This window comes from Euprymna scolopes, chromosome 21 (genome assembly GCF_053919585.1).
Source record: "Euprymna scolopes isolate OS-2025 chromosome 21, ASM5391958v1, whole genome shotgun sequence".
Classification (NCBI taxonomy): Eukaryota; Metazoa; Mollusca; class Cephalopoda; order Sepiida; family Sepiolidae; genus Euprymna; species Euprymna scolopes.
Genome location: NC_136502.1, coordinates 50162234 through 50234322, shown reverse-complemented (window position 1 = coordinate 50234322; position 72089 = coordinate 50162234). Strand labels below are relative to the sequence as shown.

The following is a 72089-nucleotide window of genomic DNA, read 5'->3' as shown; positions in this document are numbered from 1 at the left end:
TATGCGTTGCCAGTATTGGTCAACCACACTTACACACCTGTGTGCATGTCTGTGTGTGCACATGCACACGTGCATGTAGATATATATATATATCTATATATATATATATATATATATAATTTTGTTTTATAAAAAAATGTTTCTTTACAATATAAAAAAAGAAAGGTTTCGTAAATTTTTTATTTTTGTATTTTTTTTTGGGGGGGGGGGGGGCAAAGTCCATTGTCTGGCCCGCACATGATTTTGTTTTATAAAAAAACATTGTTTTTGACAGTGTATTTGTAATAAAAAAGGGTCATAAATTTATTTAATTTTTTTTTTTTACAAAGTTGATTGTCTGGCCCACCCTCTCCTGCAAATATAAACATCTAATATTGGGGGGGGGCAGTCAATGTGTGGGTGCTTAGTCTATAATAAATTTAGTTCATTGTACGTGCTCCCCTGAAAAAAGGTGGCCATAAAGTGGGTGCTCATTTTACATAAAATTATTAGAAGAAAGTGATCCCCACTTTTTTAAAACTAACATTTCCTCATATGTTTGAAACTGTGCATTGGCAGTAATTGTACACATTATTTTTGTTTTCAGCGCCACTGAAAATCTGGGAAAGTGGTTATGTTGAATGATTTTTCTGGATGGTGGTAATATACATATATCCATATTCCACGTACCCCCCCCCAAAAAAAAAGCCTTGATAAAAAAATACCAATTAACTAGGCTTTAGTTTGAACGTAAATTACATCGGCTAAAGAAAGTTGAGTTTTTACCACTTTTGCTAGACTGCACGCACGTTAACTTTGTATTTTCTTTTTTTAACTTGTTTTTACTTTGTGGGGAGGAGGGGGGTAAATTTTTATATTAGCTCCCCCTCCGCATTTACTCATTCCCTTACTTGCTTTTTTTTTATATTTCGGCCACGGCTGCCACTGTTCGCTATTGGCTAGGGACGGCACTGACCAACAAGAATTGTAGTTTAATTTTTTTATGAGGGGTATCATGCTTCTACTGAGCAACGCTGGTTAACAGATCCTGCTAGTTTTTAATATTTTAACAGAAATTTTTACTGGACATAAAGAATACCATTTTCAAGGAATTTTCAAGACATTTCTCATATTTTGTAGGATTTTTCAAAATAATATTAGAAATAAGACTTTTTTAAAGAAAAAGGAAAAATTCAAGGACTTTTTGAGTCTGTATAAACCCTCTTTCATGTTTAACTGATTTCTATTCAATATTTAGGTAAATCGAGTCCATTTCCGGTGTCTTACCTTTGTGCACTTAATTTTTGGACATAATCTGTTATTCTTGCATAATTATCTATTTATTGCATGCATCTATCAAGAAATCATCCTTTTAAAAATAGCTGTGCAAAAGATCGACCATATTCTTTCCAGTATTTTCCATTGTTTACATTTACATTGATATTAAAGTTCAAACTGATATTTTAACAAGCTAAGTATGCGGAGTCTCCTCCATGAGTGAATACGTCTGGAAAGAGCCCATGTTACTTCTAGCTTGACTAATGTTTGTACAAAATTTCAAAAAAATTCAAGGAATGGTTACTAAAATAAAGTGTGAACAAACGAACGATCTGGGGGCAATGTTACCTCTATAATAGCTCTTATGGGGGGCAACCAGAGTTATCCTTGAAAATTCGTTTTGACAAAAATTTACTTTCACCATGACTAATGTTTGTGTAAAATTTTTTAAAAATCCAAACCGTTGTTATTGAGAAAAGTGTAAACAAACGAACAGATGAACAGGAATGAATTACTAGGTTCAATCTCTCCTTTGTCAGAGAATCAATAAGTGATAAAGACAATTTAATCAAACTAAAGACTTATTTTGAAAAAGTTGATTTTAATGGATATTTGGGTATGTTTTGAACGAATATGACACTTAAAATTATTGCCAACAACTAGTTTACTGGGGGTGTACAGTTACAAGACTCAGCATTCCTATCCTGTCATGGTTAATCACCTGAAGAAGGCCAGAGGATGAGTTGGCCGAAATGCTATTCAGATTCATGCCAGACACTAATCCACTTTTTTAGACTCTAGCCAAGTCTACTACATAAGTTTTTGTTTTTTGTTTTTATTAACCCTTTATTTTCGAGATCTTTAAAACTCAGATTTAACAAGAATATCCTATGTGAATTCATTCTTTTGCGGACTGTTATCCTTATTGTTTCATCATACTTCAGGGATTGTGGCACTGTGGATAGTGGCATTGAGTCTCTATGGTTCCAGGTGAGTATTTTCTGGAGATAGCGGTTGCAATCCAACTCAAGCAGCCCAGAGGAATAGTTGAACGAGACAACAATAACTATGAAAGGCAGTAATTACTGGGGATACTGTTACAAGACTCAACATTCCTATCCTGTTGCAGTTAATCACCTGAAGAAGGCCAGCGGATGAGTTGACCAAAAAATGGTGAAACAACAAAACAACAACTATGAAAATGAGAATAACAGTCTGCCAAAGATTATTTAATGTTCTGAAAATTTTGTTTAAGGCATTTTCGAAATTTTTAAACATTTAGGGTGTTTTCATCACCATTTTCTTGTTCATGCTGATCATTTCACAGTCTGTTTTTCCAACCGATTAAATGTTTTAAAGTGAGTAAAAATACCAAAAAACATTTCCAGGTAGGCAAAAGTAACTTATCTTGGTAATGTCCAAGATTAGTGCTCAGAAAAATAAAGCTACCGGATGGTTGATTACGGAACGGAACGCAATACAACGCAATGCAGTTACAAAGTCAAGACACAAAAAACTAAACTATTTATTTTAAAAAATTAGTTTAACAACTTATGTTATCACAAAATAAAATAAAAAATGCTTTTAAACAAAAAAAAAGCACTTCTTGAATTATCAAATAATAAAACAAATATTTTATTAAAAAAACATTAATTTAGTTTAAAGTCTTGTTTTACAACAAAACAAAACAAAAAACAATTATTTAATTATATAAATTATATATTGTAAAGTTTTATTTAATTATATGGATTATATATATATATATATATTAGAAAGTTACTTTAATGTATTTTTATTCTTAGATAGAATAGTTATCTATCTAAGAATAAAAGATATATGAAAGAAACTTTATAATATATATATATCATTTATATTAAATAAAACTTTATAATATATAATTTATATAATTAAATAATTTATATAATCAAATAAAACTTTATAATATATAATTTATATAATTTAATAAAACTTTGCAATATATAATTTATATAATTAAATAAATTATATACTTAAATAAAACTTTATAATATATGATTTATATAATTGAATAATTTATATAATTAAATAAAACTTTATAATATATAATTTATATAATTAAATAAAATTTTATAATATATAATTCATATAATTAAATAATTTATATAATTAATAAAACTTTATAATATATAATTTATATAATTAAATAAAACTTTATAATATATAATTTATATAATTATATAATTTATATAATTAATAAACTTTTATAATATATAATTTATATAAGTAAATAAAATTTTATAATATATAATTTATATAATTAAATAAAACTTTATAATACATAATGCATATAATTAAATAAAACTTTATAATACATAATTTATATAATTAAATAATTGATATAATTAATAAAACTTTATAATATATAATTTATATAATTAAATAATTTATATAATTAAATCAAACTTTATAATATATAATTTATATAATTAAAAATGTATATAATTAAATAAAACTTTATAATATATAATTTATATAATTAAAAATTTATATAATTAAATAAAACTTTATAATATATAATTTATATAATTATATAATTTATATAATTAAATAAAACTTTATAATGTATAATTTATATAATTAAACAAGTATCTTTGTTTCGTCATAATACAAGTGTTAAAATTAAATTAATTTTTTAAATAAAATATTTGTTCTATTGTTGGATAATACAAGAAGTGTTTTTGTTTTGTTTTTGTTTAAAAATCATGTTTTGTTTGTTCGTGATAACACAAGAAGTGTTTAAACTATATATATATATATATATATATATATATATATATATATATATATATATATATATATATATATATATATGTATGTATGTATGTATGGTTTCGTTTTTTGTGTCCTGACTCTGTGACTGTGTTCCGTTCCATAATCAACCGTATCCACTTCTCACTTCGGTAGCTTGATTTTTCCAAGCACTGATCTTGGAAATTATCCTTATATTGCCTTTTCTAAAATTTATTTTGGCACTTCTGTAGGACAGTGTCAGGAGGCGAATGTGTATATTTTAGTTTCATGAACGGCCAATAGAGGGCGTTTCTCATTCAAAGAACAGGGGTCGATAACTCGTACCTTTCTAGAAGTTCGTGCAAAAACCTTTATAAATGTTTCATGTTTTTAAAATTATATTTTGCTACATTGACAAACTAAAATTATATTTTGATATAATCTTATACAATTTTACTGTGAAAAAAAAAAAGAAAAGCAAAAACAAAACAAATAATTATATGTTGCTACATTTCATGCAATCTTACAGGGAAAAACCCCAAATAATTCTAAAAAAAAAAAAAAAAAAAAAAAAAACGATCTATAAATGTTTCGCTTCATTTTTTTTTATTTTGTTACTATATATTTTTGTGTTTTCGGAGAAACTTGTTTATATTTGAGGTTCACAGAACAGCCGGTAGAGGGCGTTTTTCATTCAAAACACAGGGGTCGATAACTCGTCTCAGTCGACTCTGCCACTTTCGTACAGAAGTGCCTTTATTTGTTATATTATATGAATTTTGGCCATTTTTTTCGTACCTCTGTCTCTGTGGATTCTAAAACAAATCCACATTTTCGAATTTCGCTATTATAGTGTGGTTGCACCAAGATAAGTCTTTAGTTGGTACACTAACGTATTTTAACTGAAACTCTTTAGAAAACATAATAAAATAAAATAAATCCAATTAACATTGTACTTACTTTTACAGGGATTACTGATATATTTTACATGAGTTGCGACGAATAATACAAGATGGTGGCCAGGAAAACAGGATCGCAGAAAACTGAAGAGGGAGTAAATGAAAAGCAATAATTTTTACAAGATTGAAAGACACCAGGAAAGTTGGTCTTCTTGAAGGTGAATCAGAATTTTTGTAGGAATTTTTGACACCCCTAACACGGAACTGCAAATAAAATATAAAAAAAACTCGTAATTTCTCTTTTAAAAGTGTGTTGAATATTTTCTTTATGGATTATACTTCCAAAATAAACTATTAAAGTTGTATAAAACGTAATAGAAATATTATTTTTTAATTTAAAAAAATCAGTAATGAAATTAATTGAATTTTACGAGTTCAGTATTTTTCAATTTTTAAACTTTAAAAATCTATCAAAATTTTTCTATTGATTCTATTTTTACGATATTTTCAGGGTCAATGTGAAATTTCCTGCTCTTTTCAATAAACCGAATATAATATTTTAGACAAAAATTTTATTTAATTCACGCTCCCCCCCTCCCCCATTTTGAAATGTCTATTAAAAAGTAAATAATTAATTTACTCACCAAAGTTTTATATATCACAAATTGAAAATAAAAGATCAATAAATAATATATTCAAATTCAAAACAAAAAAGTAGTATTTTTTAGAAATTTACCTGTAAAATCCGAAGTTTAAAACCTCTTTTTTAAACACGTTTTTTTTTTTTTTGTTTTTGTTTTGTTTTTTTAATGAAACCTTGGTCCTTGCTCCTTTAATTGAAAAAAAAATTAGGTTTGAATTACATTTTTCGAGTAGTTATAAGCTTGGAAAGACAGGGGGTCGAATTATTCAATATTTTTCACAAAGTTTCAGACACACTTAGCTTGCACACACGCATGTTTCGCATAGAGACAATAACTACGCAAGGCCCCAGCTTGCGGGCCTTGGGGTGTGTGGAGCCTCCCTTTAATTGACATTGCTCCCAGGTCCACTCTGACCCGGAGTGGTAGTACCTGTTAGGGTCCCAACTATGGGTTAAATAGAATCCGACTTAAAAAACAAATATACTCCATTAAAAAATCGTTCCTCAAAATCACTAGATTCGGCATTAAATAACCTGAAAAAGGGTGATAAGCCGTAAAACAAAAACAATCAACCAAGCTCCCTTGCGATAGAAGTGCGCAGGCTCAAACAGTTTCGTCTGCTTTAGTCACACTCCACTCATTTGTACATTTTTTTTTTCTTTTACTTAAATAATTTTTCTTTAACTTGAATTTAGTTCATTTTCTTTCATTTTTCCGTGCGTTTTACGATATCCTTTTTGGTACTTCTACAGTTTATTGCCGAAAATGGAGACGCCATTTTTTTCGGACTCCTGTTGTTAAAACCAGAGGGAGAAAGCAGTGTTTTAAACTATGACCGAAGTAGGAAATAAATAACAAAAAAATTACAAAATTGTTTTATTAAAATTATATTTTCTTACGCAGACTTTTCAATAAATGTTTTTACAATTATATTTTTTTGATAAATTTTTATACAATAAATGTTTTGGTTTTCAAATGGCGCTCGCCCAGTTAAAAAATTTATGAATATGTCATTTTCATTTTCTGTTGTTAATAATAAAAAATATATATATGAAAAACTTTCCCGTTTTCATTAATTAAATCGAAACATTTCCAATTAAACAATTACGGACATATGTTCTCTTTCACTTTCTTTATTTACTTTTTTTCATAGTTCTTTCCGAAAGTAATTAATATCTAGTTTCATTTATTTTGTGTGTTATTTATTTCCTACTTAGGCCATAGTTTAAAATCTCTCTGATTGAAATGACAAGTGCCCGAAAAAAAAATGGTGTGTTCATTTTTGGCGATAAACTGTAGAAGTACCTATTTTTATTATTATTATTATTATTATTATTATTATTGAATTTTGGTAAAATCCATTGAAAGCGGTCGGTGGTTTCTATGAGAAAATAAAGCTATGTACGCATTATAAATGTTTCTTTTCTGTGTCTTACGTTATACATTAGTACATTAGGGGTCATTTCGAGTTAAAAGTTTATTTACTGCACCCATCTGGACTAGAGAAAATCATGATTTAAATGTGTATGTCTCGTCTAAATAACTAACGATCTCTGATATGGCCGACCAGACGGGTGATCAAAAAGTCAGATCGAGCGTACCGGAAACCGAAATGAGATCAAATTGACAATTGGCCTTTTTTTTTTTTTTTTTTTTTTGGCTTGAACTTTGCGCTTTTCAGATTAATTTGTTATGTTTTATTTTCTTGGTGGGTAATTTTTTTTTGGCCGTGTTTTTTTTGTTTTTTTTTTGTCCGTTTTTTTTTGGGGGGGGGTCTTGAATTAAAAAAATTAACTCGACTGTTTTTTATTCAAACGTAAATAAAATTCAATTTCGATTTGGCCCATTTCGTTAGTCTCATTTCGTTTTCCGGTACGCGGTACGCTCGATCTGACTTTTTGATCACCCGTCTGGTCGGCCATATCAGAGATCGTTAGTTATTTAGACGAGACATACACATTTAAATCATGATTTTCTCTAGTCCAGATGGGTGCAGTAAATAAACTTTTAACTCGAAATGACCCCTAATGTACTAATGTATAACGTAAGACACAGAAAAGAAACATTTATAATGCGTACACAGCTTTATTTTCTCATAGAACCACCGACCGCTTTCAATGGATTTTACCTGAATTTTTAGGTTTGTTTTAAATAAAATTTAACAAAATATTCAAAGAACAAAGTTTGGTACTTCTTGGGCGTTGAGTTGCATGGCGATCAGCATAAAAAATACGGGTTGCCATCTTCCTTATGCAAGCGCACACGCACACGTAACATTTTTTTTTATTTACTGAGGTTGTCGTAGTAACTAAACGATTATTTGTCACATTATTTATTTATTTATTTTGAAAAAGTTTTACTCTTTATGAATATTTAAAAAAAAAAAAAGTTACTTAACATTTATTAATAATGTCTCACTTTTACAGACATTTGTTTTTTAATTTCTTTTTAAATTACGACTTTTTATCGACTTTTTTTAATAGCATTTGCGGATGGGTAAAAAACAAAAAAATAACTTGATAATTTCTCAGTATCTTAACTTTGATAACATTTATTTGTTAAAAAATATTTGTAAAAGTGAGAAATTATCAGTAAATGGTTTAGTTATTTTTTTGTTTTTTTTACCCAAGAAGCATATTTAAACATCCATCTGTCGACTATCTTTGTAAGCAGCTTTTTTTAATAAAAAATCTTTGCAATGACGACTCTAATAGATTTTTGGGTGTGCTGAAAACGTATATAGCGTTGAAAAGTGGCGCAGAGAAATAGTTTTCATATGAAAAAATTATTTTTTCAAAAATGGGGGATCACTTTTCTCAATAAATTTATCGTAAAATGAACCCCCCTTTCTGGTCACATTCCGATAATTCTTTTTCTTTTCTTTTTTTTTTTTTGGGGGGGGGGATGGGGATTCCCTGAAAGCTTTTTTTAGTAAATTTTTACTCACTTTGCACTGTCAAAAAATTTACACGTGTATAAAAAGCCTCAACTGATAACATAAGGAATTACATTACTTAATATTCGGGGGCAGAAAATTATTTATTTACGGCAAATTTAAATGCAATATTTGTTTTCAGCATACTCGAAAACTTATGAAGTCGTTATTTTAAAGGTAAAATAAGCAAGTAAAAATTTACCAAACAAAACTTTCAGGCACCCCCCCTCCAAAAAAAAAAAAAACAACAACAAAAATATCATTAGGTGGCCAGACAACGGGTGCTCATTTTATGTTAAATTTATTTAGAATAGTAATTTCCATTTTTTGAAAAAGTAATTTTTTCATATCATGAAAACTATTTCTCTGCGCCACTTTTAAACGTTATATTCGTTTTCAGTACACCGAAAAACCTATCAAAGTCGTCATTGTAAAGGGTTTTTTTGAAGTTGAAAAGAATCTTGAGATTGACCAATAATTCTATTGTCTTTCTTGGCCTTTGGGCCAAGATCACAGCACAAAGGAGGAGATCTGCTCACAGTAGAATTGGGCGCTAGGATGGGACTTTCTGAATAATTCTGAGTTTTCCCTGACCTGGCGACTGGTCCGGAAACTTCACAAAGAAGACAAAAGCATCACTCCCTGGTGTCCGTGCTGCAATGGCCACTATGAAATCGAAACGGCCAAAGCACCCCTTTTTCTACTGCAGCCTCAGTTGAGGGCTATCATATGCTGAAGAGGGGACAAAAGTTCTTTATCAAATGTCGAGCCAGTGTTCTCTCACAGCCTAGGAGAAAACTGTATCGGGCACTAGTGGTGGGTACCACTTTGGATCCCCTTTGGGAGTGACTAGGATGGTCAGAGGAGGAAATCTGCTCACAGTGGAATTTAGTTTGGGACAGGACGTTCTGAATAATTCTGAGTTTTGCCTTACCTGGCGACTCGTCAGGAATGCACTGCCACACTTTGCCAAACTTCACAAAGAAGATAAAAGCACTGCTCCCTGGTGTCCATATTGCAATGACTATAAAATTGAAACAGCCGAGCAGCATGCCTTTTTCTATTGCAGCCAACTTCGGGGACTCATGGAGTATCTAAAAGAGGTAACAGCTTGCATCGATGCGAAGCGCTCGCTTTTCTTTGATGCCACATATGTCATAGACAACACTGATCTGCCTATGTCGAGGGAGAAAAGAATGTTATTTTTTTTGTTTTTTTTTCTGGCTATCCTAGCAGTAGTACGAATGGTGACTTGAATCACCCGCCTCAAAAATGTCTACGAGGGGACATTTGTTTTAGATCGTGATGTGATTGTTTATTTTAAACATTTGCTTAAAGTGAAAATCAGATGCGATTGGAAAAGGTTGCCCTGAGTGGATTTCAATAAGAGGTGGGTGCATAACACTAGTTTATGCATCCACCGAGAAGACAGGTTTGAATTCATGTTCCCTCCATAAAGTATGGCACGCACGGTCCTGAGTACTTTGGAACCCATCACGTAGAATAGTATAGTCCTTAAAAAGACCCATGGCTAGTGTAATGTTTTGAAAGGTTTAATATAAGAACAGAACAAAAAGAGAAATATGAAATATGACAGGATTTATTGACTCCTCTTCCAGCCCGCGTGGGCCTCGATTACATTACATTTCTTTGTCTCTCATTCCAAAAGAGTTCAATAAGAGGAAAGAGGGTTAACAGTCCAAGGGAGGTAATTCCGATTATTCCACATCCCCCTTTCAAGTCCCAAATTCATAGTGAAAGTTTCTCTGGTGGTTGAATTTTTCTACCACTCTTTGTATATTTTACTTTGGGACTTTCTGAGTTAAAGGATTGGATATCCTCGTGTACAGTTGACTGCACATCTGTTTGGTTAGTTTGTTCCATTAAATTATTGTAGCTGCACTCAGGAATGTCTCTGGATGCATTTGGTAAGACAGATAATTCTGTCGGTGCAGCTATTTGAGGAAAATCGATGTGCTCATTTCTTTTTCGAAGATGGTTTCTGTTTCTACGAAACAATCCTGAGTCCGTTTCAACCAGGACTGATCTTGGAGTAACAGTATCTACCACTTTGGCTGGGCTCGTTTTGGGTGTTTTCACCCAAACTGTCTGTCTTTGGGTAACAGAGGATTGTTCTCTAGTTCTATGACGTTTATCAAAATACAACTTTTGTTTCATTTTGACCCGAGTGTCTGCTTCTTTGAATTTTTCAACACTTTGTTGATAATTTTCATTTTGGTGAGGAAGTGCTGGAATGCGAGTCCTGAGTTTCCTATTCATCAACAAATCTGCAGGGCTTTGGCCATGCGGTAGTGGAGTAGTATGGTAATTAAGTAAAGCAATGTAAGGATCCTTTGACTTTTTAAAAAGATTTTTGACTGTCTGAACAGCACGTTCTGCTTCGCCATTGCCTTGTGGATGGTGTGGGCTGCTGGTAAGGTGAATAAAACCATAGATTTTTGCAAACTCCAGGAAATCTTTAGATATAAATTGAGGGCCATTGTCACTTATTATCATTTCAGGTATACCGTACTTAGCAAATATTGATTTGCAGTGGTTTACGATACAACTTGCATTGGTATTTTCAAGATGTGATATTTCTATCCATCTTGAATAATAGTGTATAACTATGAGGTATTTGTGGCCATTCAATTCAAATAAATCCATCGCAACTTTTTGCCAAGGGTAATCTGGCAACTTGGTTGGTTGTAGGGGTTCTGGCAGATATCTTCTTTCTCTTTCACAAATACTACATTTTTCTATTTTCTCCCCTATTTGCTTTGAAAGTCCTGGCCACCAAACATTACTCCGTGCCAATGCTCTACATTTCACTATACCTTGGTGTCCCTCATGAAGACGATCCAAGATTCTTTTTGAAGATCCGCAGGGATGATTAGTCGGTTCTGATACAGTAAAAGTCCTTGGCAGACTGTAAGATCCTGCCTTATAAACCAGTAGGGTCTTAGCTGAGGGTCTCGTGTAGCGGTTTCAGGCCAATGGTCCATTTTATAATAGTTCATGACTTGACTGCAGATTTTGTCAGAGTGTTGTTTCACCCTTATTTCTTCCAATCTCCTGTCGGTAACAGAGATGTTTTGTATAATTGAACGGATGAACATGTCTGTCTCTGTCTCCTGCTCAAATTCATGTTTGGTTGGTAGGCTGTTTGGAGCTCTAGATTGAGTGTATGCTGTAATGAGATTTTTCCCAGCGGTATGCATGATTTCATAGGTGAATCTCATTAAGCGCATACAGAAACGTTGTATTCTTGGGGTTAGTTCATCAAGCCGTTTTGTTTTTAATAATGCCAATAATGGCTTGTGATCCATTTCAATTATGAACTTATGCAGCCCAATCAAAAAGTCGGCAAATTTTTCGCAACACAAAGTGACTGCAAGAGCTTCTTTCTCAACCTGAGCATATCTCTGTTCCGTTTCAGTAAGTGCTCTCGATGCATAAAATACAGGTCTCCAGTCATTCCCTTGTTTCTGGAGCAATACTCCTCCCAAGCCATAGGAAGATGCATCAGCCGAAATTTTGTTGGCTTATCAGCACTATAATGGAGCAGTACTGGTGCAGAACTCAGATTTTTACTTTAGTGTTTTAAATGCAGTTTCCTGAGGCTCATCCCAAATCCATGCATTGTCTTTCCTCAGGAGATCTCTGAGTGGTTTTGTGGTCTCTGCTAAATTTTCAGCAAATTTACCAACATGATTTGCCATCCCTAGCAGTCGTCGTAGTTCAGACACGTTTTGTGGTCTGGCCATGTTCATGATTGCATTAATCTTCTCTGGGTCTATTTGGATACCTTCTTCGGAAATGAGTTGCCCAATAAATTTAATTTTGCTAACAGAGAATGCACATTTATCATTTAATGTTATTCCTGCTGCCTCCATTCTCTCTAGCACTATTTTTAAATGCCGGTCATGTTCCTGTTGGCTTCTCCCACTGACAAGAACATCATCTATGTCACAGATGACTCCTGGTATTCCTGACAAAATGTGTGTCATTTCGCGGTGAAAAATTTCAGGGCCTGAACTTATTCCAAATGGTAGGCGCTTATAGCAATATCTTCCAAATGGCGTAATAAAAGTGGTAAGCTTCTGAGAATCTTCATGCAACATAATTTTATGGAATCCGCTGTTGCAGTCCAGTTTACTAAATATCTTGGCTCCATCAAGTTGAGCTAATAACTGGTCTGAAGAAGGTAGTGGGAAATGTTCATGCTTCACACTTTCATTAAGTTTAGTGAAGTCAACACAAAGTCTGATTTTACCATCCTTCTTTAGAACTGCTACAATAGGAGCACACCAATCAGTAGGCATTTCGATTGGGCGGATGATATCTTCACTTTCTAATCTTTTCAGCTCATCCTGGACTTTTTGTTTCATAGGAATGGCTAGTCGTCTGGGAGTTGTAATTGAAAAAGGTTGAGCATTCTTATCCAAATGTATTTTATAAACATGCTTCAGTTTTCCTAGTCCCGTAAATACTTTTGAAAAATTTTTTTTATATTGGTGATCTCTGCCTTCTATACAGTTGATCTTGCTCAACAAGTTCAAAGCTTTAATTGCTGTTCCACCTAACAATGGTTCCATCAAGTCCTTAACGATGTACAACTCTTGCAGTGAATTTTTTTCTCTATAACAAAGTGTAGCATCTACTTTTCCAATCACCTTTATCTTGTTCTGATCTGGTCCATATAGTCTTTTATCCGTCTGCTTTATTATAGGAGAATTTTTCCTAAAGAACCGGTCCGGCACTACAGTAACATCAGCGCCTGTGTCCAATCTGAAGTTGACTATTCTGCTGTTCTTCGCGGTGGTGACCTTTATATTGGCTTGCCAGTCAATTTTTCCTTCCTCTTCACCGTTTTTAATGTTTCCCAATGAGATCGACCCTAGGAAGTCATTTTCTTCTTTTGCAACTCCCCTTACCGATTTTGTTCTCCGTTCCGATGCATAATGTCCTAGTTTTTTACATTTATTGCATGTTGCATGCATCGCTGGGCAGTCATCTCTGCCGTGTGAAGTAAATATCCACATCGTATGCACTTTCTTTTAGTCATTTTATTATTATACTGAAAATTATTTTTTCTAAGTACACGGTTTATTTGTGTATCTGGTTCTGCTGAGGATATAGCTTGTGACTGATGCTTTGAGGTTTCATGTGCTCTACCCATTTGCAGGCATTTATCTAGAGTTAAGGTTTTATCGGCTAAAAATTTTTCCCTTAACATATCATCCTTCACCCCAACAACAACTTGATCCCTAATTAATCTGTTCGTTAATTGTCCAAAATTGCAACTTTTTGCAAGCTGGCGTAGAACCGCTATATAGGTTTCTACATTTTCTTCCGGTTCCTGCTTTCAAAGGTGAAATTTGTATGACTCGTACGCTTCATACGTTTCTCCAACAAAGAAGTCCTCAAATTTTTGCAAGACTTTTTGAAGATTATTTCGATCCTCCTCCGAATTAAAATGTAACCCTTCAAAAATATCGAAACATTCCTCACCGATTATAGAAAGGAAAACAGAAGTCTGATATATTGAATCAACCTCGTTTGACAATCGACTGACCACAGAATAATTCAAAAAATTTCGTTTAAATTTCCTCCAATTGCTTGCAACATTTCCTGACAGAGACATTTTTGCCGGGGGCAGTATATTGGCGTTGAAATTTCTTTGAGCCATAATTTTATTTTATTTCTTTATTTTATTTATTTACTTTTTTGTAAAAATAAAACAAACTTACTAGTTTTCTGACGAAACTCTTTTTTTTTTTTTTTTTTTTTTTTTTGTAATTTACTTCGGTTGTCCGGGTTTGTTTGCTGTTTTGATGTCTTTCTTTTTTCCTTGTATATATAAAATTCTTTCTTTTTTTTTTTCTCGATCTCACTTCTGACTCCATGTAATGTTTTGAAGGGTTTAATATAAGAACAGAACAAATAGAGAAATATGAAATACGACAGGATTTATTGACTCCTCTTCCAGCCCGCGTGGGCCTCGATTACATTACATTTCTTTGTCTCTCATTCCAAAAGAGTTCAATAAGAGGAAAGAGGGTTAACAGTCCAAGGGAGGTAATTCCGATTATTCCACAGTTAGTGGTACAAATGAGATCCCATTTCTGCTTTGTTTTTGGCACTAAAGAACTTCAAGATTTCCCCAAATCCTTTTCTTTTTGACCCCAGCCTTCCCTCATTTGGAAATCACCGTCCACCTCCATTCTCCCACCCTTATATTTTTTTCTCCACGTCTTCTTGTATTGTAGCAGTACGCCAGAAACATTAAAATACATAAATAACATTTCAGTTACGCGCATTTACTGTACATTAAAATAAATTAATAATATTTCAATTATGCGCATATTGCCATATACACCCACGCAAATTCTGTGTAGATGAAAAGTAAAACTTTGTCTTTTCATGCGGACGTAAAACAGAGCATACCACATGACAGAGGGTATCCTCTTTCTGTCCAATCAGCACTTGAAGAAAAACACATTTCTCAAATCTTTTCTGACAACCTCACTGGAGCCACCCAAAGGGATAGAAAAGACACTGCGTGTAAATTAAGCCAGTCCAGTTCAAGATGCAGTTTTACCGGTAAACAATGCTGCTGACTCTGTATTGAATTGTTTTTCTAAAGGAAAAAGGGAGAAAAAAATTTATGATGATCTTTATATCCAGCGAATAAACATAAAAATATACATGAAAAACAAAAACACGTTTATTATTTAAAAAAAATCAAAATTATCCAACGAAGTTGGCTTTTTTTTCTTTTCTTTTTTTTTTTTTTTTTTCTTAAACGAAACTGATTTAGTTTGATAAAATTGTGTGTGGCATACCGAGGAATTATATTTTCTAAAGAATAAAAATGAATAAAGTTTATTTTTACAATGATATTTATACATCTATCCAGCGAATAAACATAAAAATTAAAATATATATATATGAAAAAACACGTTTATTATTGAAAAAAAGTTATTTTGTTTTACAATCGAAAACATCGACTTCAGCTTCATTGTTGGGTTTTAAAAATAATAAACCTGGGTTTTGATATATAATTTTATGTTTATTTGCTAGATAAAAATGTAAAAATAATTTTTTTTTTTTTTTTTTTTTTTGTAGAAAGTTGTTTTATGACGGTATGAAATTTACCGTACTGACATACTTTTGGCGTCCTGGAGTGCTGCTGGAGTCCCCAAAAAGAATTACCCGATTAAATCTGATGATATAAAAAAAGGGGGAGAGGGAACAATTAAAATCAATATTGGGAGGTGAATACTCAGCCTTACGTTCAATGAAGTTTAGTAGTAAACTCACTAAAAATCATTTTTTTTTTTACCTTTAAATAAAACTACTTGATCAATTTACGTGATTTTTGGAATATGATATCTCCGTTCTGTAACGAGTACATACATCATACAGATTTTTTTGTATTTTTTGGCAGCGACTTTGCCCCCAAAAATGGATAGTCTGGTCATTTTTTTAAGTTTGTTTTATTATTTTAAAACCCATTCTAAAGGGGGGAAGCGTCGAAGCGATGAGTAATTGTTAACTATTCTGTACTTTCACGTAACAATTTAATAAATAAAAGACACTGTAAAAGTTTAATTCAACTTGAAAATCCTATCTAAAAACATAACAGTTTGTATTGTGCATAAGTGCTTTGTTTTCTTGTTTTCATTTTTATGTTTTTTATTGGTTATATTGAAGTGGTTAGCTCCCCCAAATTACTGCAAAGTTTTATTGACTAATTTTGTTCAATTTTCTTTCTTTTATTTTAACTTACTATGCAAAAAAAAAAAAAAAAAAAAAAATGTTAAAACACAAAAAATTTTATCAAGGTAGGTACAAGAGTATCTGACTTTTGGTAATATTTATTTAAAAAAAACAAAAAAAATAGAAAAATCTTTATAATGCATGTACTCATCATGGAACAAAGATGTCAAAAAAAAAAAAATATATATATATATATATATATATATATATATATATATAAGAGAGTTACCACTTATCAAGGTCTGTAGGCCACTCGTGGATAAGAGTTAATGAGTGTATGATGGTCGCCAGGACAATAGTGTAGTAATCGTTAGAGGTGGGAACTGGGTAGAAATTGATTATTTAAAGGGGCGGCTCAACAAGAACTTGTTTATATTAGATTTGAAGATGACCATTTTGTAGTCAGTTGGAAACCAGGCTAGCAGAATAGAGTTTTATAAAAGAAGTTTTGTTCATGAAATTTCTGTTTAGATTTAGGCAAATAGGGAGAGGAGGAAATTGTTGATAGTGGTTGTAGTTAAACGGGTGTTTTTGTGAAAGTTTGAAGCTCAAACGAGCACTTTCCACGGAACTAACCATAGATTGAATATGAAACACATAGACAGTATGAAAAATTGTTGATAATGGTTGTAGCTAGACGAGTGCTATTCGAAAAATCATGTAAATTGTCAAAAATTTTGTTTTAAAATTTATAATTTTTAATTATTTTAATACTAAAATGCATCCATTATCAGGCTGGTTTTTATCTCTGTAGTTTGAATTGAGTTGTCTCCCTCTTATTTATTCAACATAACAGGTCAAATTTCGTTTTGCTTCATCATAAAATTTGATTTTCTTAGTTAAAAAAAAAGTTTTTGGTCAATTTATGTGATTTTTGGTATATGATATCTTTGTTCCCTGATGAGTACGTACACCATAAAGACTTTGCTGTATGTTTATTGTTACCTTACTATTATATAAAAGGAATTTGTGTGTGTGTGTGTGTGTGTGTGTGTGTGTGTGTGTGTGTGTGTGTGTGTCGGTATGTGCGTTTGTTTCCTATGAACTTCTAAACGGTTCGTCCGATTTTTTAAATAAATTCATACAAATGTACTGTGTCTGGCAATGTTTTCAGATAGGTTTGTTTTGGTATTATTATACAAACACCGTGACAGCGAATTAGTAAAAACAGACGTAGTATTCTGTTACGTTTCGGTGTGTTGAACACGAATCTGAAAACTGGGTTAGGGTTAGGGTTAGGGTTATTATTAATAATTCGCTGTCACGGTATTTGTATAAATTTACCTTTGTTTTTGACTAGTTTGTCTGACTTTTGTTTTTGTATTTTAATTTAATATAGAAAAATAAATTGTTAAAACACAAACACTTAGCTATGTAGATAGAAGAGTAAATTACTTTGTTAATTGTTAATATTATGAGATATTTTCCCACCTCAGTTTTGCTCCCGGCAGGATGAAAGAAAGGCAACAGAAATCGCAACAGGCTCGCCTTTAAACTTCAATGCAAATTTTATTAAAGTAAAGATCCAATCGCAAAAGATGTACCATCTTTAGCTTTCTGCGGAACAGAGTGGGTAACACCCGTAAAAGGTAATAGTTCATGTTTATCTTCGCGTTTGCACGATTTAAGTCTCTACGCTGTTCGAAGAATAATTGCAGCAGGTCGATGTATTCGAAGTGATGCCTTCCAATGATGAATACTTCGAGTGCAGTTGTTTTCATGGAGTTCACTGGAAAACAACGTCCGAATGGTGGACAATTGGCAGGTCAAACTGTAGACCTTAAGAATCGTCTCGGGGAGACATTAAATAAGTAATGATGAAAGTCAGTCCAACCATAAAAGCTCATCAGTGTGCGAAGAAGATAATATTTCGCCTGACAAAAGGGCATTAGTGTTTGCAAATGATAAAAACATTTTGTTCCACATTAGGGCATTAAAACGTCTCAAAGAGACAAAAGGGATTTGAGGCTCCGTGCCTCGAATAAGGAGATCAGGTTTTCACGTCCATTCGGCCTGCTGTCTTGAATAAAAACTGATGCCACCTGAAACAGAAAAATAACACCAAAATACGACTCGGCAGTTAATAACAATGATCAATCTGATTGGTCCAAACAAAACTGTGGGTGGTCAAACCGACCAATGAAGTGCCTGCTTATTTCTGCAGAATTTCTTACAATATTTAGTGTTTTGATTTAGAATTGCTTTTCTTAAAAAGACAAAAATTACAAAAAAATCTTTATGACGTACGTAATCACTACGGAACGAAGATGTCATATTTTTAATTAGAAAAAATTTTGACAAGGGAGTTACCACTTATCAAAGCCTGTCAGCCACTCAAGGATAAGGGTTAATGAGTGCATGGTGGTCATCAGGACAAGAGTAATCGTTATTGGTGAAAATTGGATAGAAATTTAAATAGATTAAGATCATATTACGTTTAATAGTAGAGACAGAGATATAATAAACAAATACTACCAAAGGCAAGATAAGTTTCTCTTCTACCTATGTGGATGAGTTTTTTATGGGTGTTTTAACGTATTTTAAACACCTTTGTTTGCTTTGAAACAAAAATGTTGTCAAGTCTGGGTTTTAAAAAAAATGGTTTTGTGAGAGCTGTTTGGATAGCTGCTAATCGCTCAAAAATCGAAGATCAAACAAAATACTAGCAGAAACCTATCCAATAAATTTCACATCCGTATGTAAATGTAAAAGTCTACCAGTATTTTATTTCATTTTCGATTTTGGAGCAATAATCGAGGATCCAAATGGCTGTAATTGTAATAGAATCGCTATTTAATTTTTCTCTAATTCAACAAACTTGAGATTACTTTTATTTGAAATAAATAAATGCTTTAAAGCTTATCCAAGTAGGTAGAAGAGTAACTCATCTTGCCTTGGGTAACATTCATCTATGAGCACTGTAGAAGTCGTGGGCAAATGTTTATTTAAAAAGACATTTGGCGAGGTTATTTGCGGGTACTGCTCCTGTGGATCGATGGGTAGAACTGCCAATGCGATGGGTTTAAGTTCAATCCTCGGCTTGGGAGAGGGGCTAGTCTAGCGGCAGTGATGAGTTGTGATACAATGAAACAGTACTTTATGTCGATGACTACAAATATATATATATATATATGTCACTTTGTTGAAATCATGAGTCACTAAATGCACAAGTACAAAACATAGTAGATTAACTCTGAGTATCAATGAATTCATATTAACTCCTTTATCATGCTTGATTTTATGTCTTTTTTTATTTTATTTTATTTTATTTTATTTTAACCATTTTAAGTGGAAGAAATCACATTTTAAATGTGTCCCAAGTATGTGAACCAACGCCAGGATGGCGGTAAATCGGCTGCTAAAAAAAAAAAAAAAAAGAAAAAAAAAAAGAAAAAGAAGCGAAACGCCGTACTATGAAACGAAAACCACAAGGCACAATTAAAACTTTGAAACCAAAATGAAAACTGAAAACGCCCTTTGAGAAATAGCCATAAAAATATTTTATTGAAAACAATGTGTTGACAAAAATAATTTATTTAGAAAAAGGAACTGTTATTTTACTTTAAAAAAAAAAAAAAAATTGTTAGATTTAATATTTTTATAAACATATTTCATGTACCAAAAAGTTTTTCATGAAACTATTTCATGTACCCAAAAAGGTTTTTCGTAAAAATATTTCATGTACCTAAAAAAAGGTTTTTCATAAAAATATTTTATTCAAAACAATGTGTTAATAAAAATAATTTATTTGGGAAAAAACAACTGTCATTTTATTTTATTATTTTTTATTTATTTTATTTATTTTTTTTTTAGATAATATGTTTTTATAAAATTAAATAATAATAATCTATCGCACCAATGCACCATTGATTTTTTGATACTGTGAGGTACTGCTTCCTGGAAGCAATTTCTCGTTTCATTCCGCTGACAACGTTTTACTTTTTTGATTATCAAGGTCAAGGCTTTTCACGAAGTTCAAGGTTTCATAACAGACAGCCATCTTGGCTTTGGTTCACGGACTTTGGACACATTTAAAATGTGATTGTCTCCACTGAAATAGTTTAAAATATAATAATTTATTTTTAATGTCATAACATGTAAAAAAAAAAAAATCTTACTCCTGACACAAAATTATTTTTTTACGCAAGATAATCTTCTTCACGCTTGATTTGGTGATTATCCATTCTACCGCTCTCCAGTAGATACCTCACTGTCGATGCAATCTGTATAAAAGCCAAGTACGTCCAAGAATGGAGTACTGTTGCCACATCTGGGCAGAAACTGCTAGAGGCACCTTATCCTGCCTTGGCAGAGTTCAAAATAGCCTAGTGGGGGATGACCTTTTTTCTTCCCACAGAAGAGACGTTGTGTCGTGAGCTTGTCTCTGCTTTATCGTTATTTTCATGGCAAGTGGTCGTCTGAGCTCCAATCTATGCCCCTCCCTCTTGCCAAACTTTCACGAAAAACACTCGTCTAGCTGAAACCACTATCAATAATTCCCCCCTCTTTATCTGTGCCTAAACCTAAACGTAGATTTTATGAACAAAGCTAATTTCTTAGAACTGCTGCAGTGCTGCTGAGTGCTGCACTGCTGCACACCTGTGGAACTTTCTTCAGTTTGCCTGTATTCCAGCGGACTTCAAGTCTAGCGTGAACAAGTTCTTGATGCGCCATCTCTTTACGTAATCCAATTTACCAAATTTCCACTACCAATGATTAGTGGCCTCCGGACCTTGATAAGTGGTGACTCCTTTGTAAAAAAGAAACAAACAAACAGACTAATCAATCTAAAATATTTAGAAACGTAATAAACATTTAATTTGTCAGTTTTGTAAACGCAAAACAACTTTAGCATTACTCATAAAGATAAACTAATGTTTATCATCTTTGGAATGTCAATGGAAATTTATTAATTTATTTAATATGACGGTAAAGAAACGAGAAGAAAGAGTAAACCAATTTGCCTTGATGATGGTACGCGGGTGTATGTGTGGGTAAGGGGGGGGATTATGATTTAGAAACAGATCGTAACTTATGGGAAATTACGTTAGTCACCCGAAAGGGAATCCGGAAATAAACATTCGAGCAAGGTTAAGTCCAAAAATTCAGTACTCAAAGTTAAGACGCTGGAAATAGACTCGGTTTACCTAAATATATAACGGAAGTCACTAAACATGAAACGAAATTAAGTTTTTTTTTATTTGATACAAGAAGTGTTAATAAAAACGTTCATGCATTATTTATGACAAAATTCCATTCATTTATTTTAAGAAACTTATTTTATACAAATGGTTAAAATAATCTTTTTTTGATAACAAAAGAATTGTTAATAAAAAAAAACCTTCATACATTATTTATGACAAAATTCTGTGATGAAACTTGTGAAAGACATAAATATATTATTTAAAATAAAAAAAAACACGATTTATAGAAATGTAAATAATAAAAATTCGCATTAGTTTTTCTTTTTTATGATAACACAAGTTTTAAAACAAAAAAAAACTATTTATAGAAATTACATTGGATTTGAAAGCTACCATGTTGTATTTAACTGGGAAGCAGGACAGCAGAAAGGTGTTACACAGGCAGTCAGTTCTGGGAAAGAACCTTTGTTCATGGAATCTGCATTTAGATTTAGACACAGATAGAGAGTGGGGGAAATAGTTTATAATGGTTGTAGATAGTCGAATGTTTTTGTGAAAGTTTGGCAATGATTGGAGTTCAGTCGAGCACTTGCCATGAAAATAACAATAGAGCAGAGACAAGCTTGAAACGTTTCTTCTATGGGAAAGACTTTGCAGGGAAGAAAAAAGGGCATCACCAAATAGGTTTTGAAGCCGGTTTTGAACTCCATCAAGGCTACATAGGGCGCGCCAAGTAGCTCCTGCCCATATGTGGCAACAGTATTTCATTTTAGAGTGTACCTAGCTCTTATACAGATAGAGGATTACATCGGCAGTGAGATACATACTGGAGCGATAGAGTGATCCAACTATTTTTCTAGTGATATTGGTAACAGATTTGATGCATGTGTTCCACTTCAGATCAGGAATGAAGATCAGTCCCTGAAGCTTGTCAAGACATGGAGCTTCCCAAAGATGAGAGCCATTCATTTCAATTTGGGCATGATGGGGGTCAGAGCATACTGCGATACCGCTGTCTGTGGAGATTGTGTTCTGATTTCTATTCTCTGCCTACGACTAAATTAACACACTTTATCATTCATCCTTCTTTAATGACTTCTCCGACTCATCGACCAGAAGAAGAGCTCATCTTCAAGATCCTCTTTCCTCTCCCTCTCTGCCTGGGTAGCTGAATATCTGGGACACAACAATTATGGACGAGCTGGCAGTACTATCGGGCCCACAAGTAGTTGGTCTCTGTTGCTGGAATCGGGAGTGGTTGGCCATTTCCTGTGACCTGGCTCAGGATCATTGAAACTGGACTGCGATGGTTGAGATACAGTTATACTCAGGAGGAAGTTGGCTTATTCTAACCAAGTTCAAGTACTTATTGTTCAATACGCTTCTGTATTTCCTTTCAGTTTTATTTTTACTAGCACCAAATCATGTCCAAAGTACTGCTGTATTTATGAAATAAATGACAAACTGTTTTGGCTATAAAAACAATCACATTTTATTTTACAAACATTCCTTTGAAGTACTTGTAAAACAAATACAGGGATGCAACATTGCGGCAAAGGGACAGAGGTTGGAGCTTAGTTGACAATTTGGGGCCTATTAGAGTTCGTGCTCAGAAGGAAGTCAACCAGGATGATACCGTGACAAATACAAGTAAGTTTTTGCTTATTGTTTTCTGAAAAGTCAGAAACGTGATAAGAATATTGTTAGTTTCTTTTGTAAATTCTCAACGGTCAAGAGGTCAATCCTGGGGCTAACACTTACTTATATATTGTTTTTTGTTTAATCAGAATACAGAATGGCTTTTTAAAAATATAAATTCTTAACGTTAAAATTAAAATTCTCATTATATCGATTACATTTTGGAGACATAAAACCCAGGGTAAGTAGTATGAAGTGTAATTATAGTATTAACACTTTATATATATATATATACTAGCAGGCCACCCAGTGTTGCCTGGTCGTAAAATATACAAAACTTTATGTAAATATTTTCAGTATTTACTTCGATAGTGCGTGATTTGTCAGGCTAGTGCCTGACGAATGTTGATGAGGATTAAACACACAAATTTTTATGTAGCTTAATTGCCATATATTTTTCAAAACTTACTATATTTATATAAATACATATACATATATATAAATTTATATATAAATGTGTATTTATAGATATATTTAAATATATATTATATATACAAATATATCTATACATAAATATACATATTTATACATATATTTACATATGTCAAAACATCATTAATTCATTACCCACACAGCATCAGCCGTATAGCGTAATGGGGAGAAGCCTTGACTGTCATTTTGATCCTGGCTTGAGACAGTTGCCTGGCTAGCTGCACTGATGAGCTGTGAAATAGCGAAACAGTACTGTATGTGGATGACTATATTTGTATATATATATTGTATATACAAATATATATATATATATATATATATATATATATATATATATATATATATATATATATATATATATATACATACATACTAGGAGGTGGTCCAGTGTTGCCTAGTCATAAAATACGAATAAATATTATATTGTACCTATTTACTATGCCTCCCCATGGGACAGAGTTAGACACCAAGGTCCTTTTTTAACGTGGAGAAAAGGTACAAAAATAAAAATTGTCTCAGTCGTGAAGGATTTCTCCTCCACCGAAAGAGAACAAGAAAATGAAGTGCAGCATCTGAAGAACAGATACTACACTTTGATCTTGACCAATTGTAATTAATGCAGAATTCTTTTTTACTATAAGCAGAAATACCCGTAGGTATTAAACATAACGTTAAATTTCTTTTTAAAAAAATGAAGTATAAAAAAAAAAACAGGGAGAAACTGAGACATGTGCATGCGAGTATTGTTTGTTTTTTTAACAGTTTACTTAAGGTAACCTGACTGCACCATTTCTTGTAAAAGATAGTGTGGTTATCTATACAGAGGAGATCTTATTTTTGCAGTGAACACTATGCGATTTTAAATATTTGGTCAGGATTTACATCTAGCGAAAAGTATACTCATATCAGGTTGTCCTGACAAACCCCTGTATAAAAAGAATTTAGACATTCGAAGATAGTGTCTAGTATACATTCAAGTTTTCTCCTGTAAGCATTGTGTGTATTCTCAAATGTCTTTTCAGATCATAATTCTCCTAGAACTTCAATTCCACAAATTTTACACAAGTAAAAAAGAGACCCGTATAAACACCCAAATTTAGAGAAGCTGCTTCATTCTAAAAACCATTGGTGTTAAGCCATTCTGAGGAGATCTTATTGAGGCGGCAAATAATAAGTAATTTTGAATATTTAGCCAGGGTTTACTCAACGATAGTGTCTAGTAGTAATTTAGATATCTATTAGGTACCTGATTCAAGTTCTAACTTTAAAAAAATTTCCTTACCAGTAAGTCCAAGCTGAAGATGGAGCATCCTACAAGATGCAAGACAGTTACCCACTGAGGTAATCCAACCAAGAGATCTTTTTAAAATTCTGCTGAATTTGATGATCAACTTTTTACAGATCATCCAATGGAGATTACAAACACCATTGTGTTGCATCATATAGTAGCCGCCCCCAGCAAAACCTTAGTTGGATGTCACGTGGCTGACAGTCTCTACTTCTATGTGGCAGAACCAGCACTTGTTGTCATTGCTTAGCCCACTCTTTTTCTTAAAAGCATTGATTATTGTTGTGTCTGCACAAATAATTAACAAGAACACAGAAAGTAAAGGTATAACAATAATATATTAGGCAGAAAAGTAATATACATATTTACATGTCTTCAGATATACTTCAGTTGGAGATATTCTGGCAAGAGGCGTGTTGCATGTCTTACTGGAGACAACATAGGCGTCTTGCCTATTTGGCGGCCATTGCAGAACTCTCCTGGTATTGGTGATTGATACTTTTATATATATCACTCACCCACCTATGTTAATTAGTGGGCGTCTCCACAACAATTATGAAGCCTTGATCTTGGGAAGATTTTATAATTTTCTCCTGATCGCAATGGGGTGATCCTCTTTTCAGACTTTAGAGTCTTCTTTATCTATATAGTCTTCGGTGAATTTTTCCAGAAAATACTTGGTTTGCTGTCCAAAAATCTAGTACACAAAGTTTAAACGCTGGAAGTAGACTCGGTTTACCTAAATATGGAACAGCAGTCACTAAGCATAAAACAAAATATGAAACCATATGGAACCACTTTTTGTTTTATCATGAAACGATAAAAAAAAAAAAAACTTTTATTTTTTAAATCTCTATAAATATTTCTTTTAATATTTACAATATAGTCATATGGAAATATTTTGTTCGAAAAAATCGCACCTTTTATAGTTTACATTTTTATAAATAATTTTCTAAATATTTAAAATATATTCATATGGAAATACTTCAAAATATTCACAAATTTTATCAAATAAATTTGTCATAAATAATGTATCATAAAACAAAGCAGCTATCTTCAATTGAATTATGAAACCGAAACCTTTTTTGATAACACAAGAAGTGTTAATAAAAAATGTTCATGCATTCTGTGGTAAAACTTGTGGAGACAAAAATATTATTTCAAAAAGACACCATTTATAAAAATGTAAATAAGAAAAATTCTCATTAGTTTTTTCATGATAAAAGCACTATAGAAATGTAAAAATAAAAGTTTATTATTTTTTTATTGCTTCATGATAGCACAAGAAGTGTTAAAACTAAAACATTTTTTTTTTAAATAAATTATTTCCATATCGTTTTGTATTTCGTTTCATGTTTACTGACTTCCATTTCATATTTAGGTAAAGAAAGTTCACTTTCAGTGTCTTAATTTTGTATACTAGGTTTTGGGACATAACCACTGTATGTTCCTACTGGCATGAAAAACCAGTTAATAGCAGTTACTTCCTGAATGTTTACGTTTTCTTAAGTTTGAATTAACAGTGAAAAATATACTTGGTGAACCAAGTACATGAGAGATATAAACTACCTTTTATTTTATTTCATTTGTCTTCATCTTTTTCTTCTAAGGGGTGGGACATCCAACCTTACCTGTATGCCTTGTCAAATGAGATTTCTCCGAATATATGAAACGTCTTACGAGAGAAATATACCTAGTTGTTACGAAGTTGAGGCCGAGATATCATTTCGATTTGTGAAGCTTTCTCACAAAGAAAACAACAAATTAGCAGGAGCAGCAAATACATTACGGAATTAAAAGGGACAGTCCCAACCATGACAAATAACAGCAGCAGCAGCTAAAAACAACAATATTAACAAATCTTTACAAAATACCAAAATACTTAACTCTGGTTAATAAAAATAATTAACTTGGTTAATTTCCAACAGTTTGATTGGCTGTCAAAATAAAATTTTGATCAATCAGAAACGACGTTGTGGGAGCTGGGCACCTGCTATGTTTACGTTTAAATAGAGAGGGGCATAGCTGATGCAAAGAGATTGGCTCAATAGACGCTGCACAAATCCCTGTCAGTTGAGAACCCAACTTTGAACACAAGAAGAGCAACCAACTTTAACCCTGCCCAGTTTGGCCACGGGTCTCAACAAAAACCAAGACATAAGGAGTAATACAACTTCACCGGTCTACCACCGGCTAGTACTGACTTCCATACCAGACCACTGGTCAAATTCCCAAATCCATCATAGGCACTACTACTAGATGCTTGCCTGAGAGAGGAGACGGCTGCAGACAAAATCGATATCGCTGACTGGCAGACGACAAATCTGTAGCATGTAAAAATCTACAAAGCTGTAAAGTATAGCTGAAATAAACGTCCCACCTAAACATAAGAGGAACATTATTTTAATAACAAATAGACGCCAAATCTGCTAAGTTTCATCCCTTAGCGTTTCCAATTAAAAAAAAAACTATTTTCCGAGATTTTTATCAATACCACCCATCACAAGAATAACAAATATTCTCATGTTTTATCAACAAAGGATGCGAATCGCTGATAAAGACTATGTTGAATGAATAACCTTAACAGCAGAGACAAACCGTTGTTGAACTGAAGAACACTTGATTTTATTTTGCTTTTCTTAAGTTTGTTTTTAAAAGAAACGATTGAGTAATCAATCACTTAAAATTAAACTTATATTGTTTGTCTGGTTCTTCCCCGTCACCATACGCTTATTCATAATATAACATAATGAACAAAGTGCAAGAGACACAAACAAGCAACTAGCTTTTTTAAAAATTTATTTTACTTCAGTAAGTTTTAAGAGATCAAGGGGCTCCCTCCTGGAGCTCACACTTGATTCTGTTATGATTTAAATTTATATCCGAGGGCTCTTTTAAGAATAGATACTGTTCCCTTTATGGCTGCTACTAACCTGTGTGTTTTCATATGCCTTGTCAAATGAGATTTTCCCAAATATATGGAACATCTTACGAGAAATATACCTGGTGAACCAAGTGAGAGAGTTACAAACAACTAGCATTTTTTTTTAAATCTTACTTCAGTTAGTTTTAAGAGATCAGGGGAGCTAACTCCTCCTGGAGCTAACACTTGATTCTGTTATGATTTGAATTTATATCTGAGGGTTCTTTTAAGGATAGACATTGTTCCCTTTGTGGCTGCTTTCTGTATTTTGTTACAGCTTGGTCTTCCAGGGTTTGTTTCCAAGTATTTCTGAAGATTTTATTTCATTAGGCAAATTGCTCCTATCACAACTAGTATAATGTTGATTTCTTTAAGGGATGATGACGTTTCCCTCTTTTTTTAAAATTTCTTATCAGTTTGTCAAGGGGCATCCTACCAGATGAAAAACATTCACCTGCCAACTCAGATATTCCAATCGAGAGATCTTTTTAAGATTCTGACTGTCGCTTTAAGTGCAATTGTTTTAATCTCTCTTGCACTTAGTTCACCAGGTATATTTGCCAGATAGTTTTGTGTTTTTATATGCCTTGTCAAACAAGATTTCTCTAAATATATGGGACACCCTAAAAGAGAAATATACTCGGTGAACTAAGTGCAAGAGAGTAATACAAACAATTAGCCTGTGTGTGTTTTCATGTGCCTTGTTAAATGAGATTTCTCTAAATATGTTCTCCCACAAACTGTACAAGAATGTGGCCTGGCTCCAGTATGCTTTTGTAGGTGAACTCTCAGACGTTCTTTCCGGGAGAATGCCGTGTCACAAAGGTCACAAACAAAAGACTTCTCTCCGGTATGTGTTCGGATGTGGGATTTCAGATTAGAATTCTGTGTGAAGCCTCGGCCGCAAACCTCACATGAATACGGTGTCTCCCCTGTGTGTATGCGAGTATGTGATTTCATGTGTGAATGCTGCACAAATTCTGCCCCACAGATCTCACATGAATATGGACGCTCACGTGTGTGAGTTCGCATGTGGCTGTTGACCTCGTCCTTCCGCGTGAAAGCAAAACCACAAATGTTGCAGAAATATGGTTTTTCTCCAGTGTGTATACGTACGTGTGACGTCAGCGATTGTTTGAGTGAAAATGCTGATCCACAAACCTGGCATGCATATGGTTTCTCTCCTGTGTGTTTTCTAATGTGTATTTTAAGTTTAAACTTATGTGAAAAATTAGCACCACATACTTCACACCGATACGGTTTTTCTAATGTATGCATTTGCATATGGTTGTTCATTTCATCTTTATGTGAAAAAACAGCACAACACACTTCACAGTAATATGGGTTCTCCTCCACGTGTTTCGGCATGTGTGATCTTAGAAGCTGTATTTGGGAAAATCCCGTCCCACAAACCACACATTGATGTGATTTGTCTGTGTGCATCTGCATGTGGCTGTTGAGTTGATTCTTCTGCATGAATGCAACACCGCATTCGTTGCAAGAATAAGGCTTCTCACCCGTGTGTATCCTCATATGAATTTGCAGGTTCGATTTCATCGAAAAACTTTTTCGGCACACCGAACACTGAAATGGCCTCTCTCCTGTATGTGTTCGGGTATGCATCTTCAGCGATGAACTCTGCGAGAAGAATCGTCCGCAAATTTCACACGGATACGATTTCTTTCCTCGGTGCATCTTCATGTGGTTTGCATAGGCAGATTTCTTGGAAAATGTAGAGCTGCACTCTTCACAAAAAAATGTTTTCTCAGAAGGCTCCTTCATGTCTTAACTGTGATCAATAGTAATGTCTTGTTTGAATTAAAATATGCTTAAATATATTTGAAGTCATAACCTTTATAAAAAAAGTCAGCAACGTTTTTTGTGTAAATATACAGATAAGAGGTGTTCTTTTAAAGTTAGGGCTAGGGTTAATTTTGGTTTCTCCAATTTTAAAATATTCCTTTCTTTCCCTGGTGCATCTTCACATGATTTATGCAAGCAGTTTTCTTTGAAAACGTAAAGTTACACTCTTCAGAAAAAAATGTCTTTCCAGAAGGTTCCTCCATATCTTAAAAGAAAAAGAAATGTGATTTTAAGCAATTTAAGAAAAAATAGATGCAAGTGTTAGGGGTTTTGTTTTTGTTCGGGTTAGAATATGCTTAAATATATCTTAAGTCGTAATTGTTATAAAAAAAGTGTCAGCTATTTCTTAAATATACAGATACAAAAACAAAGAAGCAATCAAGTTAGTAATTTTCTACACTCTTCACAAAAGAAATGTCTTCTCAGAAGGTTCCTCTGTGTCATGTTAGGATTACACTAACCAATATAAAATTATATAAAAAAGATCAGCATTTTTGTTTATAGATTGACAATAATGTCTTGTTAGGATGATGCTAACCAATAATATTTATATAAAAAAAGATGCATCAATTTTTTTTAAACATACAAGATTCAAGGTGTTATTTTTAGTTAAGACTTTGGTTACTCCAATTTGAAAATATTCCTGTCTTTCCTCTGTGCATCTTTATGTTGTTTATACTCCTTTATCCTTTCATATGAAATGGTTTTAACTGTAAAAATGAAAAAAATATATTAAGAGAAATAGAAGCTAGTACCTATTGCTTACTACAAGTTATAATGGTTTATCTACTTTATAAATATGACGTCTTCTATTTGTGTATCAGCATATATGTTTTGTGAAGTTCTTGGAAAATACAGAGTTACATTCTTCACAAGAATATGACTTCTCTTCACAAGAATTGTCTACAAATTCCGCACGGATACAAATTTTTTCCCTGGTGCATCTTCATATGGTTTGTGTAAACAGATTCTTGGAAAAAGTAGAACTACACTCTTCACAAAAAATGTTTTTTCAGAAGCTTCCTCCATATCTTAAAAAACTGTGACTGATAGTAATAATGGTGATTGACAGTAATTTTCAGGTGGTTCTTATCACTTCTTGACAGTGGCGGGCACTGGCAAGAACTGTTCAACAGATTGATTATTGGTGCATCTTTCCATGGCTTATAATTCTTTCATATAATACTACTTGCATACGATAGGTTCAATCTGTAAGAAAAAGAAAAAATATATTAAGCGAAATAGAAGCGACTATCTATCACTTACTACAAGTTATAATGGTTTATCTACTTTATAAATATGATGTCTTTCTTTCATCTACCAGCATATGCTTTGTGAAGAACAAGTTCTTAGAAAATAAAGAGTTAGTATCTTCACAAGAATATCATGTCTTCTCACAAGGCCTATCTTAGGATGTGGTTAAATAAATAATATACTTTACAGAAGAAAGTCAACAATTTTCTAAATATATAGAAAATCTGTTTTGTGAGGATTGTGTATGCTCATTTCTTGGAAAATGTAGAGAGGCACTCGTCAAAAGATAATGTCTTCTAAGAAGGTTCCTCCATGTCTTTTAAAAAAAATAATGGTGATTAACAGTAATTTTGAGGTGGTTACTGTCACTTTGTGCATCTTTACGTGGTTTATACTCTTTTCATATAATACTCCTTTCATATGATAGGTTTAATCTGTAAAAAGAAAAAGAAAAAAGAGAAATAGAAGCTAATTTATCACTTATAATTTATAATTAGTATTGCCTTGAGGCCAGTCAATTATCCTGAAACCATATAAGATGACAGGGATTGCAAGTTAATTTTGGGCAGTTATTTGATTTTAGGGGCTTAATTAAGATTTGAGCAACTTTTTAAGATGTACTATGTATTTTTATTCCACTTACCCTGTGTGTGTTTTCATATGCCTTGTCTCTACTGCATGCATCTTCACACGAATATGTCTTATTGCTAACTAATAACCGTTATATAAAAAAGGATTTAACAATTTTTTTTAAATACAGGGTGACCTACAAAAACGGGCTACAACTCGAATTAGTGTTTTGTCCGAATGAAATGAAACTTTGGTCATAACTAGTTTATTATATTCAAAACATCACATCAAAACGCTAGGGTCTTTGGCCTTTTTTTCTCCGTTCTACAGCATATGTTCTATATATACTTTCTATGTTTTTTTGTTTTTGGGGGTCACCCTGTATACATGTAAGATGTCCTTTTTTTAATTAGTTTTAGGATCAATTCTAAAATACTCCCATAAAAACAAACAAAGAAGTACTTAGGTTAGTCATTAATTTTGTAAACTCTCAGAAGGCTCCTCTATGTCTTCACGAAAAAATAACTGTGATTGATAGCAATGTCTTGGTAGGATTATGCTAACCAATAACCTTTATATAAAAAAAAGTTCAGCATTTTTTTTTTAAATATACACGCAAGATGTTCCTTTTTTTTTGGTTAGGGTTGGGATTATTTCTTGGAAAATGTAGAGTTACACTTGTAACACTGGTTGAGACTTGTCTTCATTAGTTGTTGTTGAAATAATAAAAGTAATACAAATGTTAACTTTTAAAAGCAAAGAACTTTATTTTCCTTTTTACATTTTGGAGTGAGTACACCTCTTGTTAACAATGTTCACCAGCAACATATGTCTTGTTGGTTTCGAGGCTAAGAGTGTCCTGCCTACTCGCCTGTCATGCTGGCTAGGGATTGGTTAAAGAGAAAAAGAGAGGGGGAGGGAGATGATGAGAGACTGGATAGCAGTTCCTGGTTTGTGTCCGCTGTATGAGGAGAAAAAGAGGGATTAAGAAACTATTATTTCTTGGGGAATGGTATTATTTTCGTTCTACTTCTTGGCTTTTAGGGATGACTCAGGTCAGTCCTACACATTCTTCACAAAAATATCTTCTCAGAAGTCTCCTGCATGTCTTATGCTAACCAATAAAACGTTTATATAAAAAAGATTCAACATTTCTTTTTTAAAATATAGATATAAGATGTTCTATTCTTTAATTAGTGTTAAGATTAATTTTAAAATATTCCCGTAAAAACAAAGATGCACTCAGGTTAGTCAGAAATTTTCTAAACTCTCAGAAGGCTCCTACATATTGTAAGAAAAAATAACTGTGATTGACAGTAATATCTTCTTTAGGTTTACACCAACCAATAACCTTTATAAAAAAAAGATTCAGCAATTTTTTTTAAATATAGATGTATGGTGTTCCTTTTTTAGTTCGGGTAAGGGTTAATTCTCAGAAAATATAGAATTACACAATTAAAAAAATGTCTTCCAAAAAACTCCTCCATGTCTTAAAAAATATTGGTGTTTACCAGTGGTCACTGGCCGTCATTGCCAGTCACTAGTGGACACTTGCTGCTTAAACACCTGTCGTTCATTGGCCATAAATGTCAATCAAAGGCAGAGATAACCAATTTGGTGTTTTGTTCCAAGGCTGAGCTAGGTAAACAGCATCATGCTTATGCAGAATATAGACTGTGTTAATTGTTAGCTGTGATGGTCACTTAAAAATTTTACAGAAGAATGTCCACAATTTTTTAAATATATAGAAATACTCTCTTTCTGTTGGTTTCTCTAATTTAAAACTACGTTTTTTATAGAACAAGTTGAATGTGAAAAAAGAAGAAATTATATTCAAAGAAATAGAAATGGCTTGTATTATTTATACTTACATTCTACTGTATTAATGATTTCTTTTTATTTCATCTCACATGCTACAGTTTAATATGATTCATTATTGATACGATTTCTTTCTGCATAAATTAAAATATTATATTTAAGAATAGTCTATGAGCAGACAATGCCAGGCTGCCTGCTAGTATATGTATATATGAACATGTACGTAAATTCAGGATAAAAATATTCTAGCACATGCACATATATAGATGGCAGTGATAGTAGTTTATTTTGACTATAGTTCTTCTTTTAATTCATTTTTGTCACCAGTTATTTGAGGTTGATTTGTAGTCCCCTATCATGACATTTTAACCCGTAATCATGATTGATTTATTCTTACATTGCATCGTTGAATGTCTGCTATATTACTATTACTAGTGGCTAACACACACACATATATATATTTTCCTTGATATTTTTTATTTATTTTTTTCATCTAATTTATATCTTTTTATTTTTATTTCTATTTTTAATAACATGTAATGTGACCTCCTGGTAATACTTTTTTGTGACACTGAATACCTGAACGATTTTCATTATGGACTCAGCTTTTGTATAAGCTATATCTGCTGAAGAGGTCTATAGTTACTAGTAACTAGCTGATCAAAAGATGCTCATGAATGTGTAGTGACATATTTATGCTTATGTAAAAACAAATAAAAATATGTATATAAAACGTAAAAACATTTTTTAAAAATAACAAAACGTTTAAATTTCAACATTATTTCACACAGCCGAATGGATACGGTCTTTGCTAATCAAGCCAGAGATGGCTTGTGTCGCTGGGTTTGAATCTATTGACTGGTGTTAATTGTGACACCCTGCACTGAAGATTCCCAAAAGGATGAAACACTAGTGTCTGTAGGTATTTAATCATAAAAGTAAATGTTAGTAGCTCTTATCAGGTTTGTCAGATATTTACATTTAAGGGGTACAAGGGCTTGTAGTTATTTCGAGCAGTCACCATTAAAATACTTGTAGAATAAGCAGAGGGATGCAACATTACGTCAAATTCGAATCTATCGAGTGGTGTTAATCGTGACATCCTTCACTGAAGATTCCCAAAAGTATGAAACACTAGTGTCTGTAGGTATTTAATTATTATAGTAAATAATTATATATATATATATATATATATATATGTTACCTTGACAGTTTCTACCAAATTCTTCTCTTATTTTCTAGTCTTCAGATTTGAAACTTGATATACAGATTTAGAAAAGTAAAACAATTAAATTTCGGAAAATATGCATTTTTAGTTTTGAATGTTTAGTCAGGAATTTAAGCATTTTTGCTGATTATCAGGTTTGTCGGGGGTATTTACATCTAAGGTATTTACATCTAAGGTATTTACATCTAATGGGTACAAGGGCTTGTAGTTCATTGAAGCAGTCACTATTAAAATACTTGTAGAACAAGCAGAGGGATGCAACATTATGTCAATGGAACAGAGGTTGAACCTTTGATGACAGTTTAGGACCTATCAGGTTGGCGTCTCTCTTCTGAACTCTGTCCAGGAGTGAGAGACTAGAAGCAGATATACCAGCTCAGATGTGACAACAATACTCCATTCATGGGCGAATGGTGGCCGTGTAGAGATAGAAGGTTATATCAGGCATAAGTAGCTTTCTAGCATGGTAGAGAGAGCCCACCTTCTTTGCAGCAGCCTTAGCAATGCTCTCAATGTATCTGTTCCAACTCATGTGAACGTTCGGCCTAGGATTTTACAAGAAGTACTTTCAGGTAACGTATCTTTAGTCATAGCTATTGGTATTTGAGAAGGGTTCTTGTAATTATTGAAGGAAACAAGCTTAGTCTTGGCAGCATTGAATGTGACCATCCATTTTTGTTCCCATTCCACTACAGATTGGAGGTTTTCCTCTAGTGCTTTTTCCATTTTTTTTAGATACGTGTTCATTTGTTTCTCCCTGCGCCCCCCCCCCGTGCCTATTATACCCATCTCAGCATTAACTGTCTCCAGCATGGATTCTTCTATGCAGGTGATTTTTTTTTTAGATAAGCGTCACCACTTATCAAGGCGGAGAGGCCACTCAAGGATAAGGGTTAAAGAGTGTACAGTAGTCAAAAGGACAATATAGTAATCAATAATAATGGAAGTTCGGTAAATTTGTTAACGTAAGTTTAACGGCTCATCAAAATCTTGTTCACGTTGGACTTGAAGACAACCATATTATAGACAGCTGGAAAGCAGGAAAATGGAAGACAATTCCGCAGGCGTGCAATTCTAAGAAAAAAGATTTGATCATGGAATCTACGTTTAGGTTTAGGCACAGATAAAGATTGGGAGGAATTATTGATAGTGTTTCAGCTAGACGAGTGTTTCTTGTGAAAGTTTGGCGAGGGGGAACCATAGATTGAAGCTCAGTCAAACACTTTCCATGAAAATAACGATAAAGCAGAGACAAACTCGCAACATCTCTTCTTTGAGAAAGAGGTTGAAGCGAAGAGAAAAGGACATCTCCCACGAGGCCACAAAGTCTATTTTGAATCCTATCAAGGCAGGACAAGTCCTTTCTTGCAGCTCCTGCCCAGATGTGGTAACAGTATTCCATCTTTGGATGTACCTGGCTCTTATATAGATAGAGAATTGCATCAGCACTGAGATATCTACTGGATCGATAGAAGGATCCAACAATTTTTCCAGCGGTCTTGCCAACAGATTTGATGTACGTATTCCATTTAAGATCAGGAGTAAAGGTCAAGCCCAGAAGCTTGTCAAAACTTGAGGCCTCCCCAAGACGAGAGCCATTCATTTTAATTGATGCCAGATGGGGATTAGAACGTTGATGATGTAAAGATAGAAGCTTGGTTTTATATGCATTAAAAGTAACCAGCTACTCCTTTCCCCATTGTACAACATGATCAAGTACAGAGGAGAGAGAATCGGAGAGAACTTGGTCGTTTACTGTCTTAGATGTGCTACCATAGATGGTAGTGTCATCAGCATAAATGTCTAACATGATGTAAGAATGTGATTTGGAAGATCATTAATGTAGATCAGGAAAAGAGTTGGGCCCAGGATGGACCCATGAGGGACTCCAGCATTAATACTGTGAGCTTCTGATTTTTGCCCATCAACTACTACTCTTATGAACCTATCAAAGAGAAATGATTTAATAATTGAGAAAACATTTCGAGCTATACCATAGCTGGAGATCTTGTGAAGTAAACCTTTATGCCATACCCTATCAAAGGCCTTTGATATGTCAAGAGCAATTTCCCTAGAAAGGTTGCCTCTGTCGAGAGATTTGCTAATCCTATGAGATATAACTGTAAGCACATCTGCTGTAGATCTAGCAGAACGGAAACCATATTGTGTGTCACTAAGAAGGTTATTTTTGCTGAAATGGTTGATTACTTTTCTATTTAACACAGATTCCAGCAACTTACTCATGATGCACAGGAGACTTATTGGCCTGTACTGAGAGGAGGATAAATGATCACCTGAATTCTTAAATACAAGGCATACTGATGAGATTTTCTAGAGTGATGGGAAGCAATTCTCCTTAAGACAACGTTTAAACAGTTTTGTAAGTATGGGCGCTAGTTCAGGTTGAAGTTTTTGAGTACTATAATTGGAATACCATCAGGGCCGGTTGCTTTACTGGAGTCAAGGTTTTTGATTAGCTTGGCAACATCATGTACAGATATTTGTATATCACATAGCGTGTTTTCTGATACAGGAGGAAATATTGGGGGTTGGCGGCCTTGGTTGCAAAGGGTAGAATTAGCTGCAAAGTTCTTGGCAAAGAGTTTGGCTTTGTATGATGCTGACGAGATTAACTTAGGTCCATTGATGATAGTTGGGATAGAGCACACGCTTCTGTTCAGGATTTTGTTTGCTATTTGCCAAAACTGGTAGGAACCAAGCTGCTGCTCAGCTACTTTGGACTTGACGGACTAGAATTTATTACGATATGAGAATCATAAATTATAAATAATAGATAATATATATAGTAATAAGTAAAAACGATAATATATATATATATATATATATATATATATATATATATTTCTATGGATATATATGTTATTTCCTTATAATATATACCAATCCTTATTGTTGTGGAGATGCCCACTAATTACCATAGGTGGGTGAGTGGGATATATAAAGGTATCAATCACTAATACTGGGAGAGTCCGGCAATGACCGCCAAATAGGCAAGATGCCTATGCTGCCTCCAGTAAGACATGCAACATGCCACCTGCCGGAATATCTCCAACTGAAGTATATCTGAAGACATGCAAATATGTATATCACTTTTCTTCCTAATATAATATTGTATACCTTTATTTTCGTGTTCTTGTTAATTATTTGTGCAGACACAACACTCATTTAAGAAGCTCAATGTAATTACAGAGCAATAAATTCTAGTACGAATTTTAGAAGCTTGAAACCTATTTTTATCCATAGTAAATATAATTATTTATTACTAATTACTATGACTATATATATATATATATATATATATATATATATATATATTGAATAAATGACAAAAGACTATATTCCAAATTCAAGATATTGACTATCTTAAAATTTATTCCTTTAATTCAGTTGACATTTACAATTTTTGACAGTATCTGTTTCATAGCGCAAAATCAATTACTTAATTATTATATCGATCAATGAATCTTCTTCTGATGAGTTAAGCGTAAAATAGATTCACTAGTTGATATAATAATTAAGTGATTGATTTTGCACTATGAAACAGATACTGCCAAGAATTGTAAATGTCAACTGAATTAAAGGAATAAATTATAAGATGGTCAACATCATGAACTTTGGAATGTAGTCTTTTGTCATTTATTCACTATATCTATATATGGCCAACCGATGCTGACGTCATGTGGTAATTGAAAATTGTAGAATATGGATATAAGAACAAAATGCATTTTAATAGCTTTTAATGCAAAAAAAAAAAAAAAAAAAAACACTTTCTGTGTCTTCTCTTTTTCAGGCAATTTTTTTACCGAAATCTTTTGTGTTTAGCAAGAATTTGAATAAAAGAATTTGAATAAAAGAATTTGAATAAAAGAAAGCAAAACAGCAAATGAAAAGGAAGTTCTGACTGCATGTTTTTACAAAATAGATTCATCACGAGATTAGTTCATTTGTGTAATTTAAATTTAAATTTTGGGGAAATATTTTAATTTTTAATTTTTAGCGTTTTTAAGAATAACATTAATTTAAAGAAAAGTACTCAAAACTTCCTTTTCTTTTACTTCAGAAATAAAACGATATAAAATGAAATAACAAACGAAAGTGTAATTACTTCAAAACAACTATTTTAAGAGGCAAAAAAAGTTGTGATTATTTTATTAATTTGGTATTTTTTAGTTTACCAACCCCTCAGCATTTACCTTTAATTTGTCGACTTTAATATGTTTTCGGGTACGTTGAGAACGAATATTGCATTCAATTTTTGTGCAAACAGGTAGTTTATCCATATTTGAAGACATTCAGTATCCAACGTAATCACTATTGTTTTTGCTGGCGGCATATGTGGCATATTTAGCCTTTTTGGCATTTTTTTCGTTATTGGAAAACAAGATGGTTGTCATTAAAAATGATAGGGATAACTGTGTGTTTGCGCAAAAAATAAATGCGATATTCGTCCTCAACGTACCCGAAAACCTATAAAAGTCGACAAATTAAAGGTGAATGCTGAGGGGTCGGTAAACTAAAAATTTACCATTAACTTTAATAATTTTGCGTCAAAAACTATCAAAATGCATTTTACAATAATAATCACAACTTCCTTTTCGTTTGCTGTTTTCTTTCTTTTATTCAAATTCTCATTAAACGCAAAAGATTTCGTTTAAAAAAATGTCTGAAAAAGAGAAGATGCAAAAAGAAAAAGTTTAGTTTTTTGCGTCAAAAACTATTAAAATGCATTTCATTTCTATATCCACATTTCACAATTTACCACATACCGTCAGCATCAGTTGGCCATGTTGGCTAATCAACCTATGAAAGACGATATAGCCATTTTTTGTTGTTTTTAACTAACAAATTAATTTTTTATCACTTAACGAATTTTTTTTTTCTTTGGTCGGCCATGTTTTTGGATCCAGCATAAATAAGGGAAAGACAACTCAATTCGAACTACCGAGATCAAAATAATGGATACATTTAGTAGTAGAATCGCTAAAAAAAAATCGTAAATTTGGATTCTTTTTTTTTTTTTTTTTTTGTAATTTTTTGGGGTAATTTTTTACTTTCTTTCCACTAGGGACTGCCAAAATTCACCACAGAATAACCCCACCCTATATGTAACACGATGTAACTTTATTATAAATTAATATTATCAGTATAACTTTTGTACCATTTAAAAGAATAAGGACAAAATAAACCAGTAATAATTTTTAAAAAAAATTTTCAGCAAACGAAAATAATGAAATTGCGAGATGAAAATCGTATTTACATAATTGGTGCTTTAAAATAACGTTCCCATGTAGTAGACATTCCGAGCGTGAAAACATACCCGTATTTAATAAATCTAGCAAAAATCAATTAATGGTCAGATTTTCGTGAAATTTTCGATACTTATCTATTTTAAAATGAAATTACATATAAAATGCAGTCTTCGTAAAATATACGAGGGAAATATTTTTTTAGTGCGTGTTCTCCCCCCCCCATATTTATTTTTTCGAAATTCGAACAAAATATATTTAAATCTATCGAAATTTCTATTTATTATGAAACATAAGAGTTCAAATAAGTAAAAAATATTTATTTTAAAAAAATTTAAATACACTTATTGAACAAAATTTTACCTTGAAGTTGCAATGAAAAAATTGATATAAACTTAATAGTGTTTTTTTTTTAAATAGAATTTTTTTCGAATTAATATATACTATAGGTACATCCAAAGCGCGCCACAGTTTTAAACCCCTTATATGTAACACGATGTAATTGTAATTTAATATTATCATCCTAACTTTTTTACCATTTAATAGAAAAAGCTTTAAATAAACTGCTAGTATTTTTTAAAATTTGTAAAAAACAAAAATAACGAAAATTCGAGACAAAAATCGTGTTTACATTATCAACGCTTTAAAACAAAGTTCCTATGTAGTGACGTTTTTAAGCCGTTCACAAACACATGTTTTAAAAATCTAGTAAAAATCTAATAATAATCATATTTTCCTGAAATTTTCGATATTCAATCATTATTAAATAAACTTACATATTAAAAGTAGGTTTCATTAAATATATTAGCGGAAATATAATTTTTTAGATGTTCTACTCACCCCCCCCCCATACTTCATGGTCCGAAAACTAAGCAAAATAAATGTGGGGTGATAAAAGTTTCAACATTTTTTAAAGCTGAAAAGATCAAATAATAAAAAAAAATAGTAATTTTTCTATATATATAATCCTGTTATTTATTTCACTTACCTCAAAGTTGTAAATAAAATTGGACATAAATTCACTATTATGTTAAAAAAAAAAAAATACAACACTTTCTGGATAATTTTTTTCCTGGTAATATAATTATTCGAATTACAACAACAACAACAACAACAACAACAACAACAAAAAAACAATCCTAAAAAATAATTATTTTTAAAAAGCTTTAAATGATATTAAATTCAAATATTGTGCAATATGAAGTTTAAATTGATTTTTTTTAATAACAGGTTTCCAATAATAAAAAAATATATTCATATAAAAGAATATAAGACTATTGAGATAATAAAAATTGTAAATCCAAAATCAACCTTAAAAAAATTTGTTTTGATTTTATTATTTAAATTGATAGAGGGTGGTCCTTATGTTTGGCGCTTTTTTTTTTTTTAAATGTATGGAAGCTTGTAAAGAACATTATTTTTAAATACATGTGTCAACAGAATACGTTAAAATTTATTTGATTTTATTAACTCTAGTCTGTGTAGTTCGTTAATAAAAATGTATTTGCTTTACAAAAGGTAAGTTTTATATTATTTTTTTATCAATAGCAAAAAAAAAAACCTTACTCTATTAATAATTACTAGGGGGTCCTGTGGACATTCCACAGCAGCATTTTTCCTATGCAATATATTGTTGCTGGGCATGCTGTAAGCGTTCTGTTCAGCATGAATGAAGGCACAATCATATCCTAGTTTTTTATTAAAACTGTACTGCCCCCTTACTAAAATAATAACTTTGATATATTTCCTGGGCTGATTATTTCATTACAAACACACCGGTCAATTAACTCACATTTTATCATTTTTCATAATTATTGAATATGCTACTATGTTCAACAATAATTTTGCATAATTTCAACCCACATTATCGCCTCTCCCTTTACTAAAATAGTAAATTTGATATATTGTATCGGCTGATTATTAAAAAACACAACTATTAATTAACTCACATTTCATCATTTTTAATAATTCTTGGATATAGTACTAATTTTAACAATAATTTTTCATCATTTAAACTCATCATATCGCACACCTTACTAAAATAATAACTTGGATAAATTTTCTAGGCTGATTATTTCATTACAAACACATACATTAATCAACTCACATTTCATCATTTTTCGTAATTCTTGGATATGTTACTAATTTCGACAATATTTTTTATAATTTAAACCAACGTTCTCGCCCAACCTTACTAAAATAATAATTTTGATAATTTGCTGGGTTGATTATTTCATTACAAACACACTAATCAATTAACCTCCATTTCATCATTTTTCATAATTCTTGGGTATGTTACTAATTTCGACAATTATTTTTCATAATTTATACTCACATTATCGCCCCCTCTTAATAAAATAATAACTTTGAAATATTGTCTGGGCTTATTATTTTATTACAAACACACTAATGCATGAAATCACATTTAATCAATTTTCATAATTCTTAGATATGTTACTTATTTCGACAATAATTTTCATAATTTTAACCCACATTTTCGCCTTCCCTCTTTACTAAATAATAACTTTGATATATTGTCTAGGCTGATTATTTCCTTACAAACACACCAATCAACTAATATTTCATCATTTTTTTCGTAATTCGTGGATATGTTACTAATTTCGACAATAATTTTTCATAATTTAAGTCGTCCTTATCTTCTTCCCCTTTAATTATTATTATGATTATTTTATTATAAACACACCAATCAATTAAATCACACTCCGTCATTTTTTTGTAATTATTGGACATCTTACTAATTTCGACAACATTTTTTATAATTTACCATACTCGTCGCTCTCTCTTACTAAAAAATTACTTTGATATATTTTCTGGGCTGATTATTTCATAAAAAACATAACTATCAATTAACTCACACTTCATCATTTTTCTTAATTCTTTGATATGTTACACATTTCAACAATTATTTTTAATATTTTTAACCAACATTATCAACCACCCACTACAAACATAATAACTTTGATACATTATCTGGGATGATTATTTCATTTCAAACACACCAAGCAATTAACTCACATTTCGTCATTTTTCATAATTCTTGGATATGTTACTTATGTCGACAATAATTTTTCATCGTTTTAACCCACATCATCGCCCCACTTACTAAAATAATAACTTTGATATATTGTCTGGTCTGATTATTTCATTGCAAACACACTAATGCATTAAATAACATATTATCATTTTTCATAATTCTTGAATATGTTACTAATTTTGACAATTATTTTTCATAATTTAAACCATCCTTATCGCCCTCTCTTACTTACATAATTACTTTGATATATTTCCTGGGATGATTATTTTATTATGAACACACAATCGATTAACTCACATTTAATCTTTGTTCATAATCCTGGATATGTTACTAATTTCGACAATAATTTTTATAATACAAAACCCACATTATGCCTCTCCCTCCTACTTATATAATATATTTGATATATTGTCTGGGCTTATTTGTTACATGATAAGGGCTGTCCCCTTTTCATGTAAGTATAAAAATAGAGAGATTTAGTTAAAATGAAAATGAAATAGAATAGACGAAATTCGAACCTCGTAAATTAGGTTTAGAAATAGATTACGAGAGAGAATTAGAAAATGGAATGTAAAACAAACCATTGTTTAGCTTAGAGATAAAATAGTTTCAAGAAAAGAATGTGTGTTGACAAGTCTGTTATGAAAAATTCAATTGAGGAATGCAACTATACAAGATAATTTAATAAACATGTTTTTAACATATTGGAAAAATAGGTTATTGGGAATATAGGTTAAAATTCCTTTTGTAAACAAAGGAAAAAGTTTTGGACACGCATGTCCAGAACACGTGAAAGAAGACACATGTTTTAACATGTGTATGACGTCATGGAAAAATGGGAAGTTCTAGATATAGTTAGAAACTAAGGAGAAACTGGTAGAGACGGAGAGAGAGTCTGAGGTCGACAGACGACAGTCCAGTTGGGATTCGAACGTCTAGAAGCGAGAAAGTCATTTTTGAAACTTAAAATCTGAAGCTTTGAATTCTTGATGATGAAAACCATGGCCGGTCATGAGAAGAAATAAACCCATCATGTGTTTTTATAAACGTCGTCTTTGTGTTGTGATTCTACCAAAAGGTAAAGTGAAAATTGTTATTATATGTCTATATATCTGTGTTATAAAATGTCTTGACATACACATCTCATATCTACAATGTGAACTCTACATCTCATAGCAACACGTCTAAGTATGAACGTTTTAATATATATGAATCTTTATAACACGAACATCTCTCTCTTACAGCATCCCTCTCTCTAAAACTCTAAACATCTCTCACTAAGACTCTCTAAGACTCTCTTAATAAGACTCACTTTTAACAAAGAACAATAACAACGAACAATAATAACAAACAACAATAATAATAATAATGATAAATATAACATATTATATCATTACAAACACACCAATTAAGTAACTCACATTTAATCATTTTTCATAATTCTTGGATATGTTACTAATTTAGACAATAATTTACATAACTTTAACCCACTATGTCGCTCCCCCTTACTGAAATAATAACTTCGATATATTGACTCGGCTGCTTATTTCATTACAAACAAATAAATTCTGGGTATTCTCATAGTATATATGTTTCAACTATCTTATCCAATCCTGGGTGACGCCGCATATTCTGCTAATATATATCGTTCACCTATCTCATTCGATCCAGGGCGATGCTGGGTATTTTGCTACTATATGTTTTTTCCACCTATCTCATTCAATACTGGGCGACGCTTTCTGATAGTATATATTTGCACATCTCATTCAATCCCTGGACTGACTTCATGTCTGCCACCCCACTGTTGAAAATATACATTAAATAAAGTAATGTTTTAATCGTAAACTATTTCAGCTATTTCCGGGACTGACTTTATATACCCAACCCACTGCTAAAAATATACATGAAATAATGTAATGTCTAAATAGTAAACTGTTTCAGCCATTTTCGGGATGGACTTTATATCCCAAACCCACTGCTAAAAATATACATGAAATAATGTAATGTCTAAATAATAAACTGTTTCAGCCATTTCCGGGACTGACTTTATATCCCCAACCCACTATTAAAAATATACATGAAATAATGTAATGTCTAAATAGTAAACTGTTTCAGTCATTTCTAGAACTGACTTTATATCCCCAACCCACTATTAAAAATATACATGAAATAAAGTAATGTTTAAATCGTAAACTGTTTCAGCCATTTCCGGGACTGACTTTATATCCCCAACCCACTGCTAAAAATATACATGAAATAATGCAATGTCTAAATAGTAAACTGTTTCAGCCATTTCTGGAACTGACTTATAATCCCCACCCCAATGTTGAAAATATACATGAAATAAAGTAATGTATAAATCGTAAACTTTTTCAGCCATTTCCGGGACCGACTTCTTATCTCCCATCCTACTGTTAAAAATATACATAAAATAATGTCCAAGGCGTAAATGGTTGCAGCCATTTCCAGAACCGACTCCATATTTCCCACATCAATGTTAAAAATATACATTAAATAAAGCAATGTGTAATGCGTAAACGGTTTCACCCATTTTCGGGACTGATTTAATATACCCCACCCCACTGTTAAAAATATATATGAAATAAAGTAATGTTTAAATCGTAAACGGTTTGAGCAATTTCCGGGAGTGACTTCATATCCCATAACGCACTGCTTAAAATATACTTGAAATAAAGTAATGTTTAAATCATAAACTGTTTCAGCAGTTTTTCGAAAGTAATACATAAAAACATTAACACGATTAGGGATTAGGTAACCATTGCTTCAACATGAATTTCTGAGTGTACTATCAGTTTCAGCATTCCAGTGACTTAAATCCCCCCACTTTTGGTCTTGGTTAATGGAGGAGAAATCCTCGATTACTGATACAGTTCTTATTTTTGTTATTGACCAGAGAGCCCCTTTTGGGGAGCTGGTTTCCCCCTAAATTTTTAACGGACCTCATGTCCAATTCCGCCCTTGTGGGGAGACGAGTAAACAAACAAAAAAAAAAAATAATCAGAACGGACATTTTCCATGGCATTTTATAATTAATCAGGAGTAACACTTCCAGGGCATTTTGTAATTAAATCAGAAATAACTTTTTCCAGTTACTTTTTTAATATTAAAACTTTGTTACATTAAACTATTCACAATGCCTCCCCACGGATCAGATTTAGACACCAGGGTCGTTTTTTTAACGTGGAGAAAAAATTGTCTTAGTCGTAAAGGATTTCTCTTCCACTGAGAGAGAAGAAATTGAAATGTAGCACCTGAAGATCAGATACTACACTTTGATCTTAGCCAAAAGGCCAAGAAAGACAAATCATTTTTATTAGCTTTGCCTCAACAGCGACACCAATTTTTTTTTTTTTTTTTTTTTTTTAATAATTTTTAGGGTGACAAGGTTTATTTGGAATATTCCACTTTCCTTTTTTAGGGATGCACAGCAGTACAGCACAGCATGATAACGGACGGAGCGATAAGCGTAATAATATAATGATAACGCGAACGCTTATCGATAGAAATTAACACAAACACACGAAATGATGACGTCACTATTAAAATGTGTACTACCGACGTTTTACACATTGCCATGGAGGTACCTAATATACTATAATCATCTGAGTTAGCAAGAAAAAGAAACTTCATAGACATTAATTAATTTTTAAAAGATTAAAACGGTTAAAATTCCATTATTTGAAAATGTTCCGTTACAACAAATTTTTAATTAATTGTGTTCATTTTTTTAAATATTAAGTTTTAACATAAATATGACTCTTGTCAGCTATTTTATCGCCAGATTAAAACCAATTTGAAAATATTATTGCACAAATATTAAGCATTTTGTAGGCCCCCCTCATATTTTGATTGTCTCTTTTTACCGAACAAAATATGGAACCCGTAGGTAACCAAATCAACATTCAGTAAAACCGTATTTCAATACTATTTCATATTAATATACAAATGTTTATAATATTATTAATCATTAAACTGTGTAAATCTTAAAACCTAACAAAATTATAACAAAGATTAATTATTAATTGCAGTTTGAAGAAGATAAACAAAGGTTTTAAAAAATCATTAAGTCGCTTCTGTTTTTCCATAGTTCGTATAGTTAACACAAATCTGACATCACGGAAACATGCGGTCGATTTTTCACAATCGTTTGGCAGACCCTATTTTCCACCTTAACAATCACCTTTAAAATGACGAGTTTCGGGTATGCTGAAAACAAATACTGCATTAAAATTTAAAGTAGTTTTCCAGATGTTAAGCTATGTAATTACTTAGCAAGAAGTAGGTTTGTTCTTTTTTATGTTCGCTGTTTTTAATTCATAAATAAATAAGGGGGAGACAACTCCATTCGAACTGTCGAGATCAAAATCATTCTTATAATATATTCAGTATTAGAATCGTTAAAAATCGTAAACATTGATTTTTCTCAAAAAATGCTTGATCAATTATGTGATTTTTGGAATATGACATCTTCCTTCCGTGACGATGGCATATTGCAAAAAGATTTTTCTATATTTTTTATTTAAAATTATATAATTTATAATTAAAATTTGCTAAAAAAAATTTTTAATATAAACATTTTAAAATCAATAAATACTTACCTTTTTTTTTTGCCAATAATTTGAAAATTAGAAAACCAACAACAATGTAAATTTTCGCAGTGGGAGTTATGCAAAATAATGAGAGTAGAAAGATGAGGAGGAAATTAATGTCTCATTTAAACTAGTGGAAATTGAGGAAGTAGTGGGAGGTCAAAATTCATACTGAGTAAATAAATGGAGTAGCAGAATGAGGAGAACATCAATGTCTTATTTAGAAAGGGGAAGAGTTGAGGTAGTAGTGGGAGGTTCGATTTCAGACTGAGCAAATAAATGGAGTAGCAGGATGAGGAGGAAATCACTTTCTTATTTAGACAGGGTGGAGTTCCTATTTACAGTTTAGAGTTCAGGTAGTAGTGAGAGGTTACTTTTCCTAGTGAGTTGAAGTAGTAGTTGGAGGTAAAAAGTGTTATAATGAGTTGTTTTTTTTTTTTTTAATACAATATGAACTGTGTTTCGTAGAACAGCAACAGTGACTGACCTCATTGAACGAAACACTAATGAGCGATTTATTCTTTATGTACCCCCCCTCTCTTCTGGGCTTATTGGTGGATGTACGATTATCTCCCCACTTCTAAATTCCACTATTTACAATTTTTGAAAACTTTTTTTAGTTAATTTCATTGATTAAATTTCTTTCAGATTAAAAAAAAATGCTGAGAAAAAACAGGTGCTGCGAAATTTCAGGTAAAATATAATGAATTTCAAAAAACAATGAATTTTAAAAACATAATAAATTTCAGGTAAAACCTACGCAATTAAGTGTCATGTTGCATATAGTAACATATCGAAAAATTATGGAAAAAGATAGAAAAATAATTATTCCTGAAAAAAAAAATGTTTCAATAAGGGTAAAAACAGTTCGACATCAAATAAATGTTATCCAATTGAGAGAGAGAGAGAGAGAGAGAGAGAGAGAGAGAGAGAGAGAGAGAGCATCGGCGCCATGTTTGTTTTCATCTTAACTGAGGCGGCGCTAGGTGTACCAGAATTTGGGGGGAATTTTTGACACCCCTAACACAAAACTGCGAATAAAATATTTAAAAAAAAAAAAAAAACTCGTAATTTCTCTTCTTAAAGTGAGTTGTTTATTTTCTTTATGGAATATACTTCCAAAATAAACTATTAAAGTTGTTTAAAAAATAATAGAAATATTATTTAAAAACAAAACAGTGTTTACAAAATGCCGGCGCGCCTTCATGCAGCCATTTTTTTACGTAATAAAATCAATTGAATTTTACGAGTTAAATAATTTTAAATTTTTAAATTAAAAAATCTATCAACATTTTTCTATTGGTTCAATTTTTACGATATTTTCAGGGTCAATGTGAAATTTTATGCTCTTTCCAATAAACCGAATATAATATTTTAAACAAACGTTTGTTTGTTTTTTAATTCACCTCCCCCATTTTGAAATGTCTATTAAAATTTAAATAATTAATTTACTCACCAAAGTTTTATATATTACAAATTGAAGATAAAAGATCTATAAATAATATATTGTAATTAAAACAAAAAAACATGCAAAGTCCAAAGTGTAAAACCTTTTTTTTTTTAAACCAAGGTGACTTTTTTTCTTATGTCGAAGCGTATGTTCCAGTAAATATTGGACGCTGACGACAATTTTGTTCTATTTCATTTAATTTTTTCATTTTTTAGATATTAAAAAAAAATCACTCGATAAAGTAGAATTAAAATATATTAAATCAAGAAATCTAGGTATTTCTTTAAGAAAATTTAAAAAATCGACATTTGGTTGAGCCAATTTTTAGTAATCGGGCAAAATGCATGAATGAAATGTTACTATTTTGCAAGTATGGTAGCACATACTGGCCACTTTGTAGTTGAAATGAAATATGTCAAAAATACAAAAGGGAGATAAGGCTATCTGGCATTTTCGAGGGTGGAATAATTCTTCATATTTACCCTATCAAGATTACTAATGTGTTGTTTTTACGTTTTTGAAATAATTATTTTTGTCACTTTGATGCTTCCGGACATAACAAACTGACAAATCGAAGAACATCTGGGTTCTCTTATGGTGGATAAACTATTGTTGAAAAGACGGTTTACCATGACTCTTGGTTGAAAAATCATTTCATTTAAAAAATACATGGAATATAATATATAAATATGGATAAATTCTTATACAGGAAGAATAGAAGCACCCATAGCTTAGTAATTTGGAACAGCTAAGTGATTTTTTGGCAGTTATATATATATATATATATATATATATATATATATATATATATATATATATATATTTGATTTCGATTCAAGTTAATTTTGTTGCTTTTCGTGAAATCTTTTTTAAAGAAAACCAATGAAAAAAAATATTGTATATTTTTCGATTAAACCTTTTATAATTTTAAAATTTGGTCTTTTCTCATTTTATTGAAATAAAAATTAAGGTTTGAAATTACATTTTCATATTGTTATAAGCTTGTAGACATGGAGAGTCTATTTAATCAAATGTTTGCTATGGCGACTTGCCCAAAAATTCTGATACACCTACTGAGGCGCTCAGCACTACTTTCGTAGTTTCACACTTAAAACACTAAAAAAATATTATCGAGCTAAGTAGAAGAGTAGCTTATCTTTCCTTTGATACAATTTGTATATATATATATATATATATATAGTCATCCACATACAGTACTGTTTCGCTGTTTCACAGCTCATCAGTGCGGCTAGACAGGCAACTACCCCAAGCCAGGATTGAAACCCGACCGTTTATACGGCAGTCAAGGCTTCTAACCATTACGCTATTGGCGGCTGCTTGAACGAGTAGTGAGTTTAACGATGTTTTGATATCGTCCGAAATACCTCCGCTCGATTTGTTTACACAAAGAGCGTCGCTTATATGCTAATGGTAATTCGTTTTTCACTTCTCAATATGCTCAACTCAAAAGTATATGTATATATATATATATATATATATATATATATATATATATACATATACTTTTTGTTTTTACATAAGCATTAATATGTTATTACACACTCATGAGCCTATTTCAGTCAGCTAGTTACTAGTAACTAGAGACCTCGTCAGGCGATTTATAGCTTATATAAAAGTAATAAAAATCCTTCAGGTATTCAGCGTCACAAGAAATTATTATCATGAGATCACATTACATGTTATTAGAAATAGAAGTAAAAAATAAAAAAGAAAATAGATTTTAATATATAGAAAGAAGACAAAAAAAGGGTGAGGATTAAGGTTTGCATAAAGAAATGGAAGGAAAGAACTCTAGCATCCACTGACGTCCAGCTACCAGTACCAGGGCACACTGATGTCCAGTTACCTTTCTGGCCACCTACTAATAACTTTTTTTGCTGCTTTTTGGACTACCTGAAAGCTTTTTTAGTCAATTTTTACTTGCTTTCCACCTTAACAATCAACTTTAAAGTGACAACTTTGTAGGTTTCGGGTATGCTGAAAACAAATATCGCTTTTAAATTTGCTGCCAATTAAAATGCGCTATTTATTTTTAGTATATCCCAAAATCTATAAAAGTCTTCATTTTATAAAAGTGATTATTAAAGTGGAAAATAAGTAAAAATTTATCGGAATTAGATAATTTCATATCCGGAAAACTACTTATTTGCAGCAAATTTAAATGCGGTATTAAATGCAATAAGCATTTTCTTCATTATTCTAGAAAACGGTATCTAGTTTTGTTTTCCATTTCGGATCACAGCAGTTTTGCTTTTTACATAAAAAGCCCTAAAATGTTTTCATTACTCAATGTATATATATTTAAAGTGTAAATTTCTCAATAAAAAATGTGTATTTCTCAAATTCTTGTAATGACTCGGTATGTAATAGTATTTAACAAAAACAAAAAACAGTTTTAATGCTACACAGAATTTTGTTTTCTTGCAATAAAATCACCACGATTTAGTGACGTTTTAGGAATGAAGATTCTTAGTTTTTAGGAATGTGTTCACACCAGTTTTAGGGATTTACTTTAGGGTGTTTTGTAATGGAAGAAGTATTTTTGGAAGGAGTAGGATTCAGAGAAATATTTTCAATGAAAAAGTTTTGTAGGTTTTATAATCAAATGTGCAAAAAATGAAAGACACGTTATAAGATAAACTAAACAAAATAATGAGTTAAGAAGGCATATATTCACAAAAGAGGTGTTTAAAATGAAAGGTTAACAGCAGAATATTTTCAGAGTTCTTGTAAAGAACAAGAGGAATTCATTAGGTGAGACATTGAAAAAGTCTGAATCAATTAATTAGCCTTGTGTGACAAGAGTTAGAAAATTCGTTTTCAAAATTTCTATGCTCATTTAAATAAATTATAATTCATTGAAAGTTGTTTATAAGAGTTAATGTTCTTTGTTTATCATATTAGAAAATAATTCAGTGATAAAGTTTGGGAATATTGCAATTGATGAGTTGTCTTAAATGAGCAGACGACATTAAAGGATTTGTAGCAACCACAATGCCCAACCGGAATAAATCCTCAGTAGGAACATTTCATAACGATCACTGCTTCAACACACATGTATTTGAAGAACCTGTAGGTACATGAAGTGATGATGCGACCATCGCACACATAAAACAAAATGAACTATGTTACGCTCCTTCACACAAAAATAGTGAACAAGCTGGAATGTTTGAGAAGGCCTGTATATAAAAATTTGCCCGCCAAAAAACAAAGCAGTTTTTCCTATCCACTTTCTCAAAAGCAGCACATGTTCAGGATAACTCCGTTTGTGGGAAATGTTAAAACTGCCATCCTGATATTATGCAAAACACACATGAACCTTAATTCCCATCATGGAAAGTTACCACATCAAACGAGAATTTAAATTTTTCTTTAAACTATTTTATTTTTAACTACTTTTCTTATGATATGAACACACACACACCCATATATACATTTATATGAATTTTTGGACTGTTTCTCTAAAAAAATAGCCACATAACCCTTTAAGCCCATGTGCGGCACTCTGATCATAAAAAAATTAATAATTTCAAGCTTTGTGCTATTCTCACAAAATCTTGACTTAATTAATGCTTCATTATAAACATTGAACACAAGCAAACACTTATGTTGAAACAATTTAAATTAATATTCTTAACACATAAATAAATGTTGTTTATTCCATGTTAATACAGTGATTTTGTGTTTTTTGTCAAGTGTCATTATTTTCTGGATTTCATTTTTATGTTTTTATATAAGGATGTGGATTGGTGAAAGCTATCTATTAATTGACGATCCCATTAAATTTACTTTTAATGGTCCAGCAGATACACTCCTACTTTCGACTTTAATGAAGTTGTGACATACGCAACCACCGTCCTAAAAATGAATAAATCCTGATTATAAATTGGTCATCCTACTGAAAACACATCCTACAGATTCAAGCAGTCATTGTGTGTGCGTTTTGTTTTTTAAGTGTAAGTATATGAGTGAGTTGAGGATTGTAACGATTAATGAGATGTAGCACTGTCTGAATTTTTGGTCTCAACGATTTATTGAAAGAAAATCTGGCCCTTTTAAAGAGTTTAGGTGGCTCCCAGAAAGACCAATTCAAATAAATTCAGAAACTTCTCTGATTAGTCAAAATATATTTATTTCTTTACACAAATTTGGGCCTGCGCAAATTAGGTGCACAGAAACGAGTTTATGCAATTTGATTTTGGACACAGAAGGGTAAACTTCAATGCTATAACGTTGCCAGAAATACAACATGCTAATGATGAGCTGTTTATAAATGTTCACAGTCATCAGATCATATGAATCCAAAGATTCGGGTTTGTATTACAATATACAGAGAAACAAAAAAGTGGTAACAAAAACAAATATTTAACAAATAAAAGTTATGAAAAGCAATATAAGTTATTTTTCTTTGTATCTGGAAAAGCTTTTAGTGTTTTGACTCACTTTAAAGTATTTATTCAGTCCAAACAACAAATAATGTCTAGCGTTATGTAAGAACAAGAAAAATGGGCCCGATTCGCAACTTAAATCTTTGATTTGAAATCTTGATAATAACTTAAAAATATAAATAAAACAAAATATTGATAAAAACCACCCAATAAATATCTGGTTGACAAGAAAATTCTTGCAGTTTTTAACTTATAAATTCAGATGAACATATCCTGGCTCAAACAAAAATTTATTGCTCGAAATAGGCACCATCAGAATCAATACACTTTTGCAAATGCAAAACAAGTGTATTTATGCCAGTAACGTAAAAATCTTGCATTCTCATGTCGATGAAGTCATTGAAGGCGTTTTTAATATTGCTTAGGTTTTTGAAGCATTTTTCATGCAAAATGTTGTTGAGATGCTTGCAAAAGTGGTAGTCAGTTGATGAGAGGTTTGGAGAGTATGGTGGATGAGGTAGTTTCATAGCCTAATTCGTTTAATTTCTGCAGGGTTGGTTTAGCAACGTGTAGTCAGGCATTGCTGTGGAGAAGAATTAGGCCCTTTCTGTTGATTAATGCTGGGTATTGTTGTCAAAGATTTTGATGCATTTCATCCATTTGTTGAGAGTACTTTTTCACCGTAATGGTTTCGCCTGCATTCAAAAACAGACCACCACACAATCAGCATGTCCTTCTTTTGGTGCAACTCTGGTTTCAGGAAGTGTTGTGGAGCTTCATCAGACTAATTACTGAACTGAGCATTGACGGTTGTCGTATAGAAGCCACTTTTCATCACAAGTCACAAATCGGTCAAAAAACGGTTCGTTCTTGTTGCATAAACGAAGGAAAGATTTGGTTGTCATTAAATTAGTGAGGCACCCATTTATCAAGTGTTTTTTCTTTCCAATCTCTCTCAAGCGGTTGGAAATCGTTGTTTACGTGATGTCTAATTCAAAAGCAAATCTTGAACAGTTTCATGTGGATTGGCTTCGACTAAGGCTCTTAATTGATCATTGTCAACATCCGATGGCCGATCACTATGTCGCTGTGACAAAATTTCTTAAACCACTACCATGCTGTGCATTCAGTAATTGGTTCCTGGGCCAAACGTTTCATTGATATAGCGAGCTGTTTCAGCAGCTTTTCAGCATAGCTTGTATTGAAATAATAAAATTGTGTGAATTTGATTTTTTTCTATCTTGTATTCAACGTTCTTAAAAGACATAATAGATAGAGAAAACACTCTTTAAAATGATATATAAAGTAAAGGTATTATAATGAAAATTATTTTGAAAATACATCATTTGAAATCAAAATTAAAAATTCTGCAAGACATTTTTAGTCAACCTAATATTACCATGACATTATTGGCCTTTTTTTTTAAGCAGTTTGACCCTCCAAAATTGTATAAATACGGACTGAAGGTTGCCAGATTGTCCTCTTTAAAGCCAAACTTAATGAATTTGACATTTTTAAAAACCAGTTTGGCTTTCAAAAATTGTATTTATATTGACTTTATCAAGGTGTAACATGCTAAACATTTCCAGGTTGGCATTTTTAAAGCCAAATTTTCTGAATTTGGCCTTTATGGAAAAAGTTTAGCTTTCAAATTTTATACAGAAAGGTTACGTATGGGCAAAGCCGCCAGATTCACCTTTTCAAAGCCAAATTTCATGAATTTGGTTTTTTTAAAAGCAGTTTAGCCTTTGTTACAGGGGGCCGTAGTAACGAACAGGTTAAAAATTGCCAGATCGGCTTTTTTAAAGTCAAATTTCGTTAACATATGGTTAGGCCTTGAAATATTGTATTTGGCTTTTTTCAAAGAACTAAAGGTTCTCAGATACTAGCCTATTCTTCATATAGTTGCTCTATGTTGGTGGTTGATATCTGAGCCCCAGTTTTCCTCTCCAGGACAAGTACAGTCTTGGTAGACTCTGGTTTCTGTATATGACTATGAAGTGTTAGCATCTTCCATGTCTTTACATCAATAAGACTGTTGATGTGTTGCTGTGGACAGTCAATGATGTCAAAGATGTATGTTATTACTGGCATGGCAAGTTGGTTGATGGCAGTTATTTTATTTTTATTAGTAAGCTGTATTTTACAAAACTTCCTAACACAGCATACATATCCTTTGCCAATCTTTTCACTCATCTTGGCATGTTGTATGTTGTTTTCTTCAATGCTAAAGTACTTGTAGGATTTATGCTCTTCTAGATATCTTATGTCGGTGTCTTCATCTAGTTGCATATTCTCTGTGTGGGTCTTCTTCCCAGATTCAAGTGTACACTTGGCACATCTATCCAGGCCAAACTTCATTCTAATGTCATTTGAGAAGGTGTATACTATCTGTAGAACCTGATACAACTTGGTATCAGAGCTGGCATATAGCTTAAGATCATACATGAGCAGTAGATGGTTCACTCTCTTGCTTGGATCTTGACAGTGGTTCTGACTAAAGTTGTAGGTGCTCCGACTGTTATACAGGATCTTGCCGAGTATGTCTATCACCATACAAAAAAGTAAGGACGATAAGCTGTCACCTTGGAATACTCCACTATTCAGGGATGATGGTCTTTACTCTATTGTGACTTGTTTAAATGGTGGTTTTCCATATCTGGATGTGAGCTGCCAGTGTTTGTTGGATTACCAGATTGATTTTCTATAACTCACAGCACCAGAGTAAACATGAGTGTGGCATGCTATTAAACACATTCTGGTCATCGATCCATGCCATGCTCGGGTTTCTTTGCCTCTTCCTACAGTCTTCTAAGATCGTCTTGTTTATCAATAGTTGGTCCTTAGCACCGAGACAATTTGTTAAAACATTTTTGACTAATGATGGGGGTATGACTTCATTGATTTCAACGCTTTGATTTACTGCCACCATCTTTGTTCAATATAATGTCTCAACACTTAACACATTTTCTCCTGCATCCTATCTGCTCTTTTTCAAGGTAGGTCCCAGGAGACAGATGGCAATATATACCATCGGCTACCAGATCAGTAAAGAGCTTGTAGGTGTTTGTTAGACAGCATAATATTCTGTATTTATTTGGGCATTGTGTCTCCTTAGTCTTGGGTATGAGACTGGTGTCCCCTTCTGTCAGCCAGAGTTATGTAGCTTCATCAACTCTTAGCATTCTGCTGAAGCAGTTGCTGTGTGTATTCTCAAATGTCTCTTAAGATCACAATTTTGCAAGAATTTTGATCCACAAATTCTACACAAAAATGGCTTCTCTTTCATTGTGTCATGTGTGCGAGCATGCCGTGTTCGACTAGAATTGTCTGCAAATGCACACCCACAAACGCCACACATATATGGTTTTTCTCCACTGTGCATGCGGAAATGTTTTGTCAAACTAGAATTGTGTGCGAAGGCTGACCCACAAACCTTGCATCGATACGGTTTCTCCCCTGAGTGTTTCCGGAGGTGACTCTGAAGCTCAGAATTTCGTAGGAACTTGTATCCGCATTCAGAACAAGAATAATGCTTCTCACCTGCATGGACTCGCAAGTGATATTTCAGATGAGAATTTCGTGAAAATTTTGATCCGCAGATCTTACAAGGATATGGTTTCGTTTGAGTGTGTTTTTGCATGTGGATCTTCAAATCCTCATTCCGGGAAAACGCCGATTGACACAACTCACAAAAATATGGTTTCTCTCCTGTGTGTGTTCTAATATGTGACTTCAATGACGATTTCTGTGAGAACTGCGCTCCACAAACCTCACAAGAATATGGTTTTTCTCCTGTATGTGTTCGTATATGCGTTTCCAATTCATCTTTGCGTGAAAACGCAGACCCACATGCTTGACAAGAATATGATTTCTCTCCAGTGTGTGTCCGCATATGAGATTTCAGGTGAGAATTCTGTGAAAATCTGGTGCCACAAATTTGGCAACAAAATGGTCTTTCTCCACTGTGTATTCTCATGTGTAGTTTTAGATTTAAATTCCATGAGAATTCCGTCCCACAAATTTTACAAGAATATGGTTTCTGTCTTCCTGCATGCATGCACATATGGGATTTTGAATCAGAATTTTGTGAAACATCGTTTCCACAAACCTTGCATCGATATGGTTTCTCTTTTCTGAGTATTTGCATATGGTCTGTCAAAGTAGTTTTACGCAATATATCATCAGAAAATGATGTTTCCACAGCCATGTCTTCATAAACTGGTCTTCTTAAAGAAGTAATCAACGTACTCTTGATACATAGGTTTTTTTTAATAATCTTTTATTTGAAAATACCTCGTTTTATAGAAGAGGTTTTATCTGTAAATAAAGAAGAGATTATATTAATATGAATAAAAGCCGTTTATATTATTCATAAATAAATGGAATTTAGAATCTATATAATTATAGAACTCTGCACATCTTGCTTGTTAGATTGCATCTTATCTTCAACAATTAGGCAATTCCATCCGTTAAAAAGGGATGACGGGTGAATATATATATATATATACATATATATATATATACTTGCTTGGTTGCTTAAATATTGTCTTTAACCATCAAACGGTCCCATATTTAAAACAAAAGGATGACTGGTGAATTTTTATGCATGGTTCAGATGCTAAGGAATGAGGGTGTAGATTTGTATGTTATTGTTTCAATTCTAGCTGATGGCACCTAAGTCAGATACAGATTTTTTTAATTTTGTTCTCACTACTATTTCAAGTTAGTTTTGGGCAAAAATATTGACTTACATCTTTCACCAGAAAATAATAGCTATTCAAGCAATGTCTTTATCGACTGTTCTTTTTTTAAATGTTAATCAATGTCCTTTTACAGAAGCAGAGTTATTTAGATATATAGGCGTTCTTTTTTCTTGGGTTCTTTTATTTGAAAATAATCCTATTTTATATATATATATATATATATATATATATATATATATATATATATATATATAGTTGGCACCGTGTATATTTGTGTGTGTGTATATGTGTATTGGGGTAGAGAGGGCTCCCGTAAGCCATGGTGAAGGCAACCTTTCTAGGAGAAGCAAATCTCTGATTTAAAAAACCATAAAGCGGAAGACCAGTACCCGCATTAAGCTGGTCTGCAGTTTAATTTTTTTGCTGGCTATCTTGCTCTTGCTTGTTGCTGGATCTTAACATTTTGAATCGAGAGAGAGACTTAGCTGTCGTACAAAGCTAAGACTCTTTAACATCATATTTGTATAGATACTCCCTCAGACATTTGGGCTCATGGACTTTAAATGTCTGAGGGAGTGGCACTCGTCTGACAGGACGTTGCAATCATCATATATATATATATATATATATATATATATATATTAACGGTGCATTACAACTATCAACAGAGGAAAGATTTCATCACATGTGTGCACAGTGTGATATCTAAAAATGTAGGGATGTTTCTCAGGAGGCATCTAAAATAACTTTATAGTAATAAGTCAGCAAGTTTCTAAGAATTCAGTGCCACATCTTTATTTTTTCTTGGTTTCTTGAATTTGAAAATAATCCATTTTTAAATATAAAATAAAGGCTTTCTTTTTCTGATATCTATTCAATGTTGTCATCTTCAGCCTCAATCACCACCTCAATACAGCCTCAGAACTGGGAGCATGCCTTTTCCACAAATGCTGGTGAGGGCTCGGTGAATACTTGGTGGATGGCGGCGATCAGGTTAGTGTTGTCGGAGTTTATGTTGGTGATGTTCTCGACATATGACCAAACAAAGTAGTCCAGCAGGTTCAGGTCATGGGAGGAGGGAGGTGACCAGTAAGGGAAGGGCACAAGTCATAGCACTTCTTCTGAAGCCAAATTTGGGTCTCTTTGGATTTTTTAGCTGGCACCGAGTCCTGTTGCCATACCCAGGGTCTGCCAGCGCTCACCTTATTGCCCCACACTCTTCAGCACATCCAGGTACATTCTGGTGTTGACTTTCAAGCCGACTTCAAAGATGTGTGGTGGCATGATTTGGCCCTCACTTGAAACTACACCAAAGACCATAACCATGGCGAGAAACTTTATTTTCATCACCCTAGACATGTCCCTGTTATTTGTGGCAATTCAGTGGTGGTTCTGGCTGTTGTGTACCTGGTCCTGGCAGAAGTTCTGAAAAGAACCAAAGCATATTTGGTTTCTTGGGATGCTTCAGTTTGTTGAGCAACCTAACAAACTTGATTATTCTGAGGTTCTTTGTCTTCTCAGTCAAGATCTGGCTTGTCTGGCGCCTGTAGGACCTACACTTCAAGTCCTTCTTCACTCATGCATTCTAAGTTGTGCATGAAACACCTAAATCTCTAGCAATTTGCTGAATTGCCATGCTGGGGAGTGTCATCAATGATTGCCTGGACCTTTTTGATGAATTCTTTGTTCCAGGTCTTCCTGGCAGTGTCCTCGGCCTTGAGCTTCCGCTTCATCAACTCTAAAGGGTCATTTGTCGTGTTGAGCTGTTTCCTCAAGCACTGAACCATCCAACTTTGTATTTTAAGGGTGCTGGCAATGATTCTCTTGTCATAACATGAATCGGTAGAGAGTATGAGTTGTACAGCGGTGCATCTTTGATCTCGTTTACTGAACATTGTATCACTTTCAGACATGATAGAAGGCTCCTATCGCTCTTGGGATTTGTACACAACTGACCAACTACTAGATAGTCTGTAACAAAAAAACAAAACCAAAAATGAAATCATGTTGTCTTTTCTAGGGTGACAATTTTATCATTCCACCTTATAAAAGCCATTCATATTCTTCATAATTTAAATTATTATGCTCATTTTTTAAGTATTTGAACCTAAAGATTAGAATCTATGTAATTATAAAACTTGATCGTGATTGTGTGCTTGCTTACATCTGGTCTTCGCCGATCAGTCAATTCCATCTTTTAAAAAGGGATTATAGGTATAGTTATATAATTATGTCTGTGTGTGTGCATGTGTGTGTGTGTGTGTGTGTGTGTGTGTGTGTGTGTGTGTGTGTGTGTGCATGCGTGCATGTCTGTGTGTGTGTGTGTGTGTGTGGCTCAGAGGCTAAGGAATAAGTAGATTTGTATGTTTTGGTTTTGATCTTAACTGATGGCACCCAAGTTATATATTTTTTTTAGTTTCGATTTCACTACTATTCATAATATTCATATAATAATGAATAATAAATCAAAATAATAAAAAGTTAAGATTAAAAGATGCATAAACTGAAGACTTTTTTTTCTTAGTTTCTTGAATTCAAAAATATTCATATAGAAATAGTTCAACTGCTTTTAAAGGGAAGAGAAAGTCAATTTCCTGCATACTGAAAATACAATTTGACAATTAAGTCTATCAGGTTTAGCATAGACTTGCAAATAGGCTTAGCATCGGTTTAGCATAGACTAGCAAATAGGCTTAGCATCGGTTTAGCATAGACTTGCAAATAGGCTTAGCATCAGTTTAGCATAGACTTGCAAATAGGCTTAGCATCGGTTTAGCATAGACTTGCAAATAGGCTTAGCATCGGTTTAGCATAGACTTGCAAATAGGCTTAGCCTCGGTTTAGCATAGACTTGCAAATAGGCTTAGCCTCGGTTTAGCATAGACTTGCAAATAGGCTTAGCATAGGTTTAGCATAGACTTGCAAATAGGCTTAGCATAGGTTTAGCATAGACTTGCAAATAGGCTTAGCCTCGGTTTAGCATAGACTTGCAAATAGGCTTAGCCTCGGTTTAGCATAGACTTGCAAATAGGCTTAGCCTCGGTTTAGCATAGACTTGCAAATAGGCTTAGCATAGGTTTAGCATAGACTTGCAAATAGGCTTAGCATTGGTTTAGCATAGACTTGCAATTAGGCTTAGCATAGGTTTAGCATAGACTTAAATAGGCTTAGCATCGGTTTAGCATAGACTTGCAAATAGGCTTAGCATCGGTTTAGCATTGCAACCTTTGGATATTGCTCCCATCATTTCCTTAATTTTTGCAAGCTAACATCCATCTTGACCGTATACACATCCACATACTCAATTAGCTCCCAATAATCAATAACAGTCCAAACTTTCTGTTTCTTATCCGGCACAACAGCCATGAAGGGGATGAGATCCTTTGGGAATCCAAGTTTGTTCTCCAGATATGGCAGCAGCCAAGCGTTATTAATCCACATTTGAAGTTCATTATCATATTCCTCACGAATTTGTGCTACGGCTGGATATTCTGCAATGCTATTTTTCAATGTAATTGGAAGTTGGTTACCAGCCCATTTCCAAGATGTAGTTCACTTCCGAGTGTTCTTTTAATATTCTGCAGAAAAATCAGGCTTGATAATGGTGATAGCAGCAAAATTAGTTTTGCTGAAATGTGGAAAAGTTACCTTACCAGCACTAGACACAGCTACTCCTCCCAGTCACTTGATTGCATCCAGCACAAGTAACAAATCAAATCCAAGTTAGTATTTATCCACAATGATAATGCTCAGCATAGCAGAAATGTTAACTTACACCATTCCTATTCCACAGCATATGAGTGTGTTTCCAGCTACTGTGAGAACATGGGTCACTTTCCTTGTCTATTCCTTACAGCACGACTTTCTGACTTAGTGACTGTGTGCATCTAGTATCCACTAGAGCTGTATGTGGCAGTCTATTCATGTGAACAGTTACAACCGGCAATGCATCATTTACAACCGTTTGGGGGATGAGATTGGAGCTGAATTCTCACTCCCCTGCTCATTTCCCAGACAAAATTGAGCAATGTGCCCATGCTGCTGACATTGAAAACATATTTCTTTAGGGCTTGACACCAGGACCTCTGACTGTCTCACTATCCAGTTGACAATCACTTGGCCTTTGAGTTCATCACAATTATAATACTGCCAGAGTCATCCGGAACTTCAACTTCCAACATAGATCCCCTACTACTAGGTCTCCTTCTCCAACATCAGGGGGTCTACATTCCAACCTTCCAGAGGTTGAAACCCAATTACAGGAGACTAAACCAGATCTATTAAAGCGAAATTGGCATTGGACGATTTTCCTATATAAGTTCGTAATTAAAGGATACTATAACAACATCAAAATCTGAACCCCAAAGATCGCCATGGGCATGGAATATGTACCTATATTAAAAATGGCTTTCCATGTGGTAGGAACATCTCCAGAGAAGACCCTAAATCGTCCTATATATGCTTCCAGGTTGCACTTGCTTACACCACTGGATTCATATTTGCCCTTTATCAACCCCACCACAGAAGAGTATCTTTATTTAAGAGCATATCTGAGAAAATTGACCACATCCTGTCTGCTCATCCCTCAGCTAACATTCATGTCTGTGGTGACTTCAATGTTCAAAATGTGGAATGGTTAGCCACACAAACAAGACAGATGATGAAAGGAGGGTCTGTCACGATTTCGCCATTGTTTATGACCTAACTCAGATTGTTCACAAACCCACTGGCGTGCCTGATACTAATGGTCAGAGTGCAAGTCTTCTAGACCTTTTTCTTACAACTTGCTCTGAGCTATGTTCATCTTCCATTCTGTCTCCAGTGGGATCTTCCAACCACTCGGTTGTCTCAGTTAAGATAAAAAATCAATGGAAACAATCCTCAAATGTGCCTTTCCATCGTACAGTATATTGATACTCTATGGCTGACTGGAGGAGTTTTTGTACATTTATATCAGATATACCTCTGCATTCCATGTTTAAAAAGAATGTGTCCTCTATAGTATCAGACCTGACAGAATGGTTAATTGTAGGTATAGACTACTTCATACCATTCAAAAACTTCCAGCAAAAGCCTAACAGCCAGCCATGGTTCTCTCCAGAATGTGCTGCTGCCATTGTGCACAGAAATCACTTTTTCTATTGCTTCCAACATAATAGATGTACTGAGACTAAAGCCGCCTTCAGGGCTGACAGCAACCAATGTAAAGAGAAATAAAGAATGCAAGAGAGTTGTATGCTCAGTCTGTCAAGTCCAAAGTAGCTGAGCAGCAACTTGGTTCCCACCAGTTTTGGCAAATAAACAGGGTCCTGAAAAGAAGTGTGTGCTCTATTCCAACCATTATCAATGGACTGGAGGCAATCTCGTCAGTATAGGACAAAGCCAAGCTCTTTCTCAATAAATTTGCAGCTAATTCTACCCTATGCCATCAGATCTGCCCCCCCCTCATATTTCCTCCTGTGTGTTAAAACACACTATGTAACATACAATAATTTCTGCGTGATGTTGCCAAGCTAATCAAAAACCTTGATTCCAGTAAAGCAACTGGCCCTGATGGCATTCCAATTACAATGCTGAAAAACCTTCAACCAGAACTAGCTCCCAAGCATTGTCTTAATGAAAATTGCTTCCCAACGCCTTGGAATACCTCATCAGTATGCACTGTATTTAAAATTTCAGGTGATCAGTCATCTCCCTCTTAATAAAGAGCAATAAGTCTCCTATGCATCATGAGTAAGTTTCTGGACTCTATGTTAAATAGAGAAGTAGTCAACCATCTCAGCAAAAATAACCACCTCAGTGACATATAGTATGGTTTACATTCTGCTAGATCTACAGCAGATGTGAATTTCTAGACGGAAGCTTCCTTTCTAGGGCAATTGCTTTTGACATATCAAAGGCCTTTGATAGGAAATGGCATACAGGTCTACTCCACAAGATCTCCAGCTACAGTATAGCTGGAAATGTCTTTTCAATTATTAAATCATTTCTCTCTGATAGGTTCATAAGAGTAGAGAGTAATATGCTGAAATTAGAAGCTCACAGAGGTCCATCCTGTGTCCAACTCTCTTCCTGATCTACATCAATGATCTCCCAAATCACATCCTAAGATCATTTGAAGACATTTATGCTGATGACACTACCATCTATGGCCACACTTCAAAGGCTATAAATGACAAAGTTCTCTCTGATTCTCTCTCCTCTGATATTGAGTACATGGTGCAATGGGGAAAAAGTGGCTAATTAATTTTAATGCATCTAAAACCAAGCTCCTATATTTACATCATCAACACTTGGTAATAGCTGAAATGAATGGCTTTCCTCTTGGGGAAGATTCATATTTTGACAAGCTTTTGGGTCTGACCTTTACTCCTGATCTAAAATGGAACACATACATCAAATCCATTGCCAAGGTCACTGGAAAAATGGTGGGATCATTTTACCGTCGATTGCCGATGCAATTCTCTACCTGTACATGAGCCAAGTACATCCTAGAATGTACTGTTGTCACATCTGGGCAGGAGCTGTTAGAAGCAGCTTATCCTGCCTTGACAGAGTTCAAATAGATTTTGTAGCCTAGTAGGCGATGCCCCTTTTCTCTTCCCTGCAACCTCTTTCCCATAGAAGAGACATTGCGAGTCTGTCTCTGCTCTATCGTTATTTTCATGGCAAATATTCATCTGAGTTCCAATCTATGGTCCCCCCTTGCCAAACTTTCACAAAAAACACTCGTCTAGCTGAAACCACTATAAAGGATTTGCCCCACTCTTTATCTATGCCTAAACTTAAACATAGATTCCATGAACCGAGCTTCTTTCTTAGAACTGCACGCTTGTGGAACTTTATTCTGTTTGCCTGCTTTCCAGTTGACTACAATAAGGTCATTTTCAAGTCCTACATAAACAAGTTCTTGACGAGTCATCCCCTTTAGTAATACAATTCATCAAATTTCCACTACTAAAGTTTAGTACAATACTGACCCATTGACTACCATACACTCATTAACCGTTATCCTTGAGTGATCTCCGGGCTTTAATAACTGATGACTCCTTTGTAAGTAAAAATTAAAAACTAGATACTCTTTTCCAACGTCTAAATATTGACTTTTTCATTTTATTTTTGATATTAATTTGGGAGATTAAATTCCAACTAATAATGATCTGCTGAAGAAAATGCAAAAAGACAAAAAGGAAAAAAAATAAGGGTGTGTGTAATTTGTACATGTCCTCTGTAGTTTTAAGTTAAATTAAATTTTCACAATATTTTTTTAGTAAACTATTAGGTACAAGTACAGAATAGTTACAAAACGCCCTCCCCTTCCCATGTTAAAAATGGCTTTCTAAATTGTAGTTATTTTTTTACTTACCAGAACTCCATGTGGCGGGGTGAAACGATGAAATTCAGTGTTGTTGCGGTCGTTCAAAAACGAAATCGGTACCTGCTTGATCGACTGACTTTATAGTGTCAGTTTCTTGTTCACCAACGTGGATTGGATGACACAATATTTGCATAGAATCGACTAGGTGATTATAAACACACTCCTAAAGTCAATCCGTAGTGAGTTGGTCAGTTTTATAGTTTGTTCGTTCACTGATGGTTCTATATTTTTTATACAATTACAAAAACGAGTTTTTTGTTGTAGCAACAAGGCAATTTGTTGCAACTCTCAGATAAATTCACCCAAAAGACATGAAGGAGTTATCACACAAGATGGCAATTTCATTCTTTTTCCCTTTCACATCGAGTTCAGATTTTGGTGATTTGAGTTGCCTAAACTGTCCCTCTGCCCATTTCATTGGCTAAAAATCCAACAAAATAATAACGTTGTTTTAGCACGGTAAAATAGATGCAAGAATACCATCGGTTGTTGTTCCAGCCATAGAAATCTGGTTCATAATATGCATAATTACCGCCTAGAGTCGTCCAATACATATAAGTACCCACTCCAACAAAAATAAAAAATAAATAAAAAACTATCTGATCAATGTGATTTTTGGAATATGACATCTTCCTACCGGGATGACTTCGTACATCATAAAGATTTTTTTCTGTATTTTTTTTTTTTTAAATCAAGTGTAATTCTAAATAAGCACCAGAAAAATTATGGCTTTGTTTTATTTTGGCATCCCCGTTATTCTGCAAGACTGTGAACATGGCGGTGTATGAGAAAAAAATCTTCCCCGGCAATGTTTTAAGTTAAACATCAATGTAATTGACAAAAAAAAAATAAAAAATACCCACCTTGTTTTTTATTAAAAATAAATTTTAATAAAAAACGAGGTGTTTTTCTTTTTTTTAATTACATTACAAACTTTTTTATATCCATAAAAATAGACTTTGATAAACAACAAAAAAAAAAACATCTATTTTTTTTAATTTTATTTTATTAAAAATAAAACAGTGACGTTTGTCTTAAAACATTGCCGGGGACGACGGTTTGGCATACACTGCCATGTTCACAGTTTTACAGAGCAAGGGGGGATGCCAAAGTAAAACAAAGCCAAAACTCTTTTGAAAATGATAAAATAAAAACATTTAGGTAAAACTTGTGAAGAATGCGCTGTTTAAGGTTCTGGTAAAAATGGAACGAAAATTTGAATTTTGTTTTGTTTTAAATTCTGTATATTTTTAAATTGCGTCCAACTCATCGTTCACATTCGAATTCGATTGAATTTTTTTCGTTTAAAAATTAAATTAGTTCGTTTTTATTAATAAAATTTTATTGGGTTTTTTAATGTTTGTATACATAGATTCGAAAAAGTTGTCAAAAAAAAATGTTATCAAAGGCAAGATAAGTTACTTTTCTACCTAACTTGATATGTTTTTAGTGGTTTTATTAAATGTAACATGTTTATTCAGCTCGAAAAGCATACAGTGTTTACCGATGTATTGGAAAATGGTGCCCAACTCTCTTTGACACGGTAAGATTGGGAAAAGGAGTTAAAAATAAAAAGTATGCCAATACTGTTAAAACCCTACCGAATATATGTCAGCCTATGTCACGATAAAATATATTGAGCGAGTTTCTAACAGTATTTTGTCTAGTTTTTTTTAATTTATAACTCCTTTCTCAAACTTACCGTGTCAAAGAGAGAGTTGGGCAGTCGGGCACCATTTTAAATTTTCCGATACATCGGTAAACACTGTATGCTTTTCGAGCTGAATAAACATGTTACATTAAATAAAAACAATAAAAACATATCCATTTAGGTAGAAAAGTAACTTATCTTGCCTTTGATAACATTTATTTGTTATATATTTGTTTTTTGACAACTTTTTCGAATCTATGTGTACAGTAATACAAACCCATTTTATTTTTTATTTAAAAAAAAAAAAGGTACTTGCAAGACATTAAAAAATGAAAATATCGAAAAAAGTTTAAATTGTACGTATCCGTTATGGAATGAAGTTCTCCGAAAAAAAAGTTCACTTAATTTCATAAAATAGTTTTTGTTTTACATCGAAAAAAACAATTTGTTATGATACCGAGCAAAAGGTTCAATTTTTAGGAAGAAAAGCTAGTTATTAAAGATGGGGAGGGAGTGTCGGCGCTTTACATGGAATTATCTCCCCGTGGCGTTTATAAACTCTAAACAAAATTTAAAACAAAAAACAAAATAAAAACAAGATGTCTACCTTCAACGTGCTCTCATAAAAACGTTTTTCCGCTGTAAAAAAAAAAAAAAAAAAAAAGACTACTCGATCAAATAAAGTGAAATTTTTTTTCGGAGATCTTCAGTTCAAAACGGATACGTACAATATAACCTTCTTTTTTTTTTCCGATATTTTCATTTTTTTAATGTGTTGATTAAACTGTACAAGTACCAAAAAGAATATTTTTTATATAAATAAACAGAAAGTACGATTGTTGAATGTTATTCTTCCGATTACTTTCGTTTTTGGGGAGCAAAAAAATTAAAACGGAACGAAATTCAAATTTCCGTTTCATTTTTATAAAAACCATAAAACAACGCATCCTCCGCAAGTTTTCCCGAAATTTAAATAACATTATACTTACTTTTAAAAGATCCGTGATGATGCGGACGTGAAAATTCGAAATGACGACCAGAAACGTAGCCTCGCAGAAAACTACAAAGTGTTAAAAATTAATTAATTAAAATAATGAGAACTACTGCGGCAACAGGTTACTTTCAGAATAATAAGTCATTTTATTTTAGGCGATCTTCAAGTTTAGCCCACTTTTGTTGGGAAACTGGTATTTGTGCAGATTTTGAACCGGACTTATCTAAGCGTGGGGGCTGGGGCCTGGGCGTTCGACTTTGTCCAGAACATGAGGCGGCGGCGGTAGCCGTGATTATACCGAGCGACGCCGATGTTTAAATCTTAGCAACGGTAATAGAAATCGCTGGAAAAATAATAAAAAAATTTTAAAAAATCGATTCACCGTAATTTTGTTTTATTATTCATTTAATGTTTCATGAAAAAAACATTTTTTTAATTTTGTATTTTTTGTTTTCATTTATAATTAAAAAGTCATTTTTACGAAAAATTGAGGGGAATTGCATTTTCCATAGATGTGAACACATTGAAGATTGTGAATACAGGGGACATACTTTTCTCCCTTTTCGTCACTTTCAGCGTAGCAGCAGCAGCAGCGATGGATTTTTTTTTGGGGGGGGGTGTATTTTTTTAGTTTACCGACCTCGGCATTCACCTCTAATTTGTCGACTTATACAAGTTTTTGGGTACGCTGAGAACGAATATCGCATTTATTTTTTGCGTAAACGCGCAGTTATCCATATTTGAAGATATTCAGTATCCAACGTAATTACTATTGTTTTTGCTGGCGGCCATCTTGTTTCTCATTTAGGAAAAAAAACGCCAAATACAGCCAAACGGAGCCTAAAGAGCCAAAACACCGGACATTTTAAATGACAAGAAATATTTTTCGTAAAATAAAGTTTTCACTTCATTTAAGAGTAAAAATATTGCTGTTAATTAAGTTTTCACGAGCTGTTTACGAAAGCATATTTTATGTTTTCGTTCTTTTTTTTTGGGGGGGGGAGTATTCAAATATAGAACTTGTGTACTTTAGCAAGTGCTTTCTGCAGTTTAATTAACCGTTTTTCCATGGAGGGGCCGGGGCGCCACAACACACCCGCCGCCCCGCCCCGGCCCCCGAAAAAGGACGAAAAACATAAAATATGCTTTTGTAAACAGCTCGTGAAAACTTGATATCTTTTTTTTTTTTTAGATCAATTAACAAACAAATCGTAAATTTGCGACGGATTTGATTAGTTGTGACCTGCATCCCTAAAAAAAAAAAAAAAAAAAATTAGTGGTCGAATGTTATAGTGAAAGATATTTACCTTTTAATTTATATTAATAAATATTACTCTAAGCATTGTTTTTAATTCATGGTGTTTTTTCTTTACGTTCTTTCCTTTCGCTCAAGATTTCTTAGAAATTCCCACATCCCCCTCCAATAAACCTTACTTTCTTTTGCGCCAACGCCGGTGGTGGGGAGGGGGGATTCCAATTACATGTGGCATGTTTAGCTTCTTTTGGTGTTTTTTCGTTATTGAAAACAAGATGGCCGCCATGAAAAATGATAAGGATTACGTTGGATACTGAATGTCTTCAAATATGGATAACTGCGTGTTAGCGTAAAAAAGAAAGAAAAAAAAATGCGATATTCGTTCTCAGCGTATCCGAAAACCTTTTAATGTAGACAAATTAGAGGTGAATGCTGAGGGGTCGGTAAACTAAAAATTTACCTTTTTTTTTCTTTGGCTAAAAACATAATATCAGTTCTACTCCATAAATTTTCGACATGACAAGTAAGTACTGTTGTTTGTGCTAAAAAAGCACATACTTTAAAAATAGATGTTTTTCATTTTTAAGTATTTTTTTGTTTTGTTCAAAATCTTTTTCAAAGAAAATTGCAATAAAAGGTTTTCTAAAAGGTTCGATTGCTAAAATTGTTACGAAAAAGTTGTCACAAAACAAATATATAATAAATAAATGTTACCAAATGCAACGTAAGTTACTTTTCTACCTAACTGAATAAGTTTTTGGTGTTTTATTTAATGGAAAATGTTTATTCAGTTAAAAAAAAAAAACAAGTAATATTGAGAGCTACCGGAGAACAAGAAAAAAATGGCTGTGATGTCTTTGAAGTCTCGATAAAGACTTTAAAATAAGAAATAAAACAAAATGGTGATAAAAACCCACCCAATGAATGTCATGGTAACATTTATTGGGTGGTTTTCTACCGCCATTTGATTGGAGAACACAGTTCTAGATTTTAGGAGCCGAATGTCTGGCTCACAAGACAGTTTGTGATAATTAACATTTCCTTTCATCTCCCAGACTCTGCCACTTGGTCCTGTATAGTCTTTGAATGGCAGCATAAACCGCCTTCTTCAACCCTTTTTTGTCACCAAGATTAGTTTAACATAACACTTTTTTTATGGAAATCAATCAGACAAGACATGAAGCCACTTAATGTAAAGACCTAACATACCAATAGCGGCATCTCAATGCATATGTGAATGACTAAGTTGGTGCACGAGATGACATCACGGTGGATAGGGGGAAAAAAAAAGCAGAAAGATGAGGAACAACATGAGTGGGGAGAGCGATTTTGGAAACATCTGTAAGTGTGAGTGGAACTTTTTAAACAAAACAAAAATAATCAGACGACTGTTTGCCATAGAGCGAGTTGCAGACATGCAGCGGAAAGAAAAGCAGAGATTTAAAAATCCTGTGTGGCAGCAACTAGATTTGAGCAGATTTGACGCGTGAGGAAAAACAACATGTGTTCAACACAACAGAGTTTTATTAACAACAACAACAACAACAACAACAAGAGACTTGTAAAAATGAGATGCAGAAATTGTTTGGAAAGTACCATGAATAAATGCCTTTTATTTCAACCAAAAATTGTTGAGTCAAATTTCTTTCCTTTTCTTTATTTCTTTGCAAGGTTCATATACAACTGTAATGTGGGCATTGCTTTTTATCTGCATCATTATACTTCAACCCTCTCAGACCCACACGCTGTCTGATACCACCACAAAGGAACAAACAAATAACACATATATAGGAAAGAAACGAAATTGCAACGCTGCATTTTTTCTTTTTAATGCAAATGAAATGCATTTATTTGTGGTTTTTTCAACATAACTTATTTCATTATCTTTCAAAAGTCTTTTCACACACACATGCTTTTTAAAAGTCTCTGGCTCCAGCCAACTGATGCTGGTACCAACCAGCACTTTCTCGCCCTCATATTTGCACATCTTTGCTTCTCTCTTCAACCACGTGGTGTATTTTTCTCTCCTTTTCTTGTGATGCAAGCTTGTGCACATTTGCTAATTTTCAAATGTATTTTAATAGCTGCTAATGATTTTGCTAGCCAGCCTCATTTGGTGCAGTGATTAGAGTACTTGGAAAAATCATTTGTGAAAGTGATATTCTCCTGAAGGTGGAAGATTTAATTCTCAATGTGGGCAGTCGAAAAATACAATTGCAAATTACTTAGGATCTTTATCTGGTCATGGCTGATGGAACAAGAGCATGCTACCATCATGAAGTAAATAAAGGGTTCCGTTTGAAATTCCATCCAAATTCCCGAGTTCAAAAGAAACATTCCTAAGTTTGACAAGAAGAAGATTGCATTGATCGAAACATTGTGAAAATGACACTCAAGATGAGAACAGTAGTCTGAAGAATCCAAATAATACTGTATTGTTGTATTGTGTATAGTGAGTGGGTGTGTGTATATATATATATATATATATATATATATATATATATATATATATATATATATATATATACTAGCAAAAGTACCCGTCGTTGACTGGGTTTAAAAACAGCCTACAGAAAATGGACTCTGATTTATGAAAGTATGATAGGTTATGAAAAGGAAGGGTTGTAAATTTGGGTTGAATTTGGGGGTATCAAAACCAAAGCCAAATATGATGAAAGTAAAAATAAAATAGATAAACCCTATAATTTATTATACCATACCTGTTCACACTGAAACACTTATCACAATATTCTGTCGATCTATATTAAAAAACCTTGTTAAACTTTGTGACATATTTCCATTCTATG

General features: G+C 32.9%; 2 protein-coding genes and 1 pseudogene across 6 annotated transcripts; all 3 read right to left on the bottom strand.

Moving 5' to 3' along the window:
* Positions 1-27635: 27635 nt before the first annotated feature.
* On the bottom strand, positions 27636-68556 carry LOC145242266 (uncharacterized). 5 transcript variants are annotated; one of them, XM_080105277.1, is made up of 3 exons: positions 47449-48113; positions 30404-30846; positions 27636-29842 (listed from the first exon to the last, which is right to left on the bottom strand). In XM_080105277.1, exon 3 carries the CDS (start codon positions 29554-29556, stop codon positions 28450-28452), a length of 1107 nt encoding a protein of 368 aa, XP_079961403.1. In that variant the 5' UTR covers positions 29557-29842; positions 30404-30846; positions 47449-48113; the 3' UTR covers positions 27636-28449. The 5 variants fall into 5 exon arrangements, with proteins under 5 accessions (XP_079961403.1, XP_079961402.1, XP_079961404.1 ...); XM_080105276.1 differs by lacking the exon at positions 47449-48113 and adding an exon at positions 68023-68556 and having other exon boundaries at positions 27636-30846; XM_080105278.1 differs by lacking the exons at positions 30404-30846; positions 47449-48113 and adding an exon at positions 68023-68556.
* Positions 46038-46153, bottom strand: LOC145243270 (U2 spliceosomal RNA; annotated as a pseudogene).
* Positions 51138-57619, bottom strand: LOC145242265 (uncharacterized). The gene has a single exon (XM_080105274.1). The coding sequence runs from the start codon at positions 57506-57508 to the stop codon at positions 56477-56479; it is 1032 nt and encodes a 343-aa protein (XP_079961400.1). The 5' UTR covers positions 57509-57619; the 3' UTR covers positions 51138-56476.
* Positions 68557-72089: the final 3533 nt, after the last annotated feature.

What these genes read in the sequence shown, in the direction of transcription:
- LOC145242266 (XM_080105276.1), bottom strand. Translation starts at nt 29,556, where the DNA reads ATGAAGGAGCCTTCTGAGAAAACATTTTTTTGTGAAGAGTGCAGCTCT.
- LOC145242265 (XM_080105274.1), bottom strand. Translation starts at nt 57,508, where the DNA reads ATGGCTGTGGAAACATCATTTTCTGATGATATATTGCGTAAAACTACT.